This window comes from Maylandia zebra, linkage group LG7, assembly GCF_041146795.1.
Source record: "Maylandia zebra isolate NMK-2024a linkage group LG7, Mzebra_GT3a, whole genome shotgun sequence".
NCBI classification, from domain to species: Eukaryota; Metazoa; Chordata; class Actinopteri; order Cichliformes; family Cichlidae; genus Maylandia; species Maylandia zebra.
In genome coordinates this window covers 37,332,839-37,404,927 of record NC_135173.1, presented here as the reverse complement: position 1 = coordinate 37,404,927, position 72,089 = coordinate 37,332,839, and the positions used below count along the sequence as shown (strand labels likewise).

Below are 72,089 nucleotides of genomic sequence, written 5' to 3'. Positions count from 1 at the left end.
ATAAATATTGAAAATACTAAAATGAAAAATAGGTGAGGAATAAAATTTTGCTTTGTCTGAATTGAAAAATGGTACTAAAGCCGTCAATAGCGTCGGTATATACTACTACTACACTACTACTATATACTACTACTATATTGCTTTCATTGAAGCACTACAACAATTAAGTCCATTATCCTTAACCATAGATGTAGCCCATACCCTGAAAAAAAACAAGAACTCACACACACCTCTGACCCCTGACCTTGAGGCCAAGATCACTGAGATTCAAATTTATCAGAGATTTCTAATAGATACACCTACAGTATCAGTTTGGGTAAAAAAAAATTAATTCAGTTGTCAGAATTATTATTTTTTATTCAATAAGTATTTCATTGCCACCAAATGACAGATTCCTTTGACACTGTGAAAACCAGGGTGTTCACAATCTATCGATGCTTTGTCAGAGTAATAGTGATGTGTGGGTCGCAAACGAAATGGCTCTCAGTACCGCCTCTTTGAAGTGAACGACGCGAGCCATTTTTTTTTCTTCTTTCTCTCACCCTCTCTCTCTCTGTCTCTCTTGCACTTTTTTTCGCTTCACTCCGACAGAGCGGGAGGGAAAGAGAGAGAAAGAGAGCCAGAGACAACAACAATAGACAACATCATCACATTAGAAAGGAATAGTAATCATCCACAACTATTTGCAGTTGCAGATAATAAAGGATTCAGAAAGTTTATTCATGCAGTTAATCCTATGTATGCAATTCCAAGCAGGAAAATACTCTCCCAAAAAATCCTCCCAGGCCTATATGACAGAGAATGAGCATCTTCCTTTTGTTTTGCATATTTTAAGTTATATTTTATTGTGTTGTGGATTCTAGTGTTTTGTGTTGTTTCACTTTAAATTTGTTTAAAAGGAAAAAGCAGAAAATGTAAATAGTTGAAAGTTGAAATGTAAATAGTTGTTTTTTGTATTTTATAATTTATTTATTACATTTTATGTGGCGTGAATAAATAAAAGTTTATTTACGGTGGCCACTAGAGACAAAACACGTACAAACTGCAAAACACGTACAAATTCCAAAGCACGTGAAACCTCCAAAACACAATGGAAGTGCTCCAGGATGTTAGGGGCAATGTTGAGCTTTTGTTACCTGGTGGCTACACAAGGCAGGAAGTACCAACGCCATAAGGTAAGAACAAAAAGAGAGTTCTTAGTTAAAGCTGTGTCCCAGATGTCACACAGGCACTTTTATTAACACAGATGCACATAAAAAATTACTCAAAAATAAATTATGAGCATTCATTAAATAATAATGCTCCATAAATAAAAGAAAACAATGTTGGTTTTGTGCATAACATAGAGCTCACAATTGTGCAGTCAAAATGTAAACTAAAAGACGCTGAGCATAGTAACAAAGAGACAGATATCACAGCAGCTCTATTCCCAAGTTTTACTGCGTGACTGACAGCCTGGAGTTTGAAATCCGCTTCATAACCACGTCTCTTAACAGGTGCCATTTATGGTCCTTATACACACACACAATACGGTAATATTACGTTGAAGCACAGTACGTATCACTCCGCGAGGCTCCTCGGTAGCCGTAATGCGCCGACAATCTATCAAGCGGTGCAGCTCCGTAGCTGACCAAAGTCGTACTCCAACATTTTTGACAGATTGCTGAGCGCCGTGTTCCACATAAAAGCGGTTCACGGCCATCAAGCACAACCAGAATTCATACATAAGGCGCGCTGTCAACGTTTGAGAGAATGAAAGGATTTTAGGCTGTGCAGCCCCTCCGGGCTGCATAGCGTTAGCGCGGTTAGCTCGTTAACACGTTGACGCCGTCCAGCCCCACGCACGGGGCGATGCGCAGTAACTCGTTAACGGAGATTTGCTGTGTCCATCTTGTTGCTGCCTGCAGGTGAAGCGATGCGGGAGGAGGGGGAGTTGTGTTCAGTGAAGGAGAGAGGCGAGGCGGAGTAACGTTACGTAGAGACAAAAGTGGATGAAAAAAAGGCAAACTTGTGGCTCCACAACTATAATTGTAACGTAACATAGACTATATCGATATAAAGGATATTGTCACATCTTATATCTCGTATAAAAATATATCGATATGTTTTAAAAACTCGATATATCACCCAGCCCTAGGAAAAGGAAAAGAAAACGTAAAAGGAAAAGGAAAGGAAAACGTAAAACCTTCTGCTGCAGAAAGTTTTACGGTTTTCCTTTCTGAAAAACAAAAACAAAAAAAAATGTTACTATTGAATAAGTTTTGAGGGGTGGAGAGAGGGGTGGGGGAGGGGGAGATTTTTCATACTGTGGTTACACAGTATATTGAAGTTCTGTTACAGTAATTGAAAAAGAATATTCTAAAAATGACAAAGAAAACAAGATGAGACATCAGTACCAAACTATCTGTGTGTGATAACATGATAACATATCATAGAGATTAAACTGGAAATCACTGAACCTTGTGTTGAACCTGTTCCTTCTCCCTAACCTCATAACTCATGTCGCTTCAATCCTTTGTCCATAATCAGACTGACTATTATACGTGTAAAGACTCAGAAAATAATATATAAATCTAGAATATTTTAAGAGCTCAGTTCATAAAAAAATATATTTTGATCACAAAGACATGTGAAACCAACATTTACTCAAACTATCAGGAGTCACGCATAAGTCTTCAGTCTAAATGCCCTAATGAGAAATGGTATTTCTGAAATGTAGATTTAAGAGATCATTTGGAAAGATTTTACATGTTATTTTTTAAATTTCACTTAGCATTCCAAAAGCAGAAAAACTGCAAGTAAAGATAATGATCTCAAACCCTCATCATCATGATGTCTCGATTGTGTGACTTCAAGCTTGCTTGTCATCTGTTTACTCCTCTGCCAGGGTGGTATTTTTTATTGATTTTATTTTATTTTGGGGGATTTTTTTTCTTTTGTTTTCCTTTTCCTTCTTTTTTTTGTCAGTTTGTTTGTGTGTCTGTCAGCAAGAGTACACAAAAGCCACAAAATCACAAGATTTCACAAGATTTGGTGAAAAAGTGGAGCACGAGCAAAGAAAATCCTGGTGATGATCCAGATCATGTTCTATAAGAAACAGAGCAGTGGCCTTGGCAGAAGACTAGTCAAAATTTGATATTTATGAAAATATAAAGAGAGGAAAATAACAGAAGTGCATGTATGCATTGTGTGTGTTTGTGGGGATGAGTGTGTTGAGAGTAGGGGAATGAGGATTTTACAGTCACAATCTGAGAGAAATTGTGACATATGGTTGTAATTTTATGGTTTGATCATGCTTCTTAGGAGAACCCGTTGACAGAACCAAAGTGAATAATCTTCCCACAGTGCCATCTAAACAATCTCTATTGACTCACAATTTGGGAGCAAATTCAGTTAGTCTGAGTAATATGACAAGATGGATAAGTGGATGGCGGCTGTAGTCAGAGTCGCGTGAATACTGCAGTCCCCGAACAGGAGTGTGCTTTGAAGTGACAGGATTTTGGGAAGAAGAATCCAGTGCTGCTGTCAGTAGCAGTTTATCAAACCCTGCTACTACTGTAGTCAGATAAACCAAATATGCTGTCAGGTCCTGCAGCCAAGGCACACATAAAGATTTAGAGCTCGAATAATGCAGTTAGTCCTTATTAATGTCTTTTGGTAAAAGCAGCCATCAAAGAATGGCACACAGTAGGGTCCTTCTGAATTAACCTTAGCAGCAGAAAATAGATTTGAGGTTCATTAAAAAAAAAAAAAAAAATTGTATAACATTCAGAATATGACAAATTTGTACCATTAATATGTATATTAATAGCTTTTGATCACACTTGACATTTTCTTTCTTATTGCCTCCAAAATAGGGTTACAGTAATGAGCAGAGATGGGCAGTAACTTTTTTCAAGTAACGAGTAAAGTAAGGGATTACTATTGTAAAAAAGGTAATTAGATTACTGTTACTTTCCCGTAAGCACGCTGCGTTACTGCGTTACTAAAACCGTGATTTTTTTGCGAGAGTGTCTCATGACAATGACGTAAGCGAGTGCGACGTTCGTGGCAACAGCTGTGTGCAGATACTGGCTGTGTCCCAATTCAGGGTCTGCACGCTTGAAGTACGCATTTTAAGTGCGATTACGTCACTGCCACGCGACGATGGCTGTCCCAATTCGAAGTGTACTTCAAATGCGTACTCCAAATGCGCCGTCGATTTCCCCAAATATCAAGCGTGGTCCGGTGCACGCTTCGTGGTCCCATATATCCCACAATTCATAGTGCGGCGGTGGGAGTGGATAATTTTGCCGCAAAATACGGCAGAAGGGAGCGGCCAAAGAGTGAACTGTCAAAAGTAAGTACTGAATATGATGTCACTTATTTATGTGCGAATGTTTAATAACGAAGAACATTAAAACATTGCTGTTGGCCACATGTCGGCAAAACTGTGTGACATTAGTGATGTTTGTTGTTTCAGAGCCTCTACATACAGTGGGGCAAAAAAGTATTTAGTCAGCCACCGATTGTGCAAGTTCCCCCACTTAAAATGATGACAGAGGTCAGTAATTTGCACCAGAGGTACACTTAGGGTTGCCAACCGTCCCTTAAAAAACTGAATCGTCCCGTATTTAGAAACAAAAGAACACGTCCCGTATTGAGCTAATAAGGGACGCACTTTGTCCCGTAATACAGTGAGAATCAAAAGTAGTCTATAAATGTTAATGGAATTAACGCTTTGTTTGAAAACATAATTCCCAGCCCCTCTCCTGCTTTGTGATTACCGCTCATCTCATTGGTCGAGGAAAGGTCGCTTAGGGAGAAAATACCGGAAGACAACAGGTGACCACAACAAGAAGCATGGCCAACAGGGAAACAAACGCCGACACTGCGGTGCAAGTCTCGGACGACAGTACACCTAAAGCTGGGCAGACACTGTGCGATTTTTTCAGTCACGTTATTCAGCTCCTGCTCAAACTGCACGATTGACTCGCAGGGGTTAGAAGTTGGTAGGTCACGATGCAGGTCTCACACTATACCGCCCGATGCTCTGATGCGACCTGAGTGCTCACACTGTGCCTCCATAACATGAAGGTTATAACAGAAATTCTGTCGCTCGCTCTCCCTCTCTGTCTTTCACTCACACAGACACACCACCACCATCAACTTTGCTAAATTGCTAATGAAAAACATTGATCAGGCAGCTGTGATTGAGCAGCAGTGTAGATCCAACTATTTTCATGGTTGTTGTGGTCGTGATAATTTTGTGATGCCACATCGAAAAGGCTCGGATGAGCTTTCCAAAGTTCTACAAGTTGTGCCTCCATCGCTTGTGTCCAGATCACAGGCTGCACAGCGGTGCTGCTCCGTCTTTTTCACCGACGTTTACGTGTTTGCGCGTGAGCAGTGTGCTTCTCGTTATCCCACGTATACTACACGATGCACGATGAAGGCCAAAATCGGGCCGATCACCAAGTCGGTCGCATGACTCAAAAATCGTCTCAAAATGGGCCAAAATTCACACAGTGTAAGCCCAGCATTAGAGTAGCAATGTTTGTTCGCTCAGAGAAAGAAAAAAAAGGCTGCAAAAGTACAGGGAGGAATGGGAAAAGGGAAACACCTGGCTGGAAAAGTGCACGATAACACCTTTAAAGCGCACTGCACTGTGTGCCGGCGCACTTTTTCCATAGGCATGCTTCTAGTGGTGGGCACATGAAGAACATGAGGGGCGTGAAAGCTCGGGGAACCCTTAACCAATTTCTTGTCCACCAGGCCACGGCAGAAGCAGATATGGTATGTAAACACTGTTTGTTTTTTTTAAACCCTCTGGTTAAGGTTAATATGGGCATGTGCAGTAAATATCAGCTCTATGTGGCCAGAAGTGTGATAATATAATTTATTTTGTGTAATAAACAACTGCAAGGATGGATGATTACAACAAATAGATGACTAATACATAAAAGTAATACATAGATGAATAATGATGATGAGTTAAGATGCGTAATCATGGGAACAAGCAGGTTTACAAACAGGAGCAGCTGATTAGCTTTAGAAAAACTGAAATAATACCTCAGCTGAAGCCAATTGTACTAAATGCACTAAATGTGCACTGTTACAAGAATATTTTTGTTCTATTGTTTTATATTAATTTATATAATTTTAAGTTAAGCAGGACAGAGTTCTTTTAAAGAAAGATTTACTTATATTCTCAAAAGTTAAGCATGACAGGCTTCTGTTTAAGAAAGAGACCTGTTTTACTGTGTTAATGTTGTCATTTTGAGCTAAAAATAAACGGCTAAATGATCATTTGTTTCCCATATGGTCATATCACAATCAAATTCAAGTCAAATGGTTAAAAAATAATTTCACACACAAAAAAAAGAGCTACAAAATTCACCACACTGGGAAGGGTGAACTGGGTTGCCCGGCCCTGGCCACGAGGTGTCCCTTATTTATTTTTCAGGGAGTTGGCAACCCTAGGTACACTTCAACTGTGAGAGACAGAATGTGAAAAAAAAAAAAAAAAATCCATGAATTCACATGGTAGGATTTGTAAAGAATTTATTCGTAATTAGGGTGGAAAATGAGTATTTGGTCATCTCAAACAAGGAAAATCTCTGGCTCTCACAGACCTGTAAGAAGCTTTTCTGTCCCCCACTCGTTACCTGTATGAATGGCACCTGTTTGAACTCATCATCTGTATAAAAGACACCTGTCCACAGCCTCAAACAGTCAGACTCCAAACTCCGCCATGGCCAAGACCAAAGAGCTTTCGAAGGACACCAGGAAAAGTATTGTAGACCTGCACCAGACTGGGAAGAGTGAATCTACAATAGGCAAGCAGCTTGGTGTGAAAAAATCAACTGTGGGAGCAATCATCAGAAAATGGAAGACATACAAGACCACTGATAATCTCCCTCGATCTGGGGCTCCACGCAAGATCTCATCCCGTGGGGTCAAAATGATCATGAGAACGGTGAGCAAAGATCCCAGAACCACACGGGGGGACCTGGTGAATGACCTGCAGAGAGCTGGGACCAAAGTAACAAAGGTCACCATCAGTAACACACTACAACGGCAGGGAATCAAATCCCGCAGTGCCAGACGTGTTCCGCTGCTGAAGCCAGTGCATGTCCAGGCCCGTCTGAAGTTTGCCAGAGAGCACATGGATGATACAGCAGAGGATTGGGAGAATGTCATGTGGTCAGATGAAACCAAAGTAGAACTTTTTGGTATAAACTCAACTCGTCGTGTTTGGAGGAAGAAGAATACTGAGTTGCATCCCAAGAACACCATACCTACTGTGAAGCATGGGGGTGGAAACATCATGCTATGGGGCTGTTTTTCTGCCAAGGGGACAGGACGACTGATCCGTGTTAAGGACAGAATGAATGGGGCCATGTATCGTGAGATTTTGAGCCAAAACCTCCTTCCATCAGTGAGAACTTTGAAGATGAAACGAGGCTGGGTCTTCCAACATGACAATGATCCAAAACACACCGCCCGGGCAACAAAGGAGTGGCTCCGTAAGAAGCATTTGAAAGTCCTGGAGTGGCCTAGCCAGTCTCCAGACCTCAACCCCATAGAAAATCTGTGGCGGGAGTTGAAAGTCCGTGTTGCTCGGCGACAGCCCCAAAACATCACTGCTCTCGAGAAGATCTGCATGGAGGAATGGGCCAAAATACCAGCTACTGTGTGTGCAAACCTGGGCCCTATTTCAGGAAGCCGGTTTAGTGCAAACTCTGAGTAAGTATACCCTGAGTTAACGAAAACTCTGGGTTTTCGGTTTCACAAAGCGAGTTTAGATTAATTCTGAGTGAGTTACTATGACGACACACTCCGTGAAGCTAACCTGCCCCCTAGCAGGTTTACTTCAACTAACCCTGACGTTCTCCGCCTCTTTGTCGGAAACCTGACTGTAGGAAGTGTCAGACATGGCGTGTCCCTTCCTTGAAGAGCCAGTAGATGTTGAAGCCCAAATTCTCCGCAGAGCTCTCCGCCGGGAGAGAGTGATTAGAGCGCGTTTGGACATTTTATCATTTCCTGATGATTTCCTGTGTGAACGTTACCGTTTTTCAGCACAATCTATAATTTATTTGAATAACATCCTCAGGCCTGATATTGCTCATGTGACACATCGCGGACATTCTCTCAGTTCTGTACATATTATTTGTATTGCACTTCGGTTTTTTGCAAACGGGAGCTTTCTGTATAATATTGATGACGCTGAGCACGTTTCCAAGGCTACCGTCTGTCGGGCAGTCAGGAATGTTACAGTTGCACTGAAACGTCTCCTGTACTCGTTTGTGGTGTTCCCCGGTCATAGACCCACAAGATTTATCAAAGAGGGATTCCACAAAATTGCAGGTATCAGAATGAACAAAACTTAATTCATGATGTGGTGATACTTGAACTACTACTTAAATCTTACATTTATATTCACGGTTCCCAGGCGTGATTGGCTGTATAGATGGCACTCACATTCCAATCATTGCTCCTTCAGTAAATGAAGGAGACTATGTGAACAGGAAGTCTTTCCACAGCATTAATGTACAGGTACATGGTTCCCTGTAGCATTTCAAACTAACAAATTATTTCATTATAGTAATGGATGCTAATTTGTGTTCTCTGCACTGTGAAGATCATATGTGATGCTGCCAACATTATCACAAATGTGGAAGCCAAGTGGCCAGGCTCTGTGAGTGGTGGTGGTGGAGGACCCCCACCTGTTTTTCGGGCCTTTTTTTTCTGTTGGCTATAACGGGTCACATTTGAGCATACAGAGTAAGCAAATATGTACTTGTAATGTGCTCAGATAATTTCAATAAGTGCTTACAGAAAGAAAATTAATGTAGCCTCTAACTGCAATTGATTTACATCGGACAAACAGACCAAGCACTATGGCTCATGATACAATTACACCTTACCTGTTTGGACTATATTTTTATATTTCATTTTTACTTGCTGCCAGGAACGTTTGGGGCCTGTTGGGTTGCACCTGCGCTCACATCACATCACGAAATAAAATGTATGAAATACAAAATAAAATAAAATAAAATAACGCGTTAAATGGGTGGAAATCCCTAGATCAATGTTTAAATTAACACTCACGCATTGACTCTGTCGGCTTTGTTTTGCCATGCATGCTCCCTTTCTTTTGCAGCTGAGGCTGTGTTACTTTTTTTCCGCGCAATTTGCATGTTATCGGCATATGCTGCCATCAGAATTTCGGCCTCAAGCGCTGTAAAATACATTGACCGCGCCTTCTTTCCCTCCGTCTCCATGGTGACTCGCTTAATCTGTGCTCCACTAATCAGGGCTTTATGTATCCTCGTGCGCGCGCTTAACTTGGTGTTAAAGCAACTCCGCGTTGACTGAACTAATTGTTATCAGCCTTTCTGAAACCGAATATTCCGAGTTGGACAGTTCGGGGTTACTCAACCCTGAGTATCGTTTTTCACTCTGAGTTTTCTAAACCGGCTTCCTGAAATAGGGCCCTGGTAAAGACCTATAGTAAACGTTTGACCTCTGTTATTGCCAACAAAGGTTATGTTACAAAGTATTGAGTTGTATTTTTGTTATTGACCAAATACTTATTTTCCACCCTGATTTATGAATAAATTCTTTACAAATCCTACCATGTGAATTCATGGATTTTTTTTTTCCACATTCTGTCTCTCACAGTTGAAGTGTACCTCTGGTGCAAATTACTGACCTCTGTCATCATTTTAGGTGGGGGAACTTGCACAATCGGTGGCTGACTAAATACTTTTTTGCCCCACTGTAAACACACTCGATTATCACTAAATCAAATTTAACACACGTTTGTAATGACGCTAATTCAGTTTACAATAGGGTTCATTCGCTCAGTCAGCAGGTGGCGGTATCCTCGTACACTGGGGAGTACACTGCCATTAAACGAACAGAAGAAGAAAACCCTTGCACATGCGCGGTACGGATCGGGTAGGCCCGATTTGTACGGTCCGACTTTGCACATGCGCAGTAAGGATCGGGAGTCCCGATCTGTCACTATCTTTTTATTTTTTTGTTTTTGTCTACATTATATTAAATGTTTCATTATCGGAAACATTTTAAGAGATACTTGTTATTCTTAACATCTTAACAGATACCTGTAGCTATCGTAAAATGCTTTGACCGGAAGTAGACACCTTTCGCGCATGCGGGGTGCCGATCGGGTTTCCGGTACGGATCGGGTAGTGACAGGCTGCTCGAAATGCGGCCCTCAAATGCCTCCTTCATTTCCCTGAATTTTAAGGCTGTGGCGGTGTCACTACCCAAGAGTCTGTTTCTTAGACCATGCACTACTGAGATGCACTGCCTTCCACCAATGTTCATTAGGACATTCTGAATGACTTCAAAGATGCCCTTAAGTTCCTTTGGATAGTCTATGTTGAGGGCAAAAAGAAGGCCCATCAGCATGGAAATGGCACTTGAGACATCCCTCAGATTAGACAGGATTACTGCTGCCTCAAGGACAACCAACACATCGAAGATGTCTTCTTCTTTCACCATCACAATGCCAACTTTCATCCTTTTAGAAAACGTGTCTTCAATAACTGTCGGCTATAAAAGGGTTCAAAGACAAAAAATAAAATAAAATTACACAATTACAATTACACAATATCCCTTGTGCTTAAGAATTCATGTCTTTCCAAAGAAGAGCCATACTGATGCCTTGGATGATGGTGATTGGCTTTGGGTAACACTTATTAGTTGTTTTGGTTAATTATTAGTTTTTTCAGAATGAGATATGCACCCCCATGTTACAGATCAATTTCTTGCTTTAAACAAAGACCATGTTCATAAATAACTGAGCATGTCTTCAAACAAAATCCAAAGCACTTTACACATTCAGTCATTCACACACATGGGTGGATGACTGAATCATGGCTCAAGAGTTGACAGTTCGTCTTATAATCGGAAGGTTGTCGGTTCGAGCCCCGGCTCCGACAGTTTCAGTCATTGTGTCCTTGGGCAAGACACTTCACCCGTTGCCTACTGGTGGTGGTCAGAGGTGGCGGTGGCGCCAGTGTCTGGCAGCCTCGCCTCTGTCAGTGCGCCCCAGGGTGGCTGTGGCTACAATGTAGCTTGCCATCACCAGTGTGTGAATGTGTGTGTGAATTGGTGGATGACTGGATATGTAAAGCGCTTTGGGGTCCTTAGGGACTAGTAAAGCGCTATATAAATACAGGCCATTTACCATTTACAATGTGAGAAATCAAACGTAAAGCTGAAGTGAACAGTACAGCAGCGAAATGTCAAAGACCCTGGTGAAGACATGAATAAACACAAGACAGTAATAATATCAATGCTAGTTTGCCAGTTAGTTTCTCTGAAACCCAGACCATCTCCAGTGTCAAAGATCTTGTAATAATACATTTGGTGAGGAAGAAGTACACATGTTATCATGTGGCATCTATTGTTTTATAGATGCCACGTGTTTAATTTAAAATCCACTGTGGTGCTGTCATTATTAAATTTACTAAAAGAAACAATGCTAACCTTCACAGTCTTGAAAGTGTGTGAGGGATCTTCCTTTAGAAAATGAGGTCCTCTGTCCTCTTCCTTTGTGTAGGGCTCTGGTCAAAGTCAAAAAGAAAACAAAAACACTTTTTAAACAGTGTTTATGAAGCATGTAGACAGCTCCAAATTCACAGCTTTTTGATACATAATTCCATCAATATATGATTATCATTGGAGATTTTGAATCAGGCTTATCAGGACATTCAAGTAGAATATGATATCCAACCTACCACCAATACACACAGATTCTGTAAAAGTTACCACACTAAATGTCCAGTTGTGAAATATGATGACAGACTTTACTTATCAGCTTTCTTTCAATGAGTTCATCAGTTGAACTGGATAACCTAAAACTTAAACAAAGGATTAGATTTCGCAGTTGAACACTTACATCATCACCGAAGCATTTTATGAGCCTATAGCCCTCCTATGCCACTCTTGATTTTGTACAGCTCCACGAACCTCTCCATAATGGTCAAGCACAGCAAAAAGGAACCCTTTCAGGTCAACAGATGTAAGACGGGCAAATTCTGCTTCAACCTGAGCAATAGAAGAAGAGGGGTGGGGAGTACAGACAGAAAAGATTCTTTGAGACCCAAATTTAAGCAAACCGTCATCTGAGGTCCATTAGAGAAAACACAAACACACAAAAGCAAACAAACAAAAAGATGCACTTTACCTGCCGTTCAGCAAACAAGGAAGTTCAGAGAACAATAAGCTCTGTCTTGAAATCTTTTAAAGTAGAATGATTGTGAAAATTACTTATGTGATGTAAAACCTTAGTAAACGTGCGATTAAAATTAGTTTATGCCACCTGCATGCGATCATCAATAGTGCAATATTATGTAGCCCTCATTTACTCAATACCATTAAATAAATGGGCTTTGGGTTCTTTTTCTAGTGTACTCTCGTACGATATTTTTAAGTTAACTTCTCTTTTGTTTCTGGGATCAATGAAGCTTATTCCTTAACAGTAGCACTACACGCAAAAATTAACACTAGTGTCTATAGTGCAGTAAATCATGTCATACACCATGTAAAGTAGAGCATTGCAACCCTCCTTTAATTTACCAAACAATGAAAACAAGAAAATAATAAAATGGCAGATTTCAGTATTCAGGCAAACCAACAAACACACACAGCAATTTACCCACTGTACACAGAATCTCCACACATACAGTGTAAACCACCAGTGATAAAACAATTATAGTCCCCAAACTAAACCTAAAGCCGGCAGAGATAAACCCTACGTTGCAGGCCTGTATTGATCCAGTATAAATCCAAAACGATCTCCCAACCGGAAGTTCTTCACTCAACGAGCAAAAAATAAATAAATAAACTCAGTACCTTGTGAAACGTGCAATCCCCACCAGCTTAATCCAGGCAACAAGTTGTCCTCAGCTCCTTCAGAAACACTCCGCTCTGAATGCAGTAGCACAAAGATGAGGAAGGTCCGTGATCTCCACGTGCTCCACAAGCTACCTGTTTTAGCTTCCCACGTTGCCAGAGGTACTCTGAGTGACGCGGGCACTCAGAGTGACTATCTGGGGTGTGTCCGTCGTTATCCAGTTCGGTAACGATCCTCTGCAGCTTGTTACGTTCCACAACTATAGCGAAACGGCAGCCTACAGTAGTCCTTATTAGCGAACGGCTGGGTTAGCCTCACTTTAACTTAATGCGTGCACAGCCACAAGAAACAAAGCACACAGTCCAGCAGACTCACGCTGAAACTTTACGTGTTATGTCACTAGCTTACCGACACTGTGACTTATCTCTCCCAAAAGTCAAAACACACTTACTCTTAGTACATAAAAACAAGCTAACTTCTCCGGATGCTCCGTGTAACTCACGCACCACCGCCCTCTCTTCTCGCGCTCTCGTCTCTTTTTCCCTTTTCCTTCTCCACCCTGTGTTACCTTCACAGACCTTATCCCCGTAGGAAATTACAGTTCTCACAAACAATTCACAAGAAAAGAAAGAACTTGTTTTAAACAATGCAAACATGTTTTTAATCATTTTACATGAACTTTTACCTTTTTAAATATACAAGAAAATTTAAATAAATGAACTCTTTGATATTTATATTCTCAGATTTCACTTATCTTTTACTATTTATGCATCTTTTTAACCCGGGTTACAATTACTTCTTAAGAAGTACCCTGACACTACAATCTTTATATCATTTGTTCTACAGAGCTATTAAGTTACAATATAATCTGTGGTGTTTCCAGTCAGTGGCATGTCCAGCGGGGTGGCCTGGGGGGGCACAGGCCACCCCCCCAACCAGACTGGCCACCCCAGGTGCCACCCCAAAGGCAAAACAATAAAATTCAATCAAATATCAAATGTACAATTATGTTTTAACGGTGAAGCTCAGATATCCGAGTGTAAGTGAATGTAGCATCGGCTTCTGCGCTATGTGCATCACGTTAGCAAAGGTAGGAGAGCCAAGCACGAAAGATGGCACTGCAGGAAACAATTTTTCGGTGAAAGAAAATGAGGACAGAATAAATGTCCCGGTAAGTAATATTAAGTTTGTTGAGTTTAGTAAACTTCGGTGAAATTAGAATACCAAGGAAAAAATAACACTTAAAGAATTATTGCAGCCGTGGAATATATCAGACAGTATGCTACTGAGGGGAGCTAACATAAGAGTTATGAGTTATAAGATATAATCTAAGTCGTAACATTGCTGTATGGAGCTGCAGATTTGGTTGCAGGTTAACATAGCTGGACTGGCCATCGGGCATACTGGGCATATGCCCGGTGACTTATTTTTTATTTTTTTTGTAATGGCATGAACAATGAGAGGTGGTGGATTGGCCAGATGCAGGTCGAGGTGTAAAAATAACTCAGTTGTTTGGTGGTGGCTATGACGGAGCTTCCACAGAGGCCAGCAGGTGGATGAGGGAAGGGGAGGCAGGAGGAGAGAGGCAGCCGCCAGTCCGAGTGTCAGGTGAACTGAACTTCAGGTAAGAAGTTATGACCTGCAGTCTATCTGGGTCAGATATAAACCAAGTTTAGGTGGAGTTTATTTTCGTTGTGCTGACTTTTTACCGTCAGTTGCAATAACTCGTACTGCGTTCTAGCCAGCTTGACGGAGTTTCTATACAGCTGGGTGGGTGCTATGATGTTACTGATAGTGAACTTTATTTTATTCATAAGGTTAGTTAGTAGAGTTGCCAACGGCTCCTTAAAAAAATGGAATGGTCCCTCATTCAGAGAAAATATTACACGTTTCGTATTGAGCTGAGAAGAGACGCAGTTTGTCCCGAACTTTAGCTAGAATGGAAAAAAGACACAAAGCTGGAGTTATTCTATCGTTACGCTGCACAGCTGCCTCTTCTTCTCTCATTCTCTCCTGTTGCTACTTCAATCATGAAACTGATCAATGATCAGCTGATCGGCTTTTCTCTCTTGTTTGTTTATCGCCCACTTTGCGCCAGAAAGAGGAAACCAGCAGATGTCGCGCTAAACAACAGCTGCACGTTTAAGCTTGATCAGCTGTTGTTAGAATTTATTTAATATTAATTTCTAGTATCAGCTGATGTTTGCTGGAGCCACAGCTGTAAAGCTGCTGGTCATGATGTCGGTTTGGATATGTGGTGAGAGGGAAACATGAAGATGAAACCAGGAGATGTCCTTACTGAATCATCAGAGCTGTGATGGAGAAACAAGTTTACCTTTTAGGTGACATGGATAAGTTGAAGGGAAGTTATGAACTGTTTCTGAGAGACAAATAACACCAGGATCCTTTTCTAAGTAGCTGACAGCTGATAGCTGTGCAGGGGCGGGTCTAGCAAAGTTTTGCCAGGGGGGCAGGTAGGGCATTAACAGGGAGAGGGGGGCACAAAGAAATACTTTTTTTTATTCTCAATTCAAATATTTAGCTTTTATTAAATAATTATCTGAATCTTGCGAACAAAGTTTTTATCTGACGTAAAATGTATAGAAATCATACATATACCAACAAGACTGTACATCACTGTCACAACAGGGTTTGTTTTCAGTCAAAGGCTTTATGGCTTTAATACCTGGTGGGCCGGTCTGTAGTCAAAATGCCCGATTTTCTGTCCCAGTCCAGCCCTGCAGGTTAATACTGGCAGTGTCACCATGCCAGCTGACTGTATTTCATCATCAGCCAGTGTTGTTCTTGATCAATATTACCAAAGTTGACCATAAGGCAGCATAGAAAGTATTTACTTGCTTTCAGGTTTCATTCAAATGTTAGTCTTTTCATTTGTTTCCCCACTTTTTTCCTGTTTCAAAATCAAACACCAGTTTGTGAGAAGATTATCTTCTTTTTTTTAACAGGCACATAAAGTTTTACATTGGAATTGGCTAATTTGTCAATTGTTTGTTACAAATGTTCGTATTTTAATATTCAAAAATGTTTTTGCCCAAAACATATGTGCACTACATGTCAGTAAAAATACTATGCAAATATTGATGTCCTTGACTGCTGAATAAACACTGACTGATTGTATCTCTTGTACTTTATCAACGCAGTATCTAAAAACTTTGCACCGTAGTGGTTAAAATCTCATTCTAATAAGAGTTAAAAGTGCATTCGGTTGTTAGGTTTATAGGGTTATTGAATTATGGTTAACGGTTGGTAGAATTTTTTAAAATATTATCTGCCAATACGCGTTTCGTATTGAGCTGAGAAGAGATGCAGTTTGTCCCGTACTATAATGAAAAAAAGACACAAAGCTGGATTTATTCTGTCGTTACGCTGCACAGCTGCCTCTTCTTCTCTCATTCTCTCTCCCTCCCTCTCCTGTTGCTACTTCAATCATGAAACTGAAAAATTTTCTAGACACGCCACTGTTTCCAGTATGACAAAATGCACAAATTGTGACTTACCATTTGACTCCACTGACAAAAATAAATCCCCAGCATCAAGTTTGGCTTCACAGACCTAAAACAAGTAAAATAAAAATATATATTTTATAATTATTTTGTTTTCGCCATTTATTCATGTTTGCTAAATTTCTGACATATGAACAATGTTAGTTTTGTTACAATACAGGGAATTCAGTTTAATTAAAAGGTAAATTATGAAAAAAAACAAAACAAACAAACAAACTTCTGCAGTATACCATGCCAAAAATCAGTGTCTCTTATGCCAATTATTTTATCACTACAGCTCTTTTAGTATGGAAACTCACACAATCTAGTCATACTGATCACAAGAGTTCAAAAATAAGTTAAAATAGTGAGCTGTTGTTAAGCATAAAGCATTTCAGGGTAACAAATAACTGCACAATATAATTAAAGCAAAAAATAAACACTGGAGGACTATCTGATAAAAACTAATATAATGCTGGTTTTACCTTGACATGGACATGAAAATTGGACTTACTGAAAATAGCTAATTGATTTTTGGTTTTAGTCTGCCACCTTACCTTCTTTCCACACAGGATCTTGCGCTCACAGTAATAACACAACAAAATGTAATCGATCCGAGAACACTGAATCAAATTGCAGAATATCGAACAACCAGTCAGGCATGAAGCGCTGTCTCAAAATCTTTCTGAGACAAAGCCATAACTCAGTGTCAATGACAGTACAACTTACAATAAAATATTTAATGCAATGTAATGTTAAGTAGCATCCTGTGAGGGATGGAAGATGATGATGATGATGATGGTTTTGTGCATCAGAATATTCCCAGTGCAGGGTAGAAGTAAAGGATAAAAGGAGAGAAACATAAACACGGCACATTTCCAAGGATGGCTCAGTGTATGAGAAACAGCTCTAATCTCAGATGTCAGTGTTAGATGCTGTCAAGGCAGGAAAACAGGCACAGGGAGATGTGTGGATGAGCATAGGCTCTTCTATTTGATGCTTGATATAGCACTGTCTACTTGCTGAAAGCTTCTGGCAGTTGATTTGGATACTATCTGATTTACGCCATAATATACCTAGGGAACTGGATTTGTTTGTGACATAAAGGAGTATGTTGAAGCATGATCATCATAACAGGGGTTTGACTTACTGCATATGGACAAAATAAAACAAAACTTGTGAAAATGAGAAAATTAGTAATCACAAGATAACAGTGAATGCAGTTACCACTCACTTTGGAGAGAATTTCACCCATCCGTGTTTAGAACAGTTTCAGAAAACAACATTCAAGCACAACGACATGTGCATGCATATTAAGATTTGTGTGTCTTGTTAGGTGCAGGTCAGTGTTCAATGTTTCCTCTGAGATTGTGAAATCCCCCCATAGGTGGGTAACACGCGTAACACACAATTCGACTCTGTGACTACTTCTGCTGCTGGCTTAACGTCAAAAACAATGCTCCTCCCATTCCATGTTGAACATCTTATACTGAAAGGCATGACTGATTAACTACACAGCATTTCCAGCTTCAAACTATCAAAAGAGACTTTCATACATGTAGGAGTTTTTCATGTGTTGCCTGTTACAATCCACACCATAGTCAGCAAGGTTTTAATGATAAACATTTAAATTGCAATACTAACTACTTTTGTAACCTTGAAGATTGCTAACCATTTCTTCCCTATTTCCTTCTTAAGTTTTTTTGCATTCACCATGCTGGTGTGACCCTTGGTGACATTTGAAATTAATTGCTTATTTTTCCATTCAAAAGGCCAGGCTGTGAAAATACAGCGACAAGCTGGGAGGACAGCTGCAGCTGCTTTGAACTGTGCCGGCTGAGGCTCTGACGCTGGGTATGGTTACTGCCAGGACTTTGGCTGCATTTGTGGTTGATTCGACTGCATCCGAACACAGGATTTGAGCCCGGAGTGGTTTTATCAGATATGACAGATGTGTTACAGACTCACCACAGGAGTACGGGATTACTGTTCCTTCTGTTCAACATTCACTCAGTCAGAACAACCACGCCAGGCCACTATGCACACACACAACTGCTGCATCTAGCTAGCATTACACCTGTTATGAGCTAATGTGTCACAGCCAGAAGCTAAGCAAAGCCATGGCTCCAGTCACCCTTGCTGTGACAGCATCATCCCATGGCCACAGTGATAATCACAGACAATCAGCCTTTCTCAATCAGCCTTGAAAACAGTAGGTTACAAACCTAGGTTAACTACCTCCTCTTGTTATTTCTAACTCTAACAAAACAAGTAATTACAGACTGACTGACTTTTCTCATTTTCCCCCTTTTTAATTTAAAGTTATTCATTCACAAACACATCCTTACCTCACCACATGACGTAGTGGAGATGGCAAATATTTTATCAGTTGTTGCAACTCATTAGAGCCGCAGTTATCTGTTTACTCAAAGTATTGAAAATCCTTAAGTTATTATTTCAGCTTTGGAGGGCTGGAAAAGACTAGGAGCGATGAGCTGATCAGATACCATGGTATGTCAATTTTGGCAACTCACAATGATGGCATGCAAAGTAGCCACTGGTGATACAAATTGGCTTAGTTCCCAGTTAAAAAACAAACAAAACAAAAACAGAAAAACACTGAAGCTATGTTACTGAGGTCACTACCACTGGGAGTGCAGGACTGGTGACAGTGTGATAATTGAAAGGAGTAACTGATATGTCTTAGGGTTCGGTTGTGCCTACATTCGGATTTGCATGTAGCGCCAAAGTAAGTTTGCCCACAAATATACAACACTGACCAGTTGCAAACTCTCTTTAAACTATTTCCATTTTAGCAGAGGTGGCAAATAAACAGACTTTCTTTACTCAGACAACATTTAGGCGGAGAACCCTGACATCTATGTAGTGGCTCAGCATAGAGAAAAGAATCCCAATTCACAAGCTCAGCCATACTGAGGTGGACTTGCAGGTCTTTAATATAAGAATCAGTAGGTTATCTTTGTGTAATTAAATTTTAAAATAATGACATCACATGTAAGCTTTAAATCTGCATTTTATCAAGTGTCACTGAGCAGCCATTACATTTAAATCTAGCCTTTCTTCTTCCTCTCCTGTCCTGTCTGGTCTCCCACATCTTTCTCCATCTCTGAGTGAAGCTCTCACTCTTGTCTCTACCTGTGAAATACAGCAGCTGGACTTTTAGCTATTGAATTTGAATTTCAAGTTACCTGCCACTACACAAAATGTCACTGTCTACTTGCTTGCTCCTTTTCTGTAGCGCTAGCTAGATTCTAAATTACTGCAAACACAACGTACAGACACCAGCACTCCTTCCAGCTGGCGAGTATAAACGCTATAAATGAACAAAGAGTAACAAGTCTGCTTTTAAAAATGTAAGAAGCAGAAAGTACAGGAGTAAAAGCAAAAAGTTGTCAGAAAATTAAATACAGTTATCTAAAAATTCTACTTGAGTACAGTAATGAAGTATTTGTATTTTGTTACTTCCCACCTCCTCATTTAAGGTAGCAGTTAAAAATATAGGAAGCTATCATTGAATCAGTGTTGTGATTTCCACATTTTAGCTTTCTGCTCTGCAATAGCAGAGCTTTACAGTCTAAAGGCAGCTCTAGAATTTTCTTAAGTCCACTGATTATTATTACTAGTTCAAAAAGCAGCTAATGAAACATGGGATGTATATCTTGTAAAACTACTGATTGAGTCAACACACCACAGTTTGTCTTTTTTGTTTGTTTGTTGGTTTTTTGTTTTAAAAAATGCTTAAAGTTGAAGCATAACTTTAGAAAATGCATCACTATCTCTCCTGCACTTTGGCTCTGTGTGAGAGAGCAGGATGTTACAGCTTCTCAAAAAGTAATGAAGCTTGAGTGCATTGTCCTGTCGTGCTTTTGATAAATCAGTGCTTTTAAACCTTCATTTGGAATAAGTTTGCTCCCTTGTTTATTTCCCCCAAGCATCATCATCAACAACACAATCACATGTTGACAGAATATACAACTACTTTTGTTTAATGTATGCACCTAAACCCCATACAAAGATTTATCATTCATACTTCCTCTTCTCTCGTGCTCCCTGTTGCACTACCTTTTTAAATCAAAGCCATAACCATAATCAAGCAGTGAATAGTATATTAAAGTTATACAAGTTAGTGTGTCATTAAAAGCTGGTGTCGAGTATTGTACATTTAGGTAATGTCAGTACAAAAGGAGAAAACCTTTACAGCAAAACACACTCATTATATGATTGTTTATCAGTCTTGATAATAATTTGCGAAACACAATGAGCCACAGCTCAACAACAACAACCTGAAGTAGTATAAGCCTCCTAATTTGGATTCCTTGAGATTTATACATCTATTTAGGTAATGAGAAAACCCTGTTTTTGATTATGTATTCGTTTTTTCAGTGGGAAATGGCCTGTTCCATAACTTGATACAAGAAATTCAGTTACATACGGCGCTATCAAAAATGCCTCTTTCATAATTTTGTTTTTTGCATCTTTTTCACACTTACATATTTTAGATTATCAATCAACTTTAATATAAAAGACAAAGGACAAAGATAACCCAAGTAAAAAATGCAGTTTTTAAATGATGGTTTCATTTATTAATGAAAAAAAAAACATTCAAACATACCTTGGCAGCAGGAACTGCAGTTGTGATAACTGGCAATGAGTCTTTTACATCACTGTGGAGGAATTTTTGTCCACTCGTCTTTGCAGAATTGTTTTACGTCAGCGATATTGGAGGGTTGCTAATCATGAATGACCTGTTTAAGGATATGGTGAAACATCTCACCTGGATTTAATGGATTAAATCCAGACTTTGGGTAGATTGCTTCAAGCCCTTTCCTTTTCTTTTTTCTTTTTTTAAAAAATTTGAGCCATGCTGAGGTGGACTTGCAGATATGTGTTGGATCATTGTCCTGCTACATAGTGAGCCCAAGCTTTAGGACATGAAATGATAGCCAGACATTCTCCTTTGTTTTTTGTGTTTTTCTTTTCAGAGAGCAGATTTCCAGTTTTTTCTTCAGATCTTGAAGTACCAAAGTAGCCCTAGACCACCATATTTGTATCATCAGTCCACAGAATATTTTCCCAAAAATCTCAGGGATCATTAAGAGGTTTTTGGTCAAATGTGAGACAAGCATTTATGTTCTTTTTGGTCAGCAGTTGTTGCATTAGAACTCTCTCAGTGTCATTTTTGCTTTATTATTTTTGAATCATAAACACTGAACTAAAACCCCTTTCCAGACTGGCATACGACTTCATTTCACATCTGATCTTTAGTTTCTTTTGATCATGGCATCGTGTATTGAATTTTAAGATCCTTTAGTCTGCTTCGTATTGTCAGACAAGTCCTATTTAAATGATTTCTTCTTTCACCAGGTCTGGTAGCAATCAGGCCTGGATGTGACTCGTGAAATTGTACTCAGCTTTTAAAAAAAATTGAAATCACATTTAATTTGTGATTTAACAGGGGAGGCAATTACTTTTTTTTCAAAAAAGGACCAGTGAGGTTTGGACAGCTGTTTTCCCTTAATAAATTATCATTTAAAAACTGCATTTTGTAGTTACTTGAGATATCGTTGTGTAATATTATTTTTTTATGATCTGAAACATATAAGTGTGATAAATATTCAGCAAGAAATGTGTATAAGAAAAAGACCTTACAATACTAATGAGAGAGAGAATCCTGATTACCTGAATATCCCTTATGAACAGCCAGTATCATGGGAGACCGTGGTTCAGGGGGTTGGGTAGCTCATCTGTAACGGTTCGATCCCCCAGCTCTCTCTCTCTGTCCTGGTCGTTGTGTCCTTGGGCAAGACACTTTACCCTACTGGTGTTGGCCAGAGGGGCCGATGGCGCGATATGGCAGCCTCGCTTCTGTCAGTCTGCCCCAGGGCAGCTGTGGCTACAACTGTGGTTTGCCTCCACCAGTGTGTGAATGTGAGAGTGAATGAATAGTGGAATTGTAAAGCACTTTGGGTGCCTGGAAAAGCGCTATATAAATGCAATCCATTATTATTATCTACTGCGATCGCATTAGGATGTGAGGGAGTAAAATACAGAAATGAGGTGCACAGAGAGGTAAACAGAAGGTAGGGAAAAACAGAAAAAGTGTACATAGTGTCACATAATAGTAACATGCAATAGTGGCATAAAAAAGGATCACTAGTTCAAATAATCCTTTTAGTGTCTTTTTAGTGTATTTGTTTTTGTTTGCATGAATATCCTAGCTTTTTACATTCAGAGTTTTACATGTCTATACAGTACATACACCTACACGCATACAATGAAAATCAGAATTCTCCCTGGAAAATAAATGCTGACTTTTGTGGGCCACAAAACGCATTTTGAACTGGTTTCTGGCTGTCATCTCTGATTGGCCAGGAAACAGACAGCCTCCAGGAGTGCTTTGTTCTTTTGGATTTTGTTGCTGTATAAACATTAGGCTTACTAACCTGCACTTCAGAGGGTCATGCCAACGTTAGAAACAAAACAAAGGCAAGAGCCTTTTGGCATTCAGGAATCATATCTGTACAAAGCCCACAAATTATGAATATAGGCAGAATGATAGAGGCACACAACAACATTTGTGATGACACACAGGCAAATACTTCGTCAAAACAAAGCACAAGCCCATGCACTTACTGTGTTTTTGTTTTTCCTTTTTTCCTTAAAACTAACAAGGGACAGAGAAACTCCCGGGAGTCTGAAGGAGATGGTGGGCACGGCTTAACACAGTGGATTTCTTGGCTGAGGATGACTGCTTTCTGCCAAAATAGCAGTGTATTTCAAGCTAAGCGACACAGCAGGAAGCATTTCATGTTTTGATCTCTCTTTTTTTGTAACCGGCTTGAAAAGCTGAAGCTGACATGTGTCATAAATAAATCGCTCATTTTAGGATGAATTACATTGGAGCATAATTTTACCCTTGAAGAAAAGATTGCATCACTCTTTAGGAAAGTTTGAGAGACTTTCCTGTAATGTGTGACTACCTCTCTAGGTCCAGCACCAATATAATTCAGTGATTACAGCTGTTCTTATTAACAGCATTTTTGGATGTGGGGAAAACACTGGAACAGACTGGAAACTGATTTAGATTTAGATTTGTGTTTGGTTCATTTAAAAATAGTAATTGTGTAGATTTACCTGCCAGGTTAGATAAAAGCAATAAACAAGATGGGAGTCTTTGCTTTGATATTAGAAAAGTTCAAAGACACTAAAAATCCATGCAAAGCTTGTTGACCAGAGTGTTGTGTACCCTGCTTTAACTTCTGAGTGCAAGACAGGGAAAAAAATTACACATTTTCATTTAAAAAAAAAACAACTTTGTTATAAAGAGCTCTGCCATGAACTCTGCCATGAATAGTCCTTCTGATTTCTGAATTGTGTATTTTGAGAGTGGCCTAAGGTTTCTTTTGACTGGTCCTTTACAAGTCAGAGTGCTTCTAGCACCCTGTTGTGCAGTAGTAATAATAAAAGCTATTGACCCATAATGAACTGCTTTTGCTTATTATAGAGGTGCTAAATTGAAAAACAACCTTCCCCGTGGATAACTAATGTTGTCCTAGGCCATGTCAGAAAAGCCTGCACAAAATAGCTGAACTTGTCATATTCCAGGTGCGCATGTAATAAAGGAGGCATGGCATGTTTGGAGAGCCACTCTACACTGAGAATGTGAAGGAAAAAAAAGTAAAAAGAAAACTTTGCTGACATTGGCCTTTGCGAAAATCCCCAATGCTAATGGTAGAGGGGTTAATGCAAATGCTAACCCCTCCACCCCTTCCAAAACCCACCTATCATGACCCAGCTCATTTCTCCCATACTTCCAATTACAAATGCACAAATGAAGCAGAAAGCAGTCTCCAGTTCCACTGCCTGTTACCCATGCTGCCTCCCTTCCGTCTCTCTAATTCGACATCTTGCCCTCAGGAGAAGCCTAACAGATGGGAAAAAAAAACCTCTGCTAAAACTCATGAGAACTAAAGTCACAGTGTAATGCCCGGAGGGTCTCTGTCTCTCTACAAGCACTTCTCCTTCATTTGGTATGGACCCACGTCACAACACAACTGCTGTGTGGGTTCCAAGAACAGTTGTACTCTAAAGACAGTCATTAAGACTAACATAGGGGACATTTCTCCTCAAGCTACTTCTCTGCCATCTCAACACTTTACAACTGGATTATTAAACACCAGATTGCTTACAAATAAGAGCTTTTTTATATATAAATTGTGGGAGCCAAAATTAGGTTCCCATTTATTTTGTGTGGGAGGTTTGATACTGAGAAGTTGAATCTCTGAAAAAGGAACATGATTTTATGAATATCTTAGTCTGTTTGCCCTGCTTTTTCCTTTAATGACAGCTGCATTTAAGCTGCAAGGAATCCCAAGTTTTGTGGGAAATCAGATAAACCATCTTATACCAGCATGATCTAACAATGTTTCAAAGAGTTTCTTGTGATGTGAAGATATTAAAAAGGACTGGTTTTTATATAGTGCATTTCTTTTCGTACTGTGCAAAGTGCTTTTTAGATGACAGATAGCATTCATCTGTTCACACATATATTTGTACAGCATTGCATTGGTACATTGTATACCTTTGTATACTTCTTTTTTTTAACCTATCATACGTATGTTCATACGCCATCTAATGAATGAGGCAATTTGGGGTTCAGAATCTTGGCTACGTATACTTCAACATGCAAACTGGAGGTGCCACTGACGTTCCTCCTCTACCACCTGCAACACAATTGCATTTTAATTAGCTCTTTATTGAATGAAAGATACTGCAGATAGAAATGTTTTGGGACACAAACAATACTAACATACAATTAAAGAAAAACTATAAAAAGAAAAAAATGCAAATTAAACAGTTCAAATCACTGAAACAATTTAACACAATTTAAAAAAAATCTGTTATACATCTTATTTTAGGTTTCTATGACCGAAATACCCAATCAGCCTAAATGTGGTCAGATGTTTACATACACTCATCATGGTTGTGAATGTCATGGTAATTCAAAATATGTTTGTACTGTACTCACCTTACTTGGAGCACAAACATACAATTAAGTGCTGTAACTGTACAAAGCAGGGGGGGAATAAACAGCCTAAATCACTTGAACAATTTTAACAAATGCACACACAAACTCTAGTTAGCATTTTACTTTAGGCTTTTTATAATTTAAATAACAAACCAACCTAAACATAAAGATGTGGTCAGAAGTTTACGTACTCTCGTCATGAGTGTGTGTCATGGTCCTGCGTCTGTCACCCAGCGTTTTTGTGTTTGGACTTTTGATTATGTGCTTTTTTAAATAGAGGTTAAGATTCTTTTCCTTGTTTTGGTTATTTTAGTTGTGATCGCTCAATTTATATTTGTATTCTTAGATCGTATTAGTTTTGTCATCAGGTTTGTAAACTTCAACTGTAGATGAACACTTCATTTATTACTCAGACAAACACTTTGGTGTTCTTTGAGTTATGAATCCATCTGTAAGATGAATTCTACTCCACAAAATAAAACTGAGGGTGAGCAATGTCACATAGCATGTCAAAAAAAATAAATAAAAATGGAGTGCCTCTTCATGGTCAGGGAGGAATTGATGTGTCCCGTTCCAATGGCCAAATACCCCAAGGCTTGAATATTTCTCCTCTATGTTTCACTGTGAGTTTAATACACTGCTGTATTAGAGGCTTTATCCTGCCACCCATTGTGAAACGCTGCCTTTGTCCTTGTTTATTATCCTGGAAACTGGGCTACTATTTGTCCTCTGTGGAAACTACACCTTCTACACACTTTTGCTAATTTGAGTCGAGCTTTCTTTAGTAAACATTTTTAGTAAATCTATTTGCTTTTTTGTTGTTGTTGTTTTTGTTTGTTTTTTTGCCTTTTTTAGTAAACAAAGCTTAATGTGTCGATCTTCTCATGGATCTGGTATTCCTCGTCATGCTTTTGATTGACCTGGTTTTTGCAAAAACGTAAACTTTCTGATTTATGTGACCATATGACTTTTCTACCCTGCTGTTAATTGGAAAGATCACAGTTGTTTTCTTACAATGTGCAGCTGAATCCTACAAAAAGTTCTTGGAAATCCCAAAGTTACAATGATGATGTCTTTGATCCAGAACCATGAGGCCCACATTCAAGAAACTATATCTGTACAGAGACTTCTTAAATAATTACCTGAATGAATCAATCAAATGAATAAATCAAAGGAGATGAGTTACATAAACATACTAAGCCAGGTTTTAGTGCCTACCAAACTGTCACTTCCAATTTCTTGTGCAACCCTGGGCACATTTTGTAGTTGAATGATTTCTGAAAAGACACAATAAACAGACAAAATGGAAAAAAAAGAAAGAAAGAAAGAAAAAAAATCTTTGTACTACTTCATAATCGTTCCTGTTGTGGAAATCATTTATCTGCAGTTAAAGTGTTTCAACTCTTGATATTGATGATTTGGCCCATACCTCCCTGCATATTACTTACAATTATTTTCAAGCTGCACACCATGCTGAAGATCTACGAACAGATTTTCACTGATGTTCAACGTGCAGTTCTACATCAAATGTGTGCAATTTGGAACAAGAATTTGTACAATTTTCCAATCCACAGCATTTCCCATCTTTATCTTTGACTGTAAACAACTCTTTTATCTGAAATGACAATGCCATATCCGATTGTTGCTCTGCATATTTCAGCTTTGGAGTATGTGATGAAGTGACTTGTTTCCTTCTGATCATTTTTCCATGTAGACCCTGTTTGTGCAGTAAGTCTGCATTGGTGACTGGTGCCCCACTAGAATGCACAGCAGATGTGCTGGGCGGGAGCACGGAGCGACAGATGTTTTAAATATTTTCTCTCTCCTCTTTTCATTGTGAATCTTTATCTCTTCAGTGCCATTTCTCAATGACAGAAGCACAAATGGTACCAAAACCTGTGTCATTTTGCTTTTGTTAATTGAAAAAAAAGAAAGAAAAAAAAAAGAAGAAGAACAAATGAACAAATAAAGGTTTTTTGGGGGGGAAGGGTTCCAGGCTAGTTTTGGTCAGCAGCATCAAAATCTGTGTTAGTCTGATCAATTCTATATCGGTCTTATTTAAAAGACATTAGATGTTATATATGCTCCTTCTTGGGAATTATTATTCAAGAACGGTACACTGACCACCACAGTGTGCAGTACATCTCCCATTCATTAACTGGATCAACTGAGTTATCAAATACAGTGTACACTTGTCATTAAGAAATGCATTTTCCTAGGTACTGTGACGGCCAGTGGGCTGGCCTTGTGTTTTGCTTTTTCTGTTACCTGTTTCTTGCAGGTAGGTGGAGCTGACCCAATTATAGATGCAGCACACCTGAGAAGGCCAGTCCCAGTGTATATAAAGACACCTAGACTGAACCAGCTGTTTCGCTCTGGCTCTCACTCTCTCTGTCTGTCACCCATCTTGTTCATTTGGAAGTTTCAGTTATTAAGATTTGAAAAAGCTAATTTTTACTCTTGGGCCATATGTCAAAAAAGAACAGTTCAGCCTTTTGGTAACCCTTCCTAACACCTCAATTAACAAGTTACACATGAACTCAGAACTCTGCTGCTAGACTTTTGAGCTGAAATAAAGAGAGACCACATCTGGGTGTTTTAGAAACATTTTAGAATAAGCTTTGTTTTTGTTGGTTTGCAATTATTCAAATTGCTTAAACCTTTAACTCAAGCAGAAGGTCCTGAAATATCAAGATCCTCTCTTATGATAATATTGAAGATGCAGCTAGCCTACCAGCAGATATCAAAACAGACCACGAGCATTTTTTGTGCCCTGACTATAAATCATTTATTGAATTGATTTGTAATGAATGGGTCAATTTTTCAAGTCTTTTTAAATTTATTTGTTGATTAAAATTTCAATGCTTGATTTAGTGTACTGTCTGATTTTAGATTATTTTATTTATTAGTCTTCGTGTTAATGTAAACCAATTTGTAATACATGAACTTTGCTCTTAAGATATTTTTTACTGCCTATACTGTCTATAGTAGTGTATGTTTCAGACATAACATTGTTTTTATGCAAAACATAAAAAAAAATCCCAAAGTTGATTACTTTAAGATTAGGCAAATTGAACAATGTTTGCTTAACAAATTTTAAGGTAATTTGTCACCTAATATTGCATCTGGAGCCACAACTTTGTTCCAATGTGACCTGGATGAAAAAAAAAAGACCCCATGAGTTCATGTTTTTTCTTGGAAGATTAAAGAAAGAAAAAATCTATGACTAAATGCTGTGACATCTGCTTTCCTCAGTTGAAATGTGGTAAAGGTAGCCACAGCACAACCCAGTCTCACGGCAAAATGTGTAATTGTCCACTGTGTCCATGTCATGCTTTGCCCCTTCAAATGGACACGCATGCTGAAGTTGCGTTACCAGCAGGGGGAGATAATATATTTAAATCCAAGAAATCAGTGGCGGCGGGGCGGGGGGCTATAAAGTACATTTCAGGGTTCTTAATTGTCAGAAACACTCTTATGGATTTACATAGAAATGTGTTAATAATGTCTTTCCCGTGATTTTTTTTTTATGTTGGCTTGAAATAAAACCAACATCTCCCTCTGCTGTTACTGCAGATTACTGCAACTTCTGCATGTGTTTTGGACTGGTGTGTCTATTACACGTTAACACATATAGCAATGTCCTTTCCATTCATCCTGCTATCTCAGCCAAGAGTGGATAGCTAATACTGTAGGTGTTAATCAATGCTCATTGAATCAAAATGAGAACACCTATCGTGCTGTTTCTCTGAAGGCAATAGCAACACATAAAAATACCTATGAATGGAAACCTGCCATGTGGTTGGTTCATGTCACTGCACAGCTTCTGAGAAAAGGCAGATGCTAAAAAACTGAAGTTGTGGGTGTTTTTTTTGACACATTATTATAAATACATGAAGCTGAAATCTAAGGAATCACTGCTTTCACTCTAATAACCCTCTACACGTGAGACACTTCTTGCTAAGTAGGTGCACAGAAGTCCTTCTTACATTAAAAAAAGAACACTTAGTTGTACTTTATGACAGACCAGTTTAACATAAACACTATAATAATACATTATGTACATTAACATGTAAAAAATGTCTTCCTATATTATATTCTAATATTTCAGGTACAGTGGAACCCCGACTTACAAAATTAATTTGTTCCCGAGGGTCTCCTGATGGAGGTAGAATCTATCAACAAAATCAATATCTGTCTCTTTCTAATTTCATAATTAGAGTTAAGGTAATGACGGCAGTCATGGATAAAGTCCTTGTTTTGTTATGCTGTGTTAACATCATTTGAATGGAGGTCTTTGTTCCTTGAAGGTCGGCATATGTTAGTTTAGGTTGTAGGCAAAAAAAGGGAAAAAAAGGATTATTGTTTCTCTTGAGTGCACTCTTGATAGTCTTGTACCAATGCCTTACGCACACTAGATAGAAGCAACAGCAATAGAATTTCAAGAATAGATTTAACAAAAGAAGATATGAGTCAGGGACACACTTCTAAGTCATCCTAACCTGAAGACAAATCTGGCCAGAAGAGAAGAAAGAATACAGTTCACTTCATTCATTTTTCTGTTGTAAGATATAATGAAATGCACTTTCTGAGCAGATGCTGTGGGGATGTGAATGTATGTTTTCTTAATGTAAAAAGATCAACTCTTAGCTCTGCAAAAATTTAATCTAATTATATTAGAAATGCAATTTTCTTGCAACACTAAATGTAAAAATTATGCATAATGTGTGGAGTAAGAGGTAAAAGTAAAAAAACAAAAGAAAAACATCTGGTACAGTGAATCAAACTGCTACATTGTCTGTGATAATTTGAATGGCTCACTACACATAAATAAACCATCCATCCAACCCTCCACCCATTCTTCCAGCCATCCATTCTGATTTCAGGTTGCCAAGTCTAAGTAGTGACACCCACCCTGGCCACCTCCTCCAGCTCATCTGAGGGCACACCAAAGCATTCCCAAGCCAGCAGAGAGGCATAACTCCTCTAGCATGTCCTGGGCCTCCCCCAGGACCTTGTCCCCATGGGACATTCCTGAAATACCTCACCTAAGGAGGCGTCCTTTCGATGTGGAGGAGTAGCAGCTGTACTCTGAGTCCGTCCCGAATGACTGAGCTCCTCACCTCATCTCCAACAGATAGCCCAGCCACCCTTTGGGCATAGCTCATTTCCCTTCACTTGAATTTGAGATCTCATTCTTTCGGTCACCACCCAGAGCTTGAGGCTCATAGATCAACCCCCACTATACCAACCATAATGGTTGCTTAGCTTGCTGCCGCAACATCGTCTCATAGTCACTATTTATATACAGTGGAACCCCGACTTACGAATACCACATTTAACGGAAAATTCAAGTTACGAAGGCACTTAACGGCAATATTTCTGCCCGTGTTACAGCAAAATGCCCGAGTAACGAAATCCGCTGGCTCTGATTGGCTGATCCCAGAATGCCTACAATGCCCACAATTCCTTCCGAATTATGTGACAACCGTCTTGGCTTTTGTACTTGCGCTTCGCTGTTCCACTTGAACGACGTATTGTTGTTGCAGTTAGCAATTAGCCTATAGCCTATTGTTCACTCAAAAGGCGCGATGGGTGCTTCAACTTACAAAAATTTTCAACTTACGAAAGACCCTCGGGAACAAATTAATTTCGTAAGTCGGGGTTCCACTGTATAATTAAGGAGCAGGAAGCAGCTGCAGTATTCTGAATGATAGGAGTCAACACTCAGAAAGTACCGGGACAGAAGTATTAATATAAGAGTAGAAGAAGTTACAACTGGAAGCCTGGCTTAGCTTGTTGGTAACTGTCAGCTGATTCCAGAGTCCCACAACCAACAAACCTCAAACTGACTCATTTTTCAGCGTGATGACACAAAATTTTGGGTTAGAGCCACAATAGACACTAAGGAAGAAATACGATACATAAAGACATATATACATACATTTGCTATGATCATTATAGTAAGATTAACAAGGCACAAATCATCTACTGTGTCTAGAGAACATTCTTAAAGAGTCATTTTATTTTCATTGAAGGCCTCTTTAAAGGGTCTGCCATAATATGGGTAAAAAGACTACCAATAAAAGGCTACCCAAAACTGCAAAGTGTACAAATGCTATGTCTTCCATGTTCTTAATCTTCTGTTAGAGTAGAGAAAGAGTGAGTTCGCTCCAGTCCTCTGTACCTGAAGAAAATACACACCCTCACACACACACACAAAAGAAGCTGAGCCAACACATCTTGAAGTGGGTGACAGCGAGCTAGGCTCAAGGCTTTGCTTTGACTGCCATTAGCAAAAACCTGTACACTTATTCATGGACTAATGATATGCTGCAAGATATATCTCCATATTCTTGGTTTCAGCAGAGTGAGCTGAGCAGAAATTTTTTTGAATACATTTCATATTTTCACCAAAGTTAATAGTTCATTGTCAACGTAGGTGTCATGGCTTTTTTGTTGGATTTTGTTGGTTCCTCCACCACTGCCTCGTTTGAGTTTTGGACGAAATGCATTCTGGGATATTGCATTTCGTCATTTCAAGCTGATTAGAGACCAAAACAGCCAATCAGATTTTTTGCATCCAAGTCTGTGATTGGCTGGTTTTGTGGCACAAATATAACAGTGTAGAGAAAGAGTTGAGCGCGCACGGGCAGAAATGTTGAGAGCGCGAGCAACACATTGCGAGTGAGCGCAATTACAAAAACTGAGCGAGAGGGGCTGCTGTTGTGTGTGTGTGTGAATAATAGCAAACACTGAAATACATTTTTTGCACACAGCAATGAATTTTGTTCACTCAAATTTAGCTTTTCTTTGCTCAAAATAAATTTCTTCTCAAAATGCAACACTTGCACCTGCAATTTTTTTTATGTGCGCTCAGAATAGTGGCACAAAAATAATGCCATACAATCTGTGTAGTTGAAGGGCTGGTGCAGAGCTGCAGTTGAGCTATAAATCCGTCTGAGGGAAGCACACAATAATCTCATAGTGATTTCATTGCTTTCCCCACAAAGTGGACATGGTCATATGCAAATGAAACAAGCATTACATAAATGTTTCTATAATTGAAAGCGTTTCCCTTAGAAAAAACAATTTTACAGTTTCCCAACAACACAGTGCCTGACAGCTTGCAATAATAAGCTTCAGGAGAATGTGGGAGCTGTTGTTTTAGCTTGTGCTGTCTGAGGGCATACTAATTTAATTTTAATGCATCCATCTGTGCATTAAATGGAAATAATGATGCAAACAAAGGACAAACAAATAAGGTGTGGACAATTGCAGACCTTATTATCACATGTTTATGTAAATGAGTTTGTGAAACTTTAAGACAGTGCACAAAAGCAGTAGAGCAATAGGATTTTGTATACTGAAATGTATAACCTGAGGTAGGAAAGAAAACAGAAACAAAGCATTTTCCCTACTCAGTAATTAGAAATCCTTGCTTTTCTATTCTATTTGATCCAATATGTAGTAAGCACTTTAGTTTGTGAAGTCCTGCAATTTATTCTGCGTACTTTAGAAACACAAAAACAAGGGATTTGTAAAAAGAAAAACACTTTGATAAAAAGCTTCTCAGGCTTGCATGTTTTAAAGGAAGCAAACAAGAGAACAAAGAGTACAGTAAATCACATCAAAAGTGACATAAATAACAGAGGAACAGTGACACCAAATTAAAAGTGAAAAAATGAAAAAGTTTTTATCGTAAAGAGGCTTTTTTGTAATATTCTGAATATTAAATCTGATAGAGATAAAAGTTTTTGTAAAGTCTGGGTCATTTAAAAACAGGAAATACCTATTTATCATCTTGTTTTTCAGATTTTTTTTTAGAGAACAATTAGAAGACAAGAGACAGCTATTGCTGAATAATTCTTTCCCACTGCTTTTGATTATATGTCAATGAACTGTACTATCATTCAAAAACCTGAAAAACAACTCCCTATAGTGTGTCAGAGGAGAAAGAACCCAAATGCATAATGCTGAAGATTTATTGCAAAAAAAGGGAACTTTATTACAAGACAAGACAAGAAATGGAGATAGAACAGAGTCATCCAAAAAAATGAAAGATTGAAATAAAACACAAAGAAACAAACTGGAGAAAAACACAGGGCATTAGCTAGAAAAACAGTTAGCTAAACCAAGGATCATAACCAGACCATGTGACAAGGACAAAGAGGGAAGTGATTACAAGCCAAGGCAAATCTGGGAGCAGAGGGCAGGGGTAGACATTCAGCGTAGGGAAAGGGCAATCACAAAAGAAGGAAAGGCAACCAACATGACAGTAAAGAAATCTAACCTTTAAATAAGCAAAACACAACTAAAGGCATTTACACATACCAGACACATAAAATTTGCGCAAATCTTTTGTCCGTTAAAACGATTTTTCTAACTCACCTGTTCTTCATTCGGCTATTCACATCAACCACATGATTTTGTTGAAGGTTTTTCCATATTTACTTTTTCAGATCAAATTCTATTTATTAGATTTTCACATGCAAATAAGCAGATCTAACCAATGAGACCACTGGATTTGGCAAAAAGTGCACTTGTAGCTCAAAACACCCACTGAATATATGGAAATAGTAAAATTATACTATTTTACACACACAGTTAGACACTGCTCTGGGTCAGTCGGCTCTCGGAAACGATTTCTCCGCCTCCTCAGATATGGTCCCAACTCTGCCAACAAGAGCTCAAACTGCCCGACTCCCATCCTGTAATATGAGCGAAAGCAGTCGTGATACAGCTCCTGGATCAAACCATGACTTGAGAAATGGAAGAACCCAGAACTCTGTTTCCTCCATTTTTCTTTAGAAACATCATCGTTGTTTGATATTGACTTCAGTTTATCACCTTTTTTTGTGTGTACAAATTATATAAAAGCATGTAAAGGCGTGTAAAGGCCTCAACACGTAGAGACAAAATATAATAAAAGAGAGGCTACAAACATGTAGCTGGCAGGGAAATGCTGAGGGAACCAAAAGAAGGAACAATTAAAATGGGAGCCAAAGGTCACACTTAAACATTGGAGCATTAACTTAATCCAAGCAGGGATGAAAACATCAAAACCTCAATAATAATTAAAAAATAAAAAAACAGGAGCATGAACAGAAAGAATATAGCAAGTACTGAAACTCAACAAAGATAAGGACTCGGAAGGCTCTGTGATTAAAATTGTCCATTAGACAGAAAACACTACATTTTCTTTTAAACAAAAGTCATCCGGGTGAACTTTCTTCTTCTTTTTTAATCAACATCTAATTTCCAGTGTTTTAATACGTAGCTGTAAACAGATACTGTTTTAAAAAATATATGATTACCATATTCATACTTTCAGCTTTCACAAATATCAAAAAGAAACAATGAAAATGGCATTGAACTCAGTAAATGCAAAATAGCTCCACATTCCGTATATGTCTTTATTTGTTTGGAAAAGGAATACTTAGACAAGATGTTATTGATGGTTTTACAATGACGGGTAAGTAAATTTGAAAAAATGAAATTGTAATGACAGTAAATTATTTACAATGGAAAGCAGTGTCCTCTATTTTTCAAGCTCAGTATGCCATTTCCACCCTGACAACAACATTTTGTTATTCACACAGTGATACACTCTGCTGTGCCTGGCAGGAAAAAATGAAAAACAAAAGAGAAAAAAAATGGTATTATGTCGAGGCAGGAGCATCATGCTCAAAGGGCCATAAACAAAACTGGATCCACCCATCATTGCTCAGATTTTTTTAAATCAACTGCTTGCTTGCCAAGCACAGCTGTTGCCAACGTTGCAACTTTTTCTCCAGATTTGGCAACTTTCTGGGAACCTTTTAGTGACTGAACATCAAACAAGGGCCAAGCAACAAATCTAGTGACAATTTCAGTAGGCATCAGCTACTTTCTCGCACCTACTCAGAGCTCTTCTGATCACATATCACGCCGGTTATGAAGCTGACTGAAACATGAAACATGAACTGCCTCTGCAAAATCAACTCTTACTGATCTTGAGGAATATTATGTGTTATCTCTGAGCTCTTTTCACTACCTGATTCCACAGAGAAATTACAGCTCAGTACACGGCAAACACAGTGTAAGTAATATACGACACTCTTCCCTTGATGACACTTGATTACACACTATAGTTCTGCCCTCTGAAAACAGGATTCAATCTAAACTCAATCTAAACACCTTTTAATAACAGCAAAATTTACCTTTTATCTCGAATCGATACTGTTTGCAGACTTATCTAGCAATGTAGACATTCGTTTTAATCTTCTATGTAATCCTTTGGGTAATTACCTTATGATAGAGCAAATACTAGAAATCAGCCCACTCCTACAGAGCAGTACTTGTGGTCTTTTTATTGCAGTGTAAAGGACAGCGCATAAATATTTTAAAAACTGATTTTATTTATATTTTATTCATATTGTCACCACTTATGGTTAACAAAATCATGTTGAAATGGCCTTACATGTGTCTTTTTAGGTGAATTCAACCCAGTTCTAAGCTCAATGCCTACACGCCAGAGCAGCTAGTAACCATCAGATCAGTGCTTCTGATTAATAATGCACACTTTATGGCATACGTATAGAAAAACAACAGTTTATCAAAATTTTCTGTTAAGCTTTATTATTACTAAATTGAATAAGTGAGTTATAACAAATACATCAAACAGTGGTTGATGCAGCAGTTAGCACTATCACCTCACAGCAAGAAGTTTCCTAGTTCCTAGTGCTGGGCAGCTGGAGCCTTTCTAGAGTTTGAATGTTCCCCATCTAAGGACTCTGGCTTCCTCCCACAGTATGAAGACATGCTTGCTAGATTAATCTAAGGTTAATCAAAACTGGCTATACTGTAAGTGTGAATGATTGTCTCCACATGTTATAGTCTTGTGATGAAGTGGCAACTTGTGTATACCCTGACTTTTGTATCATGATGGCTGGGATAGGCTCCAGCGCCTTCTGCAATCCTTAAATGCTTGAGCAGTTAAGAAAAAGGAGGGGAATCTCCTACATGATGTATCTTAATTTAGCAAACAATACTGTGTTTTGCATTAAACTGATCCAGAACTTCAGGGATTAGGAAAAAAAATAGTACAATTTTACACTCTTTCCACTTTTCGCCAGGTGAGTAAACTGTGTTACATCAGTAGACTGAAAGAGCTGCATTTGAGCATGAAACCTTATCAGAACTGTCTTAGGATGATGTGATCCTCTGTTGAGCTCTAGAAATCCTTCTATCGCTTGCCCCTCCACAGATCGGTCAGTACTGCCAGAATCTGTTGGAGTTCAGGGACTCTTCAAAGTTTTCCTGCTGCCTGTTAATACAAAAAAGTAAATTAAATATGTGGTGACATTCAGTAGGACATTTTTTTTTTTTTTGCTTTTGCCAGCCTCGAGGCACTGAACAGAAGCTGTGAACACAACACTAATATAAACTTTTAAGCTGATATAACAAACCTATTGGCAAAATTTAAACATTGAGCAGATACCAAGCAAATTAACACCCATTTGGAGTGTTTTTGACCATCTGGCAAATATGAATCCAACATTCATTCCCTTTTTAGCTTCAGTTTAGTCTGCAGTGAAGGACATCCCGTGGTCATTAGCTGCTAAATGTTCCGCTGTGCTCGTCAGCTAGTGCCATACCTAACCCATGCTGCTGTATACATTTTTATTTAAAAAACAGCTAGTGAGAATGGGGGGAAAAAGGTCTTAAAATACATTTTACTTGAATGCATCTGCTTGTGTTCAGAGGCATCCTAGTGTAAAATGTGTTTTGAGAGGGCAAAGTTTTTACAAACACAATCTGGAAATTGTGAAACATTTCAGACGCAAAGCCTGAAAAGTTTCACAAATGTAATCAGCACTTTGAATTTCTTTTTGCTTTTATTTTATAAGCACAAAGACTTAAACATGCCACCAACAGGTGGCAATTCCTCTGTCTACAACAGGGGTGTCAAAGTCAAATACACAGTGGGCCAAAATTCAAATCTGGAACAAAGTCGCGGGCTAACATTAATATTTATTGGAAAAAAAATCTTCCTCCAGATATGAGAATGAATCTTTTCTTATGGACTCAAACAAGTTTTGCTTAAAAAACTGAATATGGAACAAGCAAAGCTTAATACTAAACAATATATATATTAGCTGTATAATACCAGTAGGCCAGCTCTAATAATAATATGGTATGGCTTCGCGGGCCAAATGTAATTTGGCCCGCGGACCAGAGTTTGACACCTATGTTCTACAAATTATCCTATTGCTCATTTTCTCTCCTAAAGCTATTTTTAACCATTCTTTAATCCACACTAATTTGTTCATTTTTTCAAACTTCAGTCCCACATAGAGACTTCTTTATGACTGACATACATTTCCACAGATCCGCATCTAGATTTTGAGATCTGTTTTGAAAAAGCCAGACTGGTAATGGCCAGAAGTTGTGCAGTCAGTGCACACTTTTAAGCCAATAAATATCTTTCCCTATCTTTAATCATTACATTACTGAAATGTAACAGTTACAAAAAATGTAACCAAGTCTGAGGGAATGAAGGGAATTTGAAATCAGAAGTTACAGTGGAAAAAAAAACAAGTTATCTATTCAATTTCTTTAAGTAATTACAACTTGAATTTTATTTTGAACCCACTAACATTGGGATTTAATTTCAAATTACATATAAAATAATAAATTAGAATTTTTATGTTGCAGCCATGGATTTAATCAAGTGGTGGTAAAAGGCCTGATGAATTACTTTTTAGAGTGCAGATGTTTTACGTAGCAGATCAAATAGTTCCGTTAGATTTGTTACTTCCTAAACAAGGAGAGGATCAATATAAATGTTGATTTCACCTCATTTCAGAACATGCCGCTAACCTTTTTAAATTATTCCCTTATCGTCAAACATAAATGGGCACACATGCAAAAAAAGGTACAGCTGCTGGGGCATCTTAAAAAATAATCTTCAAAATAACATTTTGCTTTCCCTCATTTTCAGATTTAATTGGCAGTGGTGCTTTAAGGTAGCAGCTTGATAGGCAACCATTGGCATGGCATCTTTAGATTTGAAATACACTAATTAAGAAAATAACAAAATAACAGTAGTGTTGAGACATAACCAGTGGCGTGTCTAGAAATTTTTTGTTGGGGGGGCCAGGTAGGGGCACAGATTTGGAGAAGGGTAGCAGATGTAATTGGCAGATAATGTTTAAAAAAAAATTCTACCAACCGTTAACCATAATTCAATAACCCTATAAACCTAATAACCGAATGCGCTTTTAACTCTTATTAGAATGAGATTTTAACCACTACGGTGCAAAGCTTTTAGATACTGCGTTGATGAAGTAGAAGAGATACAATCAGTCAGTGTTTACTCAGCATTCAAGGACATCAATATTTGCATAGTATTTTTACTGACATGTAGTGCACATATGTTTTGGGCAAAAACATTTTTGAATATTAAAATACGAACATTTGTAACAAACAATTGACAAATTAGCCAATTCCAATGTAAAACTTTATCTGCCTGTTAAAAAAAGAAGATAATCTTCTCACAAACTGGTGTTTGATTTTGAAACAGGAAAAAAGTGGAGAAACAACTGAAAAGACTAACATTTGAATGAAACCTGAAAGCAAGTAAATACTTTCTCTGCTGCCTTATGGTAAACTTTGGTAATATTGATAAAGAACAACACTGGCTGATGATGAAATACAGTCAGCTGGCATGGTGACACTGCCAGTATTAACCTGCAGGACTGGACTGGGAAAGAAAATTGGGCATTTTGACTACAGACCGGCCCACCAGGTATTAAAGCCATAAAGACTTTGAATGAAAACAAATGCTGTTGTGACAGTGATGTACAGTCTTGTTGGTATATGTATGATTTCTATACATTTTACGTCAGATAAAAACTTTGGTTGTAAGATTTAGATAATTATTTTTTAAAAGCTAGATATCTTAAATGAGAATAAGAAAGAAAAGTATTTCTTTGTGCCCCCCTTTCCCTGTTAATGCCCTACCTGGCCCCCTGGCAACACTTTCCTAGATCCACCCCTGCACAGTTACCAGCTGTCAGCTACGTAGAAAAAGGATCCTGGTGCTATTTATCTCTCAGAAACAGTTCATAACTTCCCTTCAACTCATTCATGTCACCTAAAAGGTAAACCTGTTTCTCCATCATCTGCTCAGCTCTGATGATTCAGTAAGGACATCTCCTGGTTTCATCTTCACGTTTCCCTCTCATCACACATCCAAACCGACATCATGACCAGCAGCTTTACAGCTGTGGCTCCAGCAAACATCAGCTGATACTAGAAATTAATATTAAATAAATTCTAACAACAGCTGATCAAGCTTAAACGTGCTGCTGTTGTTTAGCACGACATCTGCTGGTTTCCTCTTTCTGGCCCAAAGTGGGCGATAAATAAACAAGAGAGAAAAGCCGATCAGCTGATCATTGATCAGTTTCATGATTGAAGTAGCAACAGGAGAGGCAGGGGGAGAGAATGAGAGAAGAAGAGGCAGCTGTGCAGCGTAATGACAGAATAACTCCAGCTTTGTGTCTTTTTTCCATTCTAGCTAAAGTTCGGGACAAACTGCGTCTCTTCTCAGCTCAATACGAAACGTGTAATATTTTCTCTGAATGAGGGACCATTCCATTTTTTTAAGGAGCCGTTGGCAACTCTACTAACTAACCTTATGAATAAAATAAAGTTCACTATCAGTAACATCATAGCACCCACCCAGCTGTATATAAACTCTGTCAAGCTGGCTAGAACGCAGTATGAGTTATTGCAACTGAGGGTAAAAAGTCAGCACAACGAAAATAAACTCCACCTAAACTTGGTTTATATCTGACCCAGATAGACTGCAGGTCATAACTTCTTACCTGAAGTTCAGTTCACCTGACACTCGGACTGGTGGCCGCCTCGGGGCTCTCCTGCCTCCCCTTCCCTCATCCACCTGCTGGCCTCTGTGGAAGCTCCGTCATAGCCACCACCAAAAAACTGAGTTATTTTTACACATCGACCTGCATCTGGCCAATCCACCACCTCTCATTGTTCATGCCGTTACAAAAAAAAAAAGAAAAAAAAATAAGTCACCGGGCATATGCCCAGTATGCCCGATGGCCAGTCCAGCTATGTTAACCTGCAACCAAATCTGCAGCTCCATACAGCAATGTTACGACTTAGATTATATCTTATAACTCATAACTCTTATGTTAGCTCCCCTCAGTAGCATACTGTCTGAAATATTTGATGGCAGCAATAATTCTTTAAGTGTTATTTTTTCTTTGGTATTCTAATTTCACCGAAGTTTACTAAACTCAACAAACTTAATATTACTTACCGGGACATTTATTCTGTCCTCATTTTCTTTCACCGAAAAATTGTTTCCTGCAGTGCCGTCTTTCGTGCTTGGCTCTCCTACCTTTGCTAACGTGATGCACATAGCGCAGAAGCCGATGCTGCATTCATTTACTCGGATATCTGAGCTTCACCGTGAAAACATAATCGGACATGTGATATTTGATTGAATTTTATTGTTTTGCCTTTGGGGTGGCACCTGGGGTGGCCAGTCTGGTTGGGGGGGTGGCCTGTGCCCCCCCAGGCCACCCCGCTGGACACGCCACTGGACATAACATCTGCACAGCAAATATCTATCTATTGTAGATACAACACAATCATAGGTATAAATTACATTTCTCTTTGACATGCACACCAGAAGAGAGAGCCCTTGTTAACAAATGAGGGTTGAGTGTCTTGCTCAAAGACACTTTAACAAGGATCTATAGGCAGATTGATTATTGTGTGGATCACACCTGTGACTTGGAAGGAAACTGCTTCTCAACACTAATTGTTTTGGCTACAAGGTAAATTGAGTCTTACGATAACGCTTCTATTACTGCTAGTTTCCTGCATAATTAACACTATTGACCCCTACAGTGGAGCTAATTCAAATTCATCTTGCCCTCATTTGTTTTGATGAACACTTTCCTACTGCTGGCTGCTGTGTGGATGATGTAACTGCTAGGGAGAGGTGTGATAAAGATGGAAAATTATAGCTGCCAGCATACATTGGATGTCAGCTTGTACATCAAAGTTTGCTTCTCTGCAGTACATAGGCACACACTGCCTGTCAATATACAAGCCTACAGGCGGTGTAAAGTCACTGTATACAGTTCATGTAATGACTGGGGAAGATAGTAACATCGGGGACCAAGCCTGGAGAGCAAAATAACTTGGACTTACACAAAAGGATACAAAATATAATTTACACTTTGTTGTTGTGACCTTCCATCTCCAGGGTATATATAGTATTGGTAGCAAGGAAAAAAGAGAGGCAGAAACAGTTTCTAGTTATATAACACTGACTGCACTATAGCTGCAGAACTGTACTGGAAATCGTTGTCCTGGTTCATTTTTGAATTAACTTTAACTATAGTATCAACATAACCTATGAAAAATAATCAGTTTGTTGGAAATTTAAATCCTGGAACTAAATTGAATTTAAAATGGTTTTTTTTCTTTTATAAAGCAGTAACATAAAACCATTCAGATCTCCTAATTTTATAGGACTCCCTATAAAAGCATTTTCAAAGTAAGGCAAACCAGGATGTTTTATGGGTAATGCAAAGGCTAATACACCTACTGTTATCTTCTGCTGAAAGCTTTTCTCGCTAAGATTTCCTTGGACTGCAATGTGCTTGGTCTGCATTTTTCTTGATTTAGGCCCAGCTTATCTTAAGCTTATAGAGATGTCAGCAAAACCCCCCTTTAATAGCGCAAGGCTCTTAATTCATTACCAAATGTAAACTTCCCTGCAGAGGAGTGCAGGATGGGCTGGGGGAAAATTAGATTCTACTCAACTAATTACTCCGTAAATTCAAGACCCCTTGAGAGAATAAAAGAATCAAAACACCAAGATATTTTTGTCTCCATTTAATAAAATCTATGTACCCAAAGGTAATTTTCACCATGTTTTATTAGTTGCTGGTTTTGTTCAATATAGTGACAAATTGGTTCTTTTGTTAAAATAATAACAAAAATATTAACCATCCACGTATAACAGCATTGCTTCTGCATTAAACCTGGTCAAAAACCAGCTACGTCAGACAGAAGAAGAGGTTAGTGTGGATAACATTATTCAAGTAGCATTATGAATATGCCTCCAGACATGAGCTATCAAAATATGTTTATTGCTCAAGGGTTTTCTGCTTAATGATGCTGCCAGGGTCACAAAGGGGAAATATCAAGCTACCTGTCTGCAATGACTGTGATGATTAAAACCTTTGATGCAGAGCTGTCACCCTGTCTGGCTAAAGGCTGATGTAGGCGAGGGCATAAATCCCTGCAAACTGGTCATTAAACAGCAGACATCACAGAGCAGAGGATAAGCCAGACCAAGTGCTCCTTTTCTCTGTGGCTCCCGTCCACACTCTTACCTTGTTGGAAGAGACAGATTTCAAGGTCAGCCAGTGACCTCTCAAATGTCCAAGCTGTCATGCTGCCCACTTCTCACACACACACACACACACACACACACACACACACACACACACACACACACACACACACACACACACACACACACACACACACAAGTGCACACTCACACATACACTCAGAAACCACCTAAGGACACATTTTGGTCTGTGTCACTGTTTGTTTAAAGGCAGGCTTTTGGGTGGCCTTTAAAGACTGCATGAAATAGAGTTTTTGACCTCCTGAAGTTAGAAAATGTTATAAGGGAAACTCCACTGAAGAATCTATATGTAAGTATCAAACACTCACCCTTATAGGCTTAAAAACTGGCTCTAAAAAGGTCAGACTGAATTCACACTTGGGTAGAGAAAGGACTGTTTGATTCCTGGGGCATGAGTTGTGGTGCACTATTTCTTGATAGTGTCACAAGTAATATGGTAATATGTTCAATATTACCTGTGATAATGCTTTAGGGATTGCATGGTTTTTCTGTTGGTCTGGCCACTTAACTTGCATGGGACTGATAGAAATTGGCAGGTATCATATTATTTACGATGGCACTTTTATAAGAAGAGCTTATATACCCTGACTTTTTAACCTTGATGGATCATTTGCCTCAATTCTAAATGCAGAATAAAGAAAAAAGATTTTCTTTTTAATTCCATGGGGTTCCATATATAATTATTATTGCTGTTCATGTAGCAATTAAATATGATAAAAATTAAACATGTTTAACAGAGTTACACTCTTCAAAAACAAAACAAAACAACAACACACACACACGATATGAGCATGAGTGCATGTTATCACCTCACTCTGCTCATCTGTAGGTTAGAATTACCGCAGGGACCCTGTGGTAATTCTGTAGTATATTTTTGGACTGCTTGCTGTGGGTGGCACGAGGAGCTTTTGCACACTGCATTTTTTAAAATATATAACATACCAGGAAGGCTAAAAAATGAGTACAGCTGTTATAATAATAATGACAAGAAGAAGAAGGTAGAAAAAAGGGGTGTAGAAAAATAATTTCAAATGTATAAAGCAATTTAAAAAGATGAGTTTACAAAGAAAGAAACAAAATAAAGAAAAACTGGAAGTTAAAAAAAGGAAAACTTATTTTAAGCAATAATGAGAATAATAACAATTAAAAGATAAAAGTGGGGGAGAGAAATAATAAACAAGACAATTGAATGATCATAACCAGACAATAAAAGGCTATAAAAAATACATAAAAATTGACATCAAATATATTGACACCACATTATTGTAAAATCTCTGAATCAAGGGATTTCTGAAGGGAGAAATACACTCATCTTTCATCTGAATCTTGAGCTTTGGAGCTGCTGTGACCATTAGCGTACCACCTGAGTATCCAAGGCTGCATAATGGCAAATGTGGGATCACCATTTCTTGTTTGGGGGGCATTACCAGACGCGCTTTTAAAGTGATCAGTAGAATCTAAACATCAATACTAAACCACACAGTGAGTCAATGGAAGGAAGCCAGAATCTGGCTTGATGTAATGCCATCTGCAGTAAGTTATAGCATGACGAAGGATTCCTAATGGATCATCATTGTCAAATCTGTTCAGCTGAAGTCAGTGTATGTTTTCATCAGTGCTCATTTACTGTGGCACAGGTGGTAGAGTGGGTTGTACACTTGTCACAAGGTTGATGAGTCAGTATTTTGCTCCTCCTCACCAAGTGCCTGTGGGTTAGACTGAACCCAAAGTTGTTCCAGATGGCATTCGAGCACCTTACATGGCAGCAGTACCGTTAAGGGCAGGCTATGGTGCAGAACCTAGAAAATCTGTTGTCTGAATAATCAAAAGAGCTCAACTTATGCTCAACTTCACTTGCCTGCAGCTTTGAGTGTCCTTTGCAAGATATTTAACCCCAAATGTCCACCAATGCATGCATCAGCATATGTATACGTTGGATAACTATGGCTTGAATAGAGGAACGTGGCTTTTAGGAAAAAACACAGCAAGAGGTAAAAAATCTAAAACATATTATGTCCATGTTTACTAATGGCTTTGCATGTTAACAGGTTCTGCACGTGGATACAATGGATCCTTGAGCTTTTCTAGATATTGCATTACAGTTGAATGAGACCACATTTCATCTCTACTTCCTAGTAGAAGGTTCCAGTGATGTCTGATTATGCAGATGTGAAAATATTACTGGCAACAGCCTGGCAAATACAGAGCTAGTGAGTGATCATCTCCTGTCTCACTTCCTGTAAACTGTACTTAAGCAGCATCCTGGCTGTATCACAAAGTATGTTCAGTAGTGAGGAGACAGCTGACTAGAGCACTCTTTTGATGTGTTTCAATGGAAGAACATTCTGATTCTCCCATTTTCACCAAGTTAATATGTGGAAAAAAAAGGTTAGAACTACTCGTTATTTTCCAAAAGTATGACTTTCAGGAAGTATTCTGCAGTCCATTACTTTATTGGTCATACTTGGTACACCCAGTAACTATATAAATGAAATGCAGTTTACTGTATCATGCAGTTTTCCTTTGGGGTCAGTGAAATTGTTAATCAGTCTTTGTTCAGTCAAAAAGAATTCTTTCAGGCTTAAATTAAACAAAAAGAGGTATTAATGAGAATATAATTGGGCTTTTAAATAATTGACATTTTTGGCCTTGATGTAACGCATTGTCCTAGAAGCACTGTTTAGATGAGAGGGAGGTTTTTGCGTCACTGATCCACCTGAAATAACACAAAGTGAGAGTTTAATCATGCAGTGGAACTATAAGTAACCTTGATACAATTAGCATGCACAACCATTAGGATTGGGCTTCTCCCCCTTGAATAATAAAGACCCCAGTGCTTTACCGTGGCAGCTTGAGGAATATTTTTAATTGCTTTCCTTGTGGAAATATTTCTAAAAGACTGATGACAGTGAAGAATATACAGTACATGGATGACAAAATACATTATAAATCATGTGTGGTGACAGTGAAGACTGTATGGCTCTGTCTACTTGGAAAGCAGGGAAGTCAGGAGTCTGTAAAAGTTTAAAGTTATTTAATTCAAAAGTATTTGACGTTTATATGTAAGTACCTCCCATAGAAATGATTGGGGTTTTTTTTCATACTTTTAAACATAAAAATTACTTATTTGCAGTGTTGGGAAGGTTACTTTTAAAATGTATTCCATTACAGATTACAGAATACATGCCCCAAAATGTATTCTGTAACGTATTCCGTTACGTTACTCAATGACAGTAACGTATTCTGAATACTTTGGATTACTTAATATATTATCATGCTTTTTACAACAACGTGAATGTGCTATTGCTGTGTGATTTATTACTATTACTGAAGGTCCGCGACTCCGAACTGTAGTAAAGGGACCTCTGACTAATACGGCGGGGTCCCTGTCGGCTCGTAGCCGAAAAATAGCTTTACTTTGTTGTGTGGGTCAACTTTTCTTGACAGAGAGAGGCATTGAAAGACTGCTCCAACGGAACTTATTGTTTTCGGAGGAAAACACGAACACGGTGTACAGTTGAGTCTTAATAGCTTACTTACAACTGGGCTCGTCAGGCACTCTTCTTGGCTGCAGTGGTTATTATTATATTTAGATGCTTCCAGCTCCCGTTTTTCCTCGATGACAACTCGTACCTTTCCACTCCCCTTTTTCTCCCTCCTCGCGCTCACAGACACATAACGTGTATGGCAGTCCATTCTCCCTGCAACACGGACTACACTGCCCATGATGCTACATTCTTTAGAGCTATGCTTGTAGCATTCTGCCTGTTAGCTTAGCACAACAACAACAACAACGAAAAGGCGCTCTCTCACCCAGGAAACACACAGTCGCAGAGAGAGAGAGAGCGTCGCCCTGTAACCATGGCAACCGTAACGCTGCCGCCTGGAACAACAGACCGTAGCTGCAGTGCCGTAGCTCCGCAAACGCACATAACGCACACTGCGTAGGGCACCAAATGGCCGGTAGGGCACCAAAAAAATCAGGGTCGTAAAAAAAAAAAGTAAACCATATTAATACTATAAATATCATATGCATTAATATGGTTAAACAATACAAAAGCAACATAAAACAATTTTCCCGAGAAAAGGGGTGAATCTGCTTTGTGCCCTGTCTCCAGTCTCCTCCTGGTGCCCCCCCACTCCCAGTGGTCTGTTCTATAATTGGTAAACACCTGTTTGAACATGGCCTCGAAACGGCAACAGGAGTCGGGAGCGGAGAAAAGAAAGAAGAAGAGGAAGCGTGATGAAACTCAGGCGTCGCTTGCCGGTAAGGCAATGTTTAAATAATAATAATAAAAAAAGTTCATTATTGTAGCCCTTGCTTGCACGCTCATGTCCGTCAACTCTGTGATAGCTCCTGTTAGCAGTGTTCATACTGTGTTAACAAATGTTGCAAATGATTGATGTTGGGTAGTTTGTTTACGTTGTGGATATGAATATAGAATGGACTACTAAAAGCAACTCATCATGGTCACTCAATTGACGGTTTTCAGATAACGTTAGCAATCGTGACTCACGATTGCTAACGTTATCGTGATTCGTGAGACTAGCATTTCCCTCCTCAGGTTGCTAGCTGGCTAACGTCATGCATGCTACTGATTAACCTTAACTTTGGGATAGGTCAGTGATGCAGTCAAGTATTATTATCAGATTAGACAAGATTACTTTGTATGTTGCTGCATTTCAGGATATCTATAAAGACGCATATCTTATTTATGCCATTGACGTCTGAACACATAAATAGTTCTCGTCTTTCTTTAGGTTCATAGATCAAGGGCGACATCTGTTGGTGAAACTGTAATATGAAACCTATATCTTCCAGTAATATAGATTTCCTACTTGCGCATTTATATCAAATTATGTACAGCATGTTTATATTGCCATTTGCCATTATGAAAATCTATACATGTAAAATATAGTTAGTAATTTTTAAATGTACCAGTGACTTACTTAATTTATTAGTCTTATAATGCAATCTTTCGTAGGCCTACTGTAGATTCAAAATTGTATTTCTGTAAAATCCCTGAATATTTTCTCTTGTATGCAGGGTCAATGCTTAAATATGTTCAAGGAGGATCTCAAGGACAGGATGAACCATCCAGTAGTAGTGCCATCCCTGGACATCAACCACCAGCCATTGTAGACCCTGCAACAATCCCTAGCCAAGAAGAACAAGAACCATCAACCACCAGTTCAGGTACAGTTCCATACACAAGTACCACTGAGAGTCCTGTCACTGAGAGACTATCAGAAAGTGACACTGTGGAGACATGTGTGCCCCCTTCAACCGATCCTGCTCTTTGGCCAGCTCACATTGTAGATGCTGATCGTGTTGAAATTGTGCGGAGAGGTCCTTTTAATGTCAGCTCTGATTTTAATTTTCCAAAGGGGCCTGATGGAAGAGCATTTCACACTAGCCTTAAGTTCAAAATTCTTCCCAATGGAGAAAAGGTTCACCGGAGCTGGTTAGTGTACTCACCGCAGAACAATGCTGTGTTCTGCTTTGCATGTAAGCTTTTCAGTGTGAAGGATATAAAGCTGAGTACAGAGGGCTTCAGTGACTGGTCGAACATCAACATCCGTTTGAGGGGTCATGAGTGTAGCCAAGACCACATACAGTGCATGCTTAAGTGGAGAGAACTGGACACACGGCTAAAGAAAAGCATGGCAATAGATCAACAGGAGTTGACCTTACTAGAGGCAGAAAGGAAAAAGTGGCGAGAGATTCTCAAACGATTACTCTCAATAACTCTCTCACTGGCTTCCAGAAATTTGTCTTTTAGGGGCTCTTCTGACTGTCTTTATGAGCCGGACAATGGCAACTTCTTGAAGGAAGTAGAGCTTATGGCAACATATGACCTTGTAATGGCAAATCACTTGGCCAACATAAAAGATGAAGGTTCCCACACACATTACCTCAGCCCTGAGACACAGAACGAACTAATTCAGATTATCTCTTCAGAAACATTCCGCGCCATTGTGAAGCAAATCCAGTTGGCAAAATACTTCTCCATCATTCTTGACTGTACTCCAGATGTGAGTCACACTGAACAAATGTCAGTCATAGTACGCATTGTTTGTTTCCAAGCACAACCAGATATTAAAGAATACTTTCTTGGCTATATAAATGTGGAGCAAACAACTGGCCTTAACCTGTCCAATGTTGTCCTTGACAAGTTGAAGGAGCTTGGCATTCCATTTGAAAACTGTCGAGGACAGGCCTATGACAATGGGGCCAACATGAAGGGGAAGAAGCAAGGTGTTCAGGCCAGACTGCTACAATTAAACCCGAGAGCATTGTTTGTGCCTTGTGGAGCTCACACGATGAATCTGGTCATAGCTGATGCTGCCAAGTCCTCTCCAGATGCAACTGGCTACTTTGGGTATTTGCAGAAGTTGTTCAATTTCTTTTCCAGTGCCACCCAGCGATGGGCCATTTTAACAAAACATGTGAAATTGACACTTAAATCTTGGAGTGACGTTAGATGGGAAAGCAGGCTTCAAAGTGTAACTGCTGTCCGGAGTCAGACAAAAGAAGTGAGGGATGCTCTCCTGGAGGCCAGAGAAGCTGTAAGTGATGCAGTCGCAAAGGTGGAGGCTCAAGTGCTTGCTGAGGAAGTAGCCTCATTTCGATTTTTGATTTGCTCCATCGTGTGGTGTGAACTTCTTACAATCACAAACCAGGTGAACAAGTTACTACAGTCCAGCTCCATGCAGCTCGATGTTGCTGTCAGGCTCATTGACACTGCCAAAAGTAACCTCTCTAAATACAGACAGTCTGGGTTTGATGAGGCTGTGTCAGCTGCCAAAGAACTCTGTGAGGCCCTGAACATAGAACCACAGTTGAAGGAGAAAAGGCTCAGGAGCACAAAAAGGCAGTTTGCATATGAAGCTGTTGATGAGCCCCTCCATGATGCCCTTAAAAAGCTTGAGGTCACATTTTTCAATTGTGTTGTGGACTCTGCTTTAATCTCCCTACAGGAGAGGTTTGAGACCATGAATCAAGTGAAGGAGAAATATGGAGTGCTGCTTGATTTCAGCAAAGTGAATGGGATGTCCAAGGAGGATTTAAAAAAACACTGCACTGAAGTACAGAAGACACTGACAGATAAGGGAGTAGCTGACATTGATGGACCTGAGATGATGCAGGAAATCATCAACCTTCCTCAGCTGCCACCACAGACGTCTGCTTTGGAAATGCTGTCATTTTTACATGACAATCAGCTTCAAGAGGTATATCCCAATCTGTGGATTGCTCTGCGTATTGCACTGACCCTGCCTGTCACAGTTGCCTCTGCTGAGCGAAGCTTTTCAAAGCTCAAACTCATTAAAACGTACCTGCGTTCATCAATGGGGCAGGAACGTTTAAGTGGTCTGGCTGTTATCAGCATCAATGGTGACGTGGCTCAGAAGCTATCATATGATGACCTTATAGCTGATTTTGCAACCAGAAAATGCAGGCGTGTGCCTCTCTAGGCCCTAGAGAGGCACACCACGCCTGCATTTTCTGGTTGTCAGAGTATGCCCTAGAGTCTAGGGCATACTCTGACAACGAATTGTAAAAATGTTTAACATAGTTACTTAAGGAATGTGGCTTTTGTGTTCAAATTCTTATTTTTCTTATTTAAGTTTCTTATTTAAATTCTATTGTGAAACTATTTGTAAATATATTAATAATAATACTATTATATTATATATATTATTTTTTTATAAAAAAAATTACACATTATTGCCAGGCTCTTTGTTCTTGTTCCAATGTTCAATTTTTGTTTCAGTATTTATTTGTAACAGTATTTTTAACCTCCTTTAACCTTATTTATTTGTTTAACTGTCATGTTTGTTGTTATTTAATTAAACAAATTCCACTGAGAAATTCAAAAGTATTAATGTTTTTTTTTTTTTTCAGTGGCGGGGGGGGGGGGGGGGGCACCATAAAGCATTTGTGCTTAGGGCACCCAAATGGCTAGCAACGGCCCTGCGTAGCTGTCAAACAAAACCCAAACAGTCCTGACCCGCGACAAAATGAAACAGGAAAGTACCGCAGTGTAATCCATTTATTTCAACAAAGTAACTGTATTCTGAATACCACCTTTTTAAACGGTAACTGTAACGGAATACAGTTACTCATATTTTGTATTTTAAATACGTAACGGCGGTACATGTATTCCGTTACTCCCCAACACTGGTTATTTGACACAATGATTAATCAGTAAATGTATTCTTCTTCTGTGAAAAAGCAAGTACAATATTGGCATCAGAAGCTAGTGTTTACCCATCAACAAATAAAATCTTGTTTTACTTTTGCATGCAGGTTTCATTTGCATCAGTTAAAATTCAATTTCTGAGCTTAACTTTTTATGTTTTTCTAAGATATTTTTTTTATCTGAGCCATCATTGGTGGTTGTGTTCATGTGCTTTTATGATCACAGTGCTATAGAAAGGGCCACTTGTGAACTACATGTTGATTGGCCAATACTGTTTGTGTTTATTTTTTTTTGGGGGGGGGGGGAGACCTTTGAATTGAGTGCCCTTGAATTTAGTGAAGAACCTGATACTGTATTAAAAAAAAATAGAGCTGTGTACTAAACATCTGGTATAGACATGAATTCAAATAGTCCTCAAAAGTTTTCTAAAGGTTACCTAAAGGACACCGTTTGCACACGTGACTTGGTTGCGTATTTCAGTAAAGATTTAAATCATGAGCAGATACCTGCAAAACAAATCACACTGGCTTCAGCTTTCCATTGGTCATAGTAAATACTGCAGTTTCCCAGCACTGGCATTTAGCTTGAGAAAAAACAACTCTGCTACAGGTTTTGTTGGAAAATGTGAAACAACCCCTCACAGTAAAGTACTGATAATTACAAAATTGCAAATCCACGTGTGCTGTCATCATCTTTATGAAAGTTTGATATAGTGGTAGGGAAGCACGCTATTCCTGATGTTGACTTTTAATTACAATCTGCTTGTAAAGTGTAAATAGATGCCTTTATTTGCTGCAGTATTATCACTGAAAGCACCTTGTGTGGTGAGTCATACTGCATGCAGAGCATGTGGAGCTGTTGAAAGAAGGGAAAGGGAGTGAGAAGAAGGAAGGGTGGGGGTGAGAAAAAAGAATAAAGAGTTATCTCACTGATGGGAGCAGAGGTGCCTTGTCTGGAGCAAATTACCAGCTGCTAGGAGGGGAAGTTGCTTGTGCACACGGGTCTTGTGATGTGAAATCTCTCCAGTGGTTTTTTGCCTGCAGGGAGCCATGTGTGGACAGGAGCAGGGCAGTGAGCAATGAGTGGCAAACAAATAGTTCACTGAGTGACACACAGTGTACGCAGCATGGACAACCCAGGCTGGAGGTTAAAACAGCAAGAGCAGTGAACTCTCCAGGGTGGCAGGAAAACCAGTGAGACAGAGAGAAGTGGGAGTGTGTATATGTGACAGGTGTGCGTGTGTGAGTGTGTGTGTGAGAGAGACAGAGAGAGTGAGAGTGTGTTTGTAAAATCTCTTGCAGATTTAATTTCTAATTACATTTGCTATTTCTTCTGATTAGGTATATTTTTTTCATTTGTTAGACTTCTTAGTGTTTATGCAAAATAAGATTAATTATAATTACACATAATTATACATAATCACAGAGAAAAAAACAATTTGGAGAAATTTAATATTGATTTGAAATTTGTACTGTAGTTGTGTGTGTGTGCAATTTTCACTTAAACTGGAAATTTTTGATGGTCTTTAATGTTTTCTACTGTCAAGAAGCAAAACAGTTTGGGCACTTTGCATCAGCAAATGTTTACATGTTTAAGATGGTGAACCAGATAAATAGTGTGAACTTTCTTAACATCGCATTACTTTTTAGTTCAAAGTACAGCTGGAGCTCATGGAAGTGTAATTAGCTGAGGTCCTGGTCTTTGACCAGTGTTTTGAGTTGTGGACAGCTAAATTCATGTTTAATATTTTGAGTCAGACTTCATAATTCTAGTTTTTGGTTATAGTTTGAGATTTATTGTTTTCCTTAATCCTTTGGATTTCCTTATTCCTTATTGCCTTGTTTTTAGTTTACTTGCTCATGTCTCATTAACAGATTTAGTTCTGCTGTGTGTAGTTCCCAGGTGCTTCCACTCTGCCCCCACCATCTCTTACGTACTTAATCAGACTGCTTGTGATCTTTGTTGTGTCATACTGACTGTTTTGTCAGCCTGTGAGGTTTTCCCTTTGTGCTCATCCTATTTGGATGTATCAAATTGTTGAACATCAGCTAGACAAAATAAAGGTTCATTTTTTTGTTTTTTAAACTCTGTATTTGGGTCCAGAAACTGACACACTCTACACATGACACTTAATAGTGCAATATAAACGCTAAAAAGGGACCATCCATGTTTTTAGTGTTCAACCTCAGAGCAACAAAACTGTGTACACCAAATGTCATATTTAATCCAACAAATATAAGTTGAGACATTTTAGTCAAAGCCAAATGTCAAGCTCGCAGTGGCACTACACTTAAAAAGTCCTAGTGATAGTAATTTCATTTTCTGGCTACTTTAAAAAGAAATTTTGACAGATGCTGACTTGCCTCTAGCATGGCAAAATATTAAGAAGAATTTAGCAAAGTACTGGACCACCACATGCTGCCAAAACAGCTTTAGTGCACCTTTATCATGGATTCTACAACTATATGGATGTGAAGAAGCACCATTCTTCCTAATGAGGCTCATGCGTAAGTGATCTGTAATCACTCATCTGCCTGCTTTTACAGATGTTCGACTGCTAACCTCTTCTTTAGATCACGTCCACTTTCCCACGCTGTCAAACTCAATACTGACATCATTATAACAGTTCAGTCATCCTCTTGCATGCCTTCTTTCAGCCAATCAGCCTCCACTCTGTATGCTTTCAATCTCAGTGCTCTTTTGTCATTCTCCCTTTCAGATCCTTATACATGCAAACCGTCTCCTCCCCATCTCAGCTTCACCTGAGACACTCCACTTCCACCGAAGCCTCCATTTTCATCCCCACTACCTCCACCATCTAGACTCTGGGATTCTGTCCTAAATCTTAACACTTCTGCCATGATGAGTAATTGGAGTCTAATCACTGAGTTGATCTTTCTTTTTTCTATCTATAAATCATTTTCAGTTCCTCCAAATGATCTTTCCTTATTTAAATCATACGCCTTTATTCAACCCAGTATCACAGAAAAATGTGCAACAGACACGCCAGCCCATCATGTTCATTTCACGCTTTGCCTCTCCAAAGTGTGAAAAGGACACGCATGCCGAAGTTACAGTAAGATGGTAGAACAGCTGTTTACTGTGATGCAGAATCTGTGCTGTTAGATGAATAAAGTAATTGTTAAAATTATTTTTCTTCACCCAACCAGCCCAAAAGACAGGTGAGCAGGAACCACCCCACCGGAAAACCACCTGACTCTCCACCCAATTAGTCACACTGCGCCTGTTTATGATTTCGGTGGAAAACTGTCTAACCAGAGACACTGCATAAGGAGTAGAGATGGCATTCAAAAAATACTTATATACTATACTATATATGCAATCATTGTCCCAGTGACCAGTGAAATTAAAGCTAATTTAGATAATGGTCCCCAAGTAGGATAGCTATTTTTAGTCCTGCAGGTTTCATCAGAGGATTGAAGTGATCACTCACAACAAATTTGCATTGATTTTCAATGATGTAGTGTCAGAAAAATAGCCACTGGATTTCCTCATTTTAGGGATAAAACATTTAAGGATTTTTTTTTCTTTAACTTATCAACACTCTAAAAGTCACTTTCTATATTTCAAAGAGACATTTCATTTTGAAACAATGTTCTTCTAAAAGGCTGCACATTTCTCTGATTATCCATTAAAACCCCTGAAAATAATTTCTCCAACTCAAAAGGTAAATGGAGCAGTTTGTGAGGCAGTTTAGCTCAGCCAGTCTTTGTGTTTAAAAAGGTTGCTTGAGGTGAGCTGATCAATGCTGAAAGTAAAAGTGCATTATGTGAGCACCTTTTAACACATAGCTGCCAAACTTCACTCTTTAGGTGTTTTGACATTCAGTTAAACTAAAGAGCTCAAAAGTGAAGTAATGGAGTCACTAAAAATACTGGACTGAAAATTAGGTATTGAAGCAATGTCAGGGGTCAGAATATAGACAGCTAAATAAAAACACTTAAAGCTAAAAGCTTGACATTTGACCAGCCGATCAGATTTTAAGATCTTTATTCAAAACAGACACAGGCCAATTTTAATACTGGTTGAAACTGTGTTCTATACAGTTGCATTTAAAGATAGCTAGCACTGGAGGATTTAATGTAACACTGTGTTTTAATGAAGCAAATTGCAGCTCATTTGCAAGTAATTAAATTGTGAAAAAGACCAATGACTAAAATAGAATTATTACTGCAGCTCTTTGTCATCCATGTTATCACCACTGTTTATTTTTGCTGCTCATGCCTGTAGCTGTGACTTAGTGTAGTCTAGTAAAAGTAAAGTAAATACTCCCTTTGCCAAATTCTTCTGTGCTAAGTTATCCTTGTTTCTTGCATTTTGAAACAACTCAAATGTGAGACTGAACTCAAATATTCATGTGATGGTTACAAGCTGTCACACAGAGCAAACTAAGCGAGCACACTTCTGCTCTGCACACTGGATTGAGTGTGCGGTGGGAAGGTGCTGATAGGTGTGATGCAAACCACATTGATGTGAGATGCGGGAATGGTGGCTTTCCTTCCAGCCCAGTTGTCAGATATTTGGAGTTGTTCTTGGAGGGAGTTAATTGGTGTGGGTTTACGGTCCTTCTCTATAGCAACGTGGGGAAAAGACAGCAAGAAAACGAAGCGTGAACTGTCACCAAAGGAGTTTTTCTGGATCTGCAAAGGGCACTGTGGTGGTACAAATTTAACTCTGTCTGTCTCTCTTTTAGCAATTAATTTTAACCTCAGTGCAAAGTTCAGTAACTACTGAGCGCTCTTCACAATATTTATTTTCCTTCTTTATTCATATATTTTGTCCCTTTATCATTCAAATCCGTACACAACCACTACCAAGATGCACCCCGAATGCTCAGTTTCCCTTGAAGCAAGGCCTCTAAAACTGTTTTAAGTTTTAAAAATCACAATATTTTTTTTTTAATTTCACCTTGAAAAGGGAAATTTGGAATTGCGCTTCTATCTCTGTATGCACTCGCATGAGACAGATTTGAGGTAAAACTGAAAGTGGCAGAGGTGAATATATTCAAACTTTTCGGTACCAAAAACTCTAAATGCCACAATTTAAATACTGCAACACAGTGCCACTCTTTCAAATTCTTTGCTTCCATCACAGACTGTATTTAAAAGATGGACGTAGCCTCATGACATGAAAAGGGAAGCCAGTATAAAAGTAAACAACACTAGATCTGCAACATGAAGGTAATTTTGACTCCTTGGCATTTTTAAATTAGTGCAACTCTTAAAATAAAAACCATCACGTCATATTTCCTGACATTTGCTGAAATTGATTTATCCCTCATAAAGTGAATTTTGGGGCGACCATTTATAAGAAGAATAACTCCAAGGACATCATATTGACCTCATAGAACTGACCGCAAAGCGGTGCACTCAGCCTTTGGGTCTTGCCTGGTTGCCTGGGAACACATTTTGAAGGCTGCTATCATATGAGCCAGAGCTAGCTAGATCAGTTTGATAGAGTTACATATATAGGGGACAGCAATTGATGAATAATGAAGATGAATAATTACTATAGACCGAATAAGTTGCTGGCTTTGCAGGTCAGCAGAGGGACTGTGGCTGACCTGAGGGCCCAGAGTGTGGACGAGTAATCTGAGCAAATATAGAGGGAAATCTGGAGCAGAGCAGCCTAATGAGAAGGGTTTCAGATCTGAGGAGCAGAGCTGAGGAGGGCTACAGACTGAGGTGAAGCAGAGTAGACTGAATGAGAAAGGCTGCGAGGCTGGTGAAGCAGAAGCAGCTGTGGACAAGATGATAAACATTCTTTGTTCTGCCTGTGTAATTAATCTTATGACTACTCTTATTATGATTAATTTATTAAAATGCATTTCTTGTTTTGTTGTAGCCAGCTGTGATGTCAATTTTAAAATGCAGGCAATGCAGGCAGTTCAGTCTGTGTCACAGTGAGCGCTCTGGTTTTTTGTTTTTTCTGGGGTTTTTTATACCATCTTTTATTTTAGTTTAACTAATACCACTCATTTTCCACAACGATTTATTATTTTTAAAAGTTCTTCTTCCAGAATAATTCAATTCTAATTAAATTCTAAATAATTTGCAAAACATACACAGTCATGCACAGTACGATATGCAGTGAAATGCTTAGACAACTGCTCGTGACCTAAGAAAAAAAGACTATGAATAAGATAGGAAATAAATATAAAAATTAAAAGGGTAAATTTAACTAGGAAGGAATAAAATAAAATATATAAATTAAAGTTTAAAATAAGATAACTGTACAACAAAATACACAGTATAGAACTATATAAGAATGTATGAAGAAATATAGAACAATAAGATCTGTGTAATGTGTGTAATGTGTAAGAACTATATGTGTGGGTCAGTACTGTGTGGTGGTGTGATTGAGAGACCGTATCGCCTGCGGGAAGAAGCTCCTCCTCAGTCTCTCTGTGTTGGTCTTCAGGGAGCGGAATCACTTTCCTGACCTCAGCAGAGAGAACAGTCTGTTGTTGGGATGGCTGAGGTCCTTCACGATCTTCCTGGCCTTGGTCCAGCACCGCCTGCTGTAGATTGAGTGCAGGTCAGGGAGCTCGGAGCGGATGGTGCGCTCAGCTGACCGCACAACCCTCTCTAGAGCTCGTCTGTCCTGCATGGTGCTGTTCCCGAACCAGGTTAAGATGTTTCCCGTCAGGATGCTCTCTATGGTGCACGAGTAAAAGTTCCTGAGCACCTTGGAGGGCAGTTGGAAGTCTCTCAAGCAACTCCGAGGTATTTGAAGCTGGGCCCAAAATGCCCTCCCACCTCCCAAGCATTACAAAGGTGCTGTCAAACAACTTTCAAGGTCAGCTTAATAGTAAAACATAGAGCCTTTTGTTGTTATCTGCTCGCTGAATGTAGAGGTACTGTGACAAGCCAGTGATTCATAGCATATACTACTTTTTTTCTTCCACAAGCAAAGGAAAAGAAGTCCCCTCTGCACCAAGGAAGGCCACAAGTGTATGAGTGTTCTTGCTGCTACTGCTGGCTTGAAGTATCACTAAAAGCTCCATCTAGGAAAGAAAAAGCAGGACATCAAGACATGCTGCAGCTTGAAATGGATACCTCATTCACTGAAGCTCCCCTGAGCCTAGGCAGTACTATTCAACCTTTCGCACTCTAAAACTATGTTGGCACAGAAGAAAAAAAATGTCTCAAGACTCAGCTTAAGCCTGTCATAACCTCAGAGTGCCATCAACAAGCTCTAAAGCGCCTGATTTCTTTACCTCCGGAGATCTGAGTTTAGTGCACTGAGATTTTAAGGATCTCTATGACGTAAATAAGTCTGTCCACTCACAGCTGACAACAGCAGACGTCCCTGTCTTCCATCTCCGGAGGGCCATCGCAAGCCCCCTCAAACACAGCAGCTGTGCCCAAGACCTTCCTGCTGAATAATAACAGTGCCACACAGTAGAAGAACAGGTGTTTATGTTCTGCTTTATATCTCCTTATACTTCTTATAGAAGCCGAAAAATAATAAATACATACATTTTTTAAAATGCTAGCGAAATTCCCAAAGAGGCTGTTGCTACATTATGCTTGACAGAAATAACTGCACAAAGAAGGAAAGTTATTTCTAGACTTTATTTAATGACTGTGAAGACTCAAAAGGCCAAGCTAGAAACTAAAGGCCAAGTTTTAATGGAGTCAGATCTTGAAGGCTTTTAGCTGGTCCATGGGTGCTTTTATTATGACATGCTAACCAACTTTAAAACAAAATGTTATTTCATAAGAACAAAAAGCATGTTTTCACTTATTTCTTATTTGGACCATGTTGAGCCCAGAAATCCAAACTTGTATATATTTATTACATTGAGTAATGTGATAAAATCACAAAGTATATGAAGCAATGATATCAAATAACTATGAATAAAAACCACACCAAACCTCTATGAGATTACATTTACTGTATGTCTAGCTGTTTGAATAGGCCTGGTACTGCCAATACTGTGCTGCAATACCCTCAAATGGAGGGGGTGGGATTTATAACGACATTTATCTTCATCACAAATGACCACAACAAGCCTCTATTAAATTTTAAGCAGCTGAAATGCTCTAGAGGTTCTGCTGAACAGCGTGTCAAAGCTTGTGGTGACACGGTCGCTGCATCTGGGATGCTTGGGACACTTTGGCGCTAGAGTTGCTAAGGTAACACATTACAGTTAATAACACAGTGTAGAGGTGAGGAAAGATGACAGCATCAAAGCATAATGAGTCATAACAAGAGGATTGTAATTTTATCAGCCACATTAGCATGAGCTGACTTACTTGTCCAATACGAAAGACTTTTTTTTAGTTTGTTACAATCTGTACGATATCAAGAAATCACATATGTGGATGTTTTGGGGTTTGTTTTTGTTTTTTTTAGATTTACTGTTAACAACAGGGGTGTAAAACAGGCTAGAGTTGGTCCACCAAAGGATCCAGTCTGGCTTTGAAGAGTCAAAAAGTCGAAAAGGAAAAGAGCAGAAATTTGTGACTTTTCACTGTATTTCACACAAAGAAGAACTGTGCTGGAAGTCTTTAGGATTCATGAGTGGGTGTCTGAACTGTTAATTAGAGCCAAGACATAGGATTGGCCTTTACTGACAGAAAAATGGAGTGATCTGTTGAGATCAGCTGCATGTGTACAGTATGTGACCTGTGAAAAAAAGACAACCCAACCCTATAATTTTCCACTTTTGTGCATGAAAATTTAAATGAACAAATTGATGATGTCAGACTGAATCTAAAAGGAAACTGGAAGGTTGTTGACTTCCTTGTTTCCTGTTATCCAATGTGCCGTATACTTGCAAACTCTCATAAAATGAATGTTGAATTGTTAAGCGTGGCATTGGTCTCTGTTTTACAATACACTGAAAGTTTAAAGGACGTGGAAAGCAGTGATAAAAACATTTAATGTTTCCACAAACTGAGCGTTCCCTCCATCACATCATAAACGTGACTGTGATTGCTCAAGGACATTTTGAAAATAGCCTTGAAGAAGCCTTGTGCTCAATTTCATTAGTGGTTCCTGGTTTAATCCTGTAGCACTGCACCATATGAATTATCTGCCAGTGGTGCCAAATTGCTTTTGTCCCTGTTTCAGCCAGCAGAGCACTGCCAGCTACAGTGCAGATAAGGACAACCATAGGAAACTTTTACTAGAAGAGATTTTACAAACTATGGCATACTGTTGCATCTACATCAGCATTTTGGTTTCCTTACATCACTATAGTTTAATCAAAAAAGAGTTTTATATTCTAATTTGAGAATAAATTGGATGCACTCCTATCAACATCTGTCTGATGCCCTAATTGTAGCGTCTTTCTTGGTGGATTGAAGATAGGGAAGGTCAAATGTTAAAAATTATGACATAAATCTTGAAAAAGCCAAATGGCAAGAAAGTAAGAAACACACATAAGAAGTTATATATAGACTTGAAAGGCAAACTCAAACAGCTGGTACGATAACCACCTGGGAACATTATAGGATGTGCAAACCAAAGGTGTCAGTTATCATTAAACCACTATGCAACAATGCCTACACAAATGTAAAGGAAGAAACTAGAAATAAAAATACAGCAAATTTATTGAAATACGTAAAAATATAAATGGAAATAGAGGATATAAGTTGAAAACAGAGTCTGTAAAATTAAACTCTCTTAGATGATTTCTTTAAGAATTTCTGTAAATAGTTTCAGGAATAGCTCTCAGTGCTTCTTGGAGGACACTACAAAACTCTTTGTTGGGTGTTTCTTGCCTTTCGTTCTGTTCTGTCAAGAGGAACACAACATGCTTGAATGACCACCACTTTCTCTTTGCATCCCTTTATTAAGAATGGCTTCTTGACAGACAACCTTCTGCCATTTTTGACAAGGCTTCAGTAAATAGTAGATGGATCAACTGAAAGGACAGATTCTTCTCTCAGGTCTTGTGTCAGGTCTTTGCTGGAATATTTCGTTATGATTTTTAAGGACTTGACTTTGTTTGCTTATATACTGGTCAGTGTTAAGTGGTGTAACAAAGAATAAAAATGTTCTTCTGAAAATTAATGACTGGAGTGAACATGAGTGAAAAAGCAGTCAAGAAACAAAAACAACAAAAAAAAGTGAAAGACCTTCAGAATTCCTGTAGAACTATTGCTCAAGACCAAAAAAACAAAGGGAGAAATGTTTCCCACTATGTTGTCAAAGGAGCTTGCAAAGAAAAGCGTCTGGACGTCCAGACGCTTTTCTTTGCAAGCTCCTTTGACTACAATGACCTGGATGACTGAGAACCTTCACAGACATATTCCCACTATATTGTGTCACCGTTTTGTTTGTGTGTTTGTTTGTTTGTTTTTGTTGTTGTTGTTGTTGTTTTTACCACTATTAAGCATTTAAGAACTGAGGAGGAAAAAAAATGGTGGTTTTGAAATAACCATATAAAACTGACAGCCTGGCTACATATCAATGCATAGTTCATTAGTGATGATATACAACTGCATAGGTGAGTAGCATGGGTAACATTGCACATTTGTGAAGTCACCATATTTTTCTACACAAAATTACATCAGTGATCTTTTATAAGTCCAGGCACTAAACTCATCTGCCTGCAGCCCAGAGCTGCCATTCACTGAATACATTTATAACATTAAGAAATAATCACTTACAACAAAAACAGGGCCTGAATAGTTGAGCAGCTGAAATTGTATAACAAGCAAGAAAACGCCATTGACCTTAACACACCAGACTGACACCACACGCTTTAATCTCATTTATTTTTTTTGGCCAACACATTTGGCCCCACTAACCTGTTTCTAATCAATTAGACTAATGGAATAATCTATTTGTCTGAAACAGTAAACATTCATTGTGTAAGCCTATTGATGGCCTGTATTTAGAGGTGAAAAGAGACCATTCACGGTGTAATCACTGTACTTCATACCTCAAGCCATGGGCTATGCATTAAAAGAAACAGAAAACATTTGGTTTTATCACATTCTCATCCCTGACTAGTGATTATGAAGTATGAGGCAACAACCAAGCTGTGCCTTTGTGCATTCCTGCAGGACATTTTGCTTGTCGTCAGTGTATGACAGCTCACACTGACACCAGTGCACTGCTATTTTTCTGTCACATTGGCATCACTTAGTTTGCATCAGGCATTCTAGTCTTTGAAGAGGTCTGTCTGTTGTGCGAAGCTGCTAGCAATCAACAGATTCCATTTCATCATACTGTATACACATCACAGGCAAAGTCAAAAAACATGTCAAGGACAATCTTTTCACTGGTGGTTCCTGTCTGCTATTTGGGACGTTTTTAGGGGATCAAGAAGACAAAACAAATCAACAGGTGCAATATGGAGATTGTGGGGACATGTGATGTGCAGCTGCTCCGATCAAAATGAACAGCTGCAGGCAAATATCACAGTAACACCTTAAACAGGAAACAGACCTGAGAATTTCTGAAAGACTGTGTTTTGCATGTTTTTTTTTTCCATTGCACTTTTTTCATTCTTGACAGCCAGAATTGAGAAAGGTTAAATGTCAAAATACAATGGACAAATGTGTTATGTAGCTGCATTGCCAGAGTGCACACGACAGGAAATATATCACAATTTGCCTACGACATTTTTTTCCTAAAGTTATCTATTAGTGTGGGAATCAGTCCGCACGGGGATTCGGGAACTGTACTTTATCATATCTACTTTAAATAATCGAGAGAGAGAGAGAAATTAATAGAGGAAATATTTTACCAATTTTCAATTCATGGAAAACCATCGTCATGAGCAAAATGATTGGGACCATGTGTAATGATCGTGTTGCCTTTGAAATGGTTGCTTTAAAAACAGGGAACACTTTGCAACAGATTACCATCTTTTATTTATTTTTTTTAACCTTTACCTGAAGAAACCATAAAGCATGATAGGGTGGTCCCAGTACAGAGTCATACCAATAAATATAAATGACTGTAGATGAAAATAACAATATTTCTTAAATTGTAACTGAAACGAAGTTCAGTCGAAAGGTATCTGCAAATTTTTTATGTGCTTTATTTATAGATAGAGTAAGATATGTATAGGTATTTTGACTTTAGATCGTCTTCATTAGTGATCTATGATGATCAACTCCAGATGAGATGGAAAGAAGCAGATGAAAACATGAGTCATGTCATCTGAGGCTTACAAACCGAAAGCTCTAAACTTTAAACACTAAAATTCCAAAAGTTAAACTAAAAAGCTCAACTTTCTCAACAAGTACTTGCACTTGTTTTATAGTTTGGGAATATACTTTGGGTTTAATTTCTATGCCAGTCATAGTTCTCCCAGAAAGCCAAATTCTTCAAAAGGTTTGGATCAACAAAGTTCAATTGATTTTGAAAGCATTTATGCATACAAATCATTCAAAATGAGCAAAAGAGAATGCAAATCAGTTTAAGAATTCACTTTTACTCTCCTGCTGTGGGAGAGTCTATTCAATGTGTGTGAACACCTTTTGTCCAGTAAATGGCAAACAGTGAAATGGTTCAGGATTGTTTGTTAAAATATGACCGATGAGGCAAGGACCTCAACATAGTATTCATTTGCACACAAATGGCTATAACATTAAAAAAAAAAGTGAACTAACAAAATCACAATATGATAACACATTATTATAATGAAATATTTACACAGAAATCTGAATGTCTGACATAAAATACAACTTTCAAAACTGAGCAAATAACGATAGATCATATTTTTTCATGAGAAAATAAACAAGAAATCTTCAGCTATTATTTAAACATCAAGATGAACTCTGTTAAGTAGTTACAGTCACTTTTGCAACTTTGACAACATGTTTAATAAGCTTCATGTCACATATCACAAGGTTCATGTAAGTCATAATTGTTGAAATGAAAATAAATTCAACCATATAAATCCATATAGTGTGCTTTTAATAATATAGATGCATATATTTTCCTCATGATAAAAAAATAAGTCTCCATTTTTCGAGTCTTAGCTTCAGAAGTCTCGCATACAGTTAATTCAGTTAATGAAAAGAAATCCATTAAATATCAGTCAAATATAACTGTCATATTTCAAAGCCCTAAAAAGTGCTATATCACATCAATAGTGGCTGTGGAAAATTAGGCTTACTTATCTTCATGGTAAATGTTTCTTCTCAAGGACACAATAAACCGCCCCATATAATAAGGTCATCAATTCTGGATGAACACGCTTTGTAATCAATGAGAGAATAAGAAACACCCACTGCAAGGTTATTGCCCTTGGGATAGCAAGAACACAGATGTTTTTCAAAACCTCTGTCTCTTGGGTAAATGCCTAATTAAAGTGAAATAGGGGTTAAGAAAGATTGTGCTGTACAATAAAAGCAATACAACAGGAGAAAAGTCATTCTCTCCCCTGATGCTATTATTCCACTCTCTGCTGGGAGGCATTCAGAGAGGTAATTAACTTTGCTGACATGTTGTGAATTCTTGCCTCTTAGGCTGAATGCTGGATGTGTAGATAGACTGATTGAAAAAGTCCCATTTAGGTTTCCATCTTTAAATTATCCACGTCCAACCATATTTCCATGGTAATATTGCTGATAATCGCACTAATTTTACACTTGGCAGGAGATAATAGCCACAGCTTATCCTCAACAACAAGCATTAATTGCCATCCTCATTCTTTCTGCGATGCAAAATAAAATACCTGCTGTAGTTTGCTTAAGGATGAAAAAGCACAAAAAAATAATTACGACTGTCTGCACATCTAAAAACCTGGATGTCGTAGCATGAAAATGCTAGAACACTGAAGCTAGAAAGTATTAACCTGCATTTTACATGGGACGTTTGTTTTATTTTGTAGCTCTATAACATAATAGTAATGAAGATAACTAGATATTATCTATCAAGTGTTTTTTTTTTTCCCCCAGTGTCATGTTAAATATAGAATACATACACACATGCACGAAATATATAGATATTATATATGCTTGTTTTATCCAGCTTGCTTAAGCCCAGATTTATAGCAGTGTAACACTACAAAATAAACATGTCAACACTTGAAAAGGAGAAACCAGTCATTTTTTTGGCTTTTCTGCTTGTTAAATGACTTGTTAACTGACAGGAGTTGTGATATAATGAACTTTAATCTCAGGGTGACCTGTTTGTCTATTTTAATTATATATCTAATCATAGTTGAAAACCCATGTTTCCTCTAGCGATTTAAAAAGTACACACTGCCAACTTTTAATTGAGCCTCCAGGTAAAACAACTGAAGATCACTCTTAGGCCCCTTCAGTAATTGCGCTTTGAGATGGGCATGAGTGAGCCACTTAAGATGATGGAGAAAAAAATAGATTCCACATGAAATTAGTCTTTTTGAAAAGTTGCTGCAATCAATAACTTTGCACCCACAATGAAATTATATTAAGTTAAATGACTGACACCTGTGTGGCAAAGTAAGAGAGGCTACTCATAGCTAGTTGTATTATTTGCTTCTTGCGTCCAAGTTTCCAAAAATACTGTCATAACAAGGTTAAGATGGCTACAAAATAAGACGTTATTTTTCATAAATTCATGACAGCTGCCACTACTACACAACAAAAGTATTAAACTAGTGAAACTAAATTAAGAATTACCACTATTAAAGGTAGAAATATTGTAGGGAATAACAAAACAAGAAGGCCAACTACTGCTAAAATAAATCAGAGATTTTGTTAAATCAACATGTTTTGCTACTATGATACGGCACAGTGGCTAGCCTTGGAATTGTAGTATAATACATCAAGTGCAATACAACGCTTGCTGTTATCACCTAAAATGACAGTTACTGGCAAAATTAACCAGGAAATTCTGTTTCTAATCAAGTCAGAAGTCAATTTAAGAATAGAGAACTCTGTAATGACACTATAAGGTTATTAATTAAAAGATAATTAATTAATATTATGTTAATTACAAGGATATGTAACTAATCAGCCCATCAGAGGAGGTTAATTTATACAAAGAATTTTAAGTTATAAAGCACATTTAGTATCCAATCAATAGCCCAGTCTTTACATTGTCGAACAATTCCTTTCTTACCTAAAGTCAGAGACTGTGCAAATGATTAATTCACACCACTCTGGTAAAATTATGTCAAGTTCTTGTCATTTGAATGCTACACGTGTTTTCTGTTAGAAGAAGCTGTTGAACTACCTGTGCACAGGCTGCACTTGTACACACTCATTAATGTTTTCAGTGTTTGCTCTTTGCATTGTCAAATCTTTACTCCGCAGCCAGAGACAAGAAATACGTGTTTGTCCCACCCCATAATCTCTGATGTCAAAGAGATATAAAAGTCTAAATAAATGGAATTGCCGAGGATTAAAAAAGATGACTGTGACATTACCTCAGATCGTTTTCTCAGGATGGAGGTTGTCTGGTGCTGCGGTACTAATACCATTAGTATAATTGGAAGCTGGTTCATATGTAATACAAGCACTTTATCAGTCAGTGAAGTCAGTTGCCCACTCAGTGTCAAACGAGCAGAATGGAACTCAATATTTGTACGTCATCACAGATTGCTTCTACAGTTTACATTGTGCAAATGAAGTAGAGTGAGAAGAAAATTTTACTCCTTAATCTCTGTGAAAAGCAATATATATACTAAATTTTAAGGTCTATTTAGTATAGCTGATTTATGCTGTTGTTCAGTAACAAAACCTATCATCGTTTTCATAACTGATTATGCTAATGGTAAAGGTAAGATATTATGTTGTCAGCTTGCCTGGTAGTTTTTAACCAAGCTTAAGGCAGGGACCTAAGAAGGGATTAACTTTACCATGGCAAGGAAGGGCAACAGTGAACACTTCACATATACTCACAAATGTATGTAAAAAATTTAATAACAGAATTGGAAATCATTATGTTTTCTCAGGAAAATTAAAACTGCAAACTAGATCAGATATCCTTTTTCCATCTAAGGACGTAGTTCATGGATTTATGAAGAGGGGTTTGGGGGGGTTTGCCGGTGGTATGTAGTCTAGCATGGCTTTTGCTATTCAGTCTTTCTTTTTATAGAACAATATCTAGGATTTGATGCCACGTTTTCAGGGGCTTTGTAAAACCTGAAGAATTGATTAATTCAGAGTTTTTGCCAACTTTTTCTTCTTTAAGAGTTTGAGGTGTTTCTGATCATTAGAAGGACACTGGTTCATAATCAGGAGCTTATTTGCATTTTCTCTCCATTTTTATCTGGGCTTTGCATAATGTATATTTTAAGCTTTTAGTGCTGTACAAAAGACTATTTTCTATGACTTGTTACAGCAAAAAAGATGACAAATGTGTTTTGGCAAACTTGAATCTAAATGGAACTCAATTAAACATGTGAAAATGTTACGACAATAGCCCTTAAAGCCATAAATATATGTAGTGTTTCTTAGACTACAAGCCAAAATGCAAAATGGGCTGAACTTAACTTATTTTTCTCTACCCTCTTATTATTTTTTCTCTTTACCCTCTAGCAGATCATTACATGAAGGAACCTTTTAAAAACAAGCGCGTCCATGCTCACAGGTGTACACACGGGTGATCACACCCACAAACTACACCCTTTTTGGCTCCTACCTCAAAGCACACTGTGTTCTGTTGATCTTATGTGCTGCACAATAATGTTTAATATTTAGTATTTACTGTCATATTCTCATATATCATTGTGATGTTGTTTATTCTATTACTCTTGTTCTCTTCTGCTTGTTTTCTTTTTTCTTTCTCAGCAGGTGATCCAGGTGATTGATATATGCATTTTCTTTTTTTTCTTTTTTTTTTCTGCCCATTCTGTTGGTTTTTGTCTTTTGCCCTTCTCCCCCGTCCCTCTTCTCAGCTGTTTCTCTTTCCCTCTTTCTTTCTCCCCTTCTTTCCCCCAATCAAGTCTGTCCCGTATTCAGCAAGTGAAAATAAAATAAACAATAAAAGGTGAATCAAATGGACCATTACGGCAAGGCTGGGATGGTCAATTTGGTAAAGTGAATCCGTTGGGCATCTTTCTTTGCCTTTCGACAACAATTCTGATGGCAAAAGAGCCAAACGGGACAGGCCAAAAAAAAACCCCACTTATTTTTCTACAAATCTTTGCCATTTCAGTATTCATTCACTGTATAATCACACAGATTGTAAGTTTAACTTTGATATTCAATAAACATGAAGTCTCCAGTTACTTTCCAGCTATCTCAACTTTATAGAGGGGATGTAAGCACCTTTTTCTGGTCTGTGTATGACATCTCCTTTCAGTGAGACCTTCATTAGTTTCTAGCTTGGAGAGTCACTTCCTGGCATTTGCAAATAATTCAATCACTTCTTAATGGCCATAATAAACGAGAGCTCGCATTGAAGCTAATCCTCCTAAGTACACACAATAACTGAAAAAGGTAGCAGTATAACAATCAGCTTTATGAGCCTTTGCTATTATCCACAACTCTTTGTGAACAGGTTTCCTTAAAAGTGTATTATTATGCTTCATTACCACTTTTCAGTGTTGTGTTTTCCATTTTCTAATGTATATATATATGTTACATATTACCACCTATTTTGCACTAGTTATACTTGTAAAGGTAGGGCGAAAAAACCCAAACAAACAGAAAAAGCTGGTGCTGAATACAAATTGTCTGCAAAGCACTTAGGATTTTATCATTTCCCGACTTGAGGTACAATACGCACACCAGAAAATGAAAATGTTCTACAGAAGTGAAACACTGATTTGCAGTAAATGTAGCTGTTATGAGTGAATTTCAATTATAGGATGGATACCCCACAATGCTTTGGTACACTGCAGAGTTCTGAGTTAATTATTTGCTTGACTAATGTGCAGGCCTTAAGATAGAGGTTCAGCAACCAAAACCATTTTTTTCTTTTCCTTTCCTCCATTGTTCGTGAAGAAAAGAGCGTGGCGCATGGGTGCATTTCTTTTTCTCAGTAGGTTTACGGAAACAGTGAAACATTTGTGCTTGGTTTGATCCTCCAGGGGAAAAAAACAATCTGCAGTAGGAAAAGGAGGTTGGAAAAAATCAGTTTTTACAATTTGATATGGGAATTATTCCACACATTAATTAAAACTGATTTTTTATGTTATGAATTTGTTCCACTACGCGTTAAAACAAAGCAAACTCTTTAAACTTCTTAGTACCTAATCACACCAGCACGCCGAAAGCTGGCATTGCTTCTTTTTCCGCAAAATAGTGTGCCATTGAAAGGCATATTAAAAGATAAAAGCAAACCTTAACCTTGCATTGCTCACAACCACTGGCTTTAATAACATTTTGTTCTTTTTGTTAATCAAAATAATATCTGATACTCATGTTACTGAAGCCTGGTACACGTTTGTCATTCTTCCTGGGCTAAACAAATGACCAACATAGAAGTCATCGATATAAAAGTGCACATCAGTCCCTAGATGAGTGTCCTTGTACACATTCAGCCTGCAAATTTCTTTCAGTATCTGGATTTCAGTGTTGTTCTTCTTCTCTATGCTCTGCAGCATCCTTTAGCTTACCCACCACACGGCTAAAAATGTCTCTGGGCATAATGGTCACCAGCGGTGCAAATGTGTGAGTCAGTGTAGAAGAGAGTCTAAACTTAAACAAAAAGCAACATGCAGTGGGAACGGGGGAAAAAGACCTTCATACAACAGAATTTGCAGTCCTACAGCTCAGAAGTATGACTAGTATCCACTGATAAAAGCACAATATCCAAAAAGAGTTTGGCTTAAATAATAAAACTTTGGCTTGAATAAAACTTCTTGTGTTTTAGTGCTTTTCAGACTTACATTACACCAGTCTGATCTCTTGCAACTTTTAAGAAAAATACAACTTTCTCACGACTTCATACTCTTAATTAAACCTTCTTTTCTTACTTATTAAAAACTACAATCACCGTGTAATAAGAACCGCATAAAGCACTGCACAATTTTAGTTTCCTTCTATAAAGGTAAATTATAATGATCTCTGAGTTTTTGTTTTGGATTTTGGTTTTTCGACATTGAAAACATAGAAGTGCGTTTTGCACCATGGTATTAATATACTATTTGACTGGATGTGTGAAAATACACTCTGACAAGCAAAGCATTTAACTGGGGCCACTTTTCAGCAGCACTCTTATCTCCCAAGTGTTTTTTACGCACGTGTTGCTAGGAGGAAAAAAAGCATTGATTAGTCAGAGCTGACCCTTGCCAAATTAGGCAACACAATTTAATAAGGCTAATTTCCCTTTATGACCATAAAAAAATAAACAAGAAGAAATATGATCTTAGCTAACATGACCCTCTTCAATTGCTGAACATAATTAATGGTCTTGCTGCACTGAACAAGGAGACAGCATGGTGAGGAAGCCTTTCATTACACTGAGTAGATGTTGGGATTCTAAAAAAAAAAAAAGTTCAATCTCTGCTGGGAAATTATACTTCTAGAAAGATGGTTACACAAATTGTGCAACAGTGCAGCTGAATGACCTTCTGTATTTTAGTCATCTTCATTATTGGATGACATTTCATTAACATATCTGCTGTTAAACTCAAAGATGATAGATAATATTGAAAGCTCTATCCCAGCATAGACCAGTAACTTGATAATGACTGTGATCGTTTTGTCTTTTGTTTGGTTACTGAGTCATCCCTGGATGATGAATGCATATCAAAGTGCACAAGAAAACACGGTGACCAGATTTGATATTCGCAGATTGGCAGACAGTCTCAAAAGAAAATGTCGAAAGCATGATAGTTATGGGTCACAAAGGGAAACAAAGTTTAAAAGCATTGCATAAAGACAGAGATGGTTTTATGCCTCTACTACTTTTACTGGGACCTACATGTGTTGAAAATTATTCTTTTCAGTTGAGCTTAGCAAAGAGAATAGTCTAGTAAAAAAGGCAGTTCTGTACTGGCCTCGCTCTGTTTTTTCCCTTTTTTTTTTGATTGAAAGGGGAACTAAAATTGATCACACAAAGGCTCATATTCTGCCGCATGCACTTTTTTGTCGACATTGATGCGAGTCAGTAAGTGAAAGGACACACCAGGTGAGACGAGCCAAAGGCTGGCAGTGTCAGAACAGCACAGTGTCTGGTTCTAGCTCAGCAGAGCAGCTGCTTTGATGCTCTGGGAGCCGAGAAATCTGACTGCAATTTTTCAGTGCCTTAGTGGAGCGCTGCATGCTGGGTAGGCTGCGGCACAGATCAGGCTTCAGCAGATTCATTGAAGGAAACAGGCCTGTAGGTAAAAAGAAACTTGTGAAATTGTGGTATCTGTGAGTTTCCTGATATTTTACAGCAGATTTCACTTCATTAAAATTGTGCACCCTGTAGGCTTTTGTCCCTTATATCTTAAACACCCAAAGATGTGAAACCCTCATAGGCTACAGGTTGGAAATTAAATATTGGCTTCTGACAGCAGGTTAACTTTCAAGTCAATTCACTGGAGCTAAATAGTGAAAACATCTGAAGTTTCTCTTAATTTGTGCTTGCAATATGTAGTCACAAACATCCCCAGATCAAATACGAGTTTGCTAAGTATTCCATATAAAGAATAATTAATGTAATATAATAATTAATTCAAGCTAAAATACATGCATCTTGTTAGCATCTTGCACCTGTGTGTGCTGGATCCGAGATATATGCACATTCAAGAGGAAGATGCACATTAAAGAGTCATTAGAACAAGTGATTGTCATTTGTATTTTTAGTTCAGTTATACAGCTCACAGTCTGAAATGCTGGAGAGCTAATGTTCCATTGTCGTTACACATTTAAACAGAAACAATTTGCATAATGTCTCTGCCCTTATTCAGTGTCCCCATCCATGAGGAGTATTACATTCCCACAGGTTAAATGGTGTGGATTTTTCTATTGATTTGAGGATCATAAACCACACAACAATCACATAAATTGCTCAGTGAGTTTCAGCAGATTTATACAGCTTTCCACCTTGTCTGTACCCAAGCATAAGCCATATAAGAATATAACAAGAATATAAAAATGCTTACTGTGAACGTCAGCAGGTT

At 38.4% G+C, this 72,089-nt stretch overlaps 2 protein-coding genes and 1 long non-coding RNA gene across 4 annotated transcripts in view; 1 reads left to right on the top strand and 2 right to left on the bottom strand.

Moving 5' to 3' along the window:
- Window positions 1–9,679: 9,679 nt before the first annotated feature.
- Window positions 9,680–13,467, bottom strand: LOC143419686 (uncharacterized). Its single transcript, XR_013099697.1, has 4 exons — window positions 12,874–13,467; window positions 11,918–12,066; window positions 11,506–11,582; window positions 9,680–10,566 (listed from the first exon to the last, which is right to left on the bottom strand). It is a non-coding gene; the product is annotated as an uncharacterized LOC143419686 (long non-coding RNA).
- A 33,337-nt stretch (window positions 13,468–46,804) lies between these two features.
- Window positions 46,805–50,773, top strand: LOC143419484 (zinc finger MYM-type protein 1-like). The gene is made up of 3 exons (XM_076886324.1): window positions 46,805–46,862; window positions 47,018–47,166; window positions 47,947–50,773. The coding sequence occupies exons 2-3, from the start codon at window positions 47,082–47,084 to the stop codon at window positions 50,373–50,375; spliced, it is 2,514 nt and encodes an 837-aa protein (XP_076742439.1). The 5' UTR covers window positions 46,805–46,862; window positions 47,018–47,081; the 3' UTR covers window positions 50,376–50,773.
- A 12,176-nt stretch (window positions 50,774–62,949) lies between these two features.
- The window catches only part of igsf9a (immunoglobulin superfamily, member 9a), a 68,596-nt gene continuing 59,456 nt past the window's right edge, over window positions 62,950–72,089 (bottom strand). Inside the window, exons 20-22 of one of the 2 annotated variants that reach the window (XM_076886323.1) lie at window positions 72,072–72,089; window positions 71,108–71,300; window positions 62,950–69,079 (exon numbers count right to left, since the gene is read on the bottom strand). The exon at window positions 72,072–72,089 is cut by the window's right edge and continues 56 nt beyond it. In XM_076886323.1, the coding sequence (XP_076742438.1) occupies window positions 71,137–71,300; window positions 72,072–72,089 (182 nt within the window). In that variant the 3' untranslated portion in view covers window positions 62,950–69,079; window positions 71,108–71,136. Of the gene's footprint in view, window positions 71,301–72,071 lie in introns of both variants that reach the window. The other variant, XM_004538420.4, reaches the window with a different exon arrangement.

What these genes read in the sequence shown, in the direction of transcription:
- LOC143419484 (XM_076886324.1), top strand. Translation starts at nt 47,082, where the DNA reads ATGGCCTCGAAACGGCAACAGGAGTCGGGAGCGGAGAAAAGAAAGAAG. An exon ending in AACTCAGGCGTCGCTTGCCG is followed by an intron (nt 47,167 to 47,946) that starts GTAAGGCAATGT and finishes TCTTGTATGCAG; the next exon opens with GGTCAATGCTTAAATATGTT.